Below are 71,822 nucleotides of genomic sequence, written 5' to 3'. Positions count from 1 at the left end.
AGATGTGCATGCAGTGATCTCCTACACTCAAGGAGTGATGCTGCTGAACTACTGACAGGGTTCACACAACATGCTAACCCACCACGGGTTACCGCGTATGTGTGAAAGCAGCGCGATTTCTGTAGGGTGGGTTAACAAGTTGCCTGAATGCAGTGCATTTTCTGCAGGGTTCCTTGTTAACTATGCAGTGTGACTTATTTTTCTTGAAGAAGCCACCTTGAGAACCCATGGGTTTTTGTTGGGTTGCTCAGGGTGGCTAACAAGCCACACTGTGGGGTTAAGGAGCAACCCTGCCATAAATGTGCTGTATTCAGACAACCTGGCAACCCAGGGTTCACCAATAACCCCCACAGGGTGGGTTAGCATGCTGTGTGGACCTGGCCATTGTCTCTCTTCAAATGTAGACGTTCACTGCAAATAAATATATACCCTCCAAGACCACTTTTCACAACTGTTGTTCACCAGGGAGGGGGAAGGTGACATGTGGATCTGATAGCATGGAGGGCTAGAGCAAATGGTCCAGGTGCTCCCCAGTGTGTTCTTTGAAAATAGAAGGAGAATAGGGGGCAAAAAAAAAATCAATCTGCTATTGTTAATTGGAAAGGGAAGTTCTCTCATAAAATTTAACTTGTTTTTTTGCAGGCACACCAAAAATGAATTTATTTTCTCCTGTTTTTCTCCCCTCCACCCCCCCCCAGCCCCTTTCAAATGATGGATTCAGATGATAAAATTATATTATAATAAAATATATAGAATATACTATCAAAAACAAAGAAAAGAAAACATTCTCAAAAATATATAGGCCCAGCATTGTTGCAGAACCCAGAGTCAGAGAGACCACGGAGTGAAGGAAAAAGAGATTCTTTATTTAACGCGCGGGCTTAAGGCTGGAATCATTTCCAAAGAGCCAGAAGCCCCGAAATACATCAGCACATTGGTTTTATAGACATTGTGACACATATGAAACGGCTCCTCCTCCCCCTCCCGCGTGGGGTTGCAGTCCTCAACATTTCTTCTCTTAGCACCATTGTTTATAATACAAGAACTGGGTTATAGGGTAGCCATGATAAGGAGAGAACAGAAGAGAACAGCAGAGAACAAGATATACAATTGTATGACCTTTGACAAGATAAGGAATTCCTGTGTCTCGTCAGCTTACAACAATATATTCAAGGGAGAAAGAGCTCAGCAAGAACATGAAGCATGAGACTGCATGAGGCTACTTAGTCTGACCCCCGATATGGCTGCTACATTCCCCCCTTAAATGCATAATTTCATTACAATTATAGCATTTCTGATAACTATACAAAGCTTTTTGTGACATACATATTACTTAGCCTCTTGTTGGGCTATTAGAGCATAGAGGGCAGCAGTTTTACTAGCTGAGACATAAAACAGATTGGTTAAACAGCGCATAAGACAAGGAACGCAGAGACATAACAGTATCTCTATGAACAACACTGGTAGAATTAGGATGAACAATGCTTTTAAGCCAGCTAAGATCTGGAAGCCAAGGGGTTAACTAATTGAGCTAATTGTTTTGTCTTATTGTTTTGTTAGCTACTATATTGTGCAGCTTGTTGATCTGTTCATCTACAGCATTGCCATTATCAGTTAAGTTAAAACAACAGAGCTTTTGGTGTGTCTCACAACTTAAATGATGAAGAAGGAAGAGGTAATCTATACCAGCTCTGTTTTCTAGAACTGCACCTCTTAGATTACGCAACTCTTTATTTAACAATGACAATGCTCTTGAGGTTGATCTTTAGACCATTAGCCAAGGCTAAACCTGGAACCCTAATCAGTGACATTGCTAAGGCTAATTTTTCTGAGTCAGAATATAACTGCACATGACTATTACAATTTTTAGTTAGTTGGAGTGCTCGAGGCTGCCGTCGACGGATTTTCTCGGGCCACAGGGGAAGAATTGGCACCAGTTCAATTGGCGGCTGAGGCAACATGGGTGGTTATTAGACAAGTTGGCAGGAATGAATGACCAAGTGCGGGAACTACATGTCTAAAACCATCCATGAGGCAAAAGTATGTGGGCATTATTAAAAGATATGTTTTGAATTTTATTACAGTGGAAGGGGGACAGGGATAGCTTTATATTTTCTGGAAAATTTTTGACAATTAAGCATTCGTGCACACGTAGCATTTGTTTCAGCAACGATGGGGGTGTGTAGAGTGAACTCTGTAGGGGGTAGGATCTTTGCAACCACGCCCCAATTAGCATTTTGGGAATAAGTTAAACTTACACCATAAACTCTTAACATGGTATCTTTTTGAATTTTCTCAGGATGTCTACAGACAGGTATTAGGCAAGAGCTAATACGCCTGTTTGCAGGTATACCTCTTGGCAAACAAAAATGTTTTACTCTCGTGATGTTAGCCAGGTGAAGCCAGTAATTATCAGCAAATCACTGGGACAAACTTCTTTTTCCAGGGGCAGACCCCCCCTTTTGCACCTTATTAAGGAAACACAATGCAACACTACTAACACTACAACACGCATGTTTGATCTTCTTTGGGATCTGACCGTACGCCGGGCAGCTATTCACCTGGCAAGCTGCAGTAAGGTCTAGTCCCCTTCTTCAATTTTCCAGTTGCAGGTCTGACCGTACGCAGGGGGACAGTTTCCCGGTGTGTCCACAGTAAGGTCTAGCCTGAGTCTTCTTACTGCTTTTTCAGAATGATTTTTAAAGGATTTTCAGGATTTCTGTTTATAGTCTACTCTCCCCCTCTCGCTCTCTTGTCTCGTGTCCAATGTATCCAGGGTTTAATTCTAGCTGCTTTCATAGCTGCGGGGGTGGAAAGTATGACAGTTTTCAGTCTTCTCCATCTGGGAGTCAAAGGGTTATTTTTCCCTCTTTAACTCATACTTTAACTCTTGGTTGGAAAGGATGAACTTCTGTGATGGGAATGGCTTATTTTTTTAAGACAAAGCGACGCTGGACTTGAAGAACTTTGCTCAGTGTTTGGACTTTTTGTTTAAGGCTAACGTTTGCTTGCTCTTGATACCACTCCAGTGTCAATCATGAAGTCAATGTCACGTCCCCCCACAGTCAATGTCACGGCCCCTCTCAAGCTGTCTCCCTCTTCGCCCATTCTGGCCCCTTTGGTTTTCTCCTTTGTGTATTTGATTTATTTTATTTGGGCATTCATGCCACTAATGTCCATCTTGTCCACACTGGGCACACTAGTTCTTTTTTAAGAATCTTCTGCCTCTGCCGGGTCTTCTTCTTTTCTTTTTTCATCCACGTCTTCTTGGGCCTCTGGGTTGAGGGAGGTATACTGGTGATAGGCATTTGAAAGACGCTCCAAGTGCGCTCTGGGGCCTCGGTGGCACCTTGCATCACTTTAGACACTTTGGTTATATTAATTGACTTCTTTATACCTGCCTTTATGGCTTTTAACAGCAGGGTTTGATACTGGGTGAGGCGCTCTAGCCCCACTTGTGTTTTGGGATTCCAGCAAGGGGGGGGGGGGTTACTTACAAGGAGACTTTATTGGGTAACTTACAGAACACAGGCGTACTTAATGGTTGGATCAGACAGCTTCTCTGAACCACGAGCTATTGGGCTAAATGGGTTTTTATACTATACATGTTACCCATGAGGCAACACAACACTAGCAAGCAATTTCAGCATAGGCTAGAAGTGTTTGGTTCTCAGGCACAGCTTCCTGTAAACAACTTCGCTTCTCAAAGTGCTTGATAACACTTTTATTCATTAGTATGGGAAGACAAATTTTTTCTCTTTCTTTTGCTTTCTTTTTCTTTGCTGATCTGCCTGTATTGCAGATCATGTTTCAAACTTTTTATATAAAACTTTCTGCTCCATGCACCAGTTTTGTCTCTTTATTTGTCTTTTTTAAGTTAAACTCACTTACTTAAACCTTTCTGCCTTACACTAGTCCCAATGACACACATTTGGGATAGGCTCTTCTTCTCCTTCTAGTTACATTTTCTTTATTTTAAAGAACTATTACATTATTGTGGCTACTTTACCCCAGGTAATAAGCTCCAGGCACAATCAGCTGCTTTTAATTTACCCTGGGGGCAACTATGGCCATGCTTCTTTTTTTCAAATGTTTTTTCTCTTTGCCTCTTGCCTCTTGCCTTTTCTTTTTTCTTTTTTCTCCCTTCTCTATCTGTCTTCTACTTTCTCTATTTCCTTCTTTTCTACTTGCTTTTGTCTTTTTTCCTTGTCATCCATTGGGAACCACACTTAGTATCATTTGGAGTTGCAACTAACACTAATCTGCAAATATCACATATACTTTATGATATCTAAGAAATCATAAAATATACACAACAAACTTTTTCTGCAATTTAACACAATGAATGGAAAACACTTTTTGCATGGTAAGGCATGATGGAGCAGATCCAGCAATCATACTGCTCTTCTGGCTGAAAGCTCAGGGCTCATTAAAATTAAGGGACGGGCATACCCACACACGCAAAGAGTTCTAGGTCACCATTTTTGCATCGGCAACTCTATGCTGCATGAGTTCTGGCAGAAGGAAATCTAAAAGTTATAGATCAAACTCAGCCTGCTGTACACTGAGCTGACTACAAACTCTCACAGTGATGAGAGTTCAAGTTTATCAAAAGCTTCATAGCACTGTCCATGGCAAGTCTTTGACAATTTAAAATTTTAGTTCATGTGCAGAGTGTCTCTAAAAAGCCCAGACAATGATGGAAGCAAACAGAGAAGGCTCTGGACAATGAAGATGCGATGTTTCCAGCAAAGGCTCTCCACTTTTGCATCAGTTTAAAAAGGGAAAGTGTGGCCCTACACCCCTTCTGACAGACAAGGGCCTTCAACTTTTTAGCAAGGCCTCTGTCTAAACAGAGCAGCACAGCTCAGCTCTCTAGCCGTGACGCTTTAACCTGGGCAACTCCTCTGTAAATTTTATTTTACTTCTGTCAGGTTCTCTCACAGACATTTTAAAAACTTACTTCTTTTTTTTTTCTTTTAACCTGGTACACGAAAGCACTGAAACACTGAGTGCCGAAACTCAGGCCGCTGGGGGGTGATGGGCATCGCCTTATACTTGCATTTTTCAGGCAGCCATTAATCTTCGGGGAGGCAGTGGGGTGATTTGCAGGACTTCAAAGGCAAGCTTCTCAGTTTGTATTTGTAAATCCAAAGCTTAAAACAGGACACGATGAGGTACAGGGCAGCCAAATTCTTGCTTTGGCACGGGCAACAAATAACTTGTGTCAGCTTTCTTCGCTGGGGTCTCAAACAGGAAAACAATCTTAATTTAAAGTTGTAACATCACTGACAGCGTCAGCCAGCCAGCTACACAGATCTCATTGTTTTTTAAGGCAGTTGCTCCAATATCTTCTTTTCTTTTCAATCAGGTTGGGTCTCCCAGCTTACACAGTTTATTGCAGCTTTCAGGAGCATGGTAGTAGCGTGATTTTGGCTTGGCCAGGAACATGCTGTCTGGTTTTTCGGTCTCTTCAGCACACACACTTAGGCAGTGTAACACTGGATACTTAAATCAGTGAGATTTCTTCATTGCAGGGAATCCCACGGCAAAAGCTTAATGGTTACGCTCTTTAGAAATCATATAGCCGATGGTCAATAGCTACAGGCTCTATGCAATTCTAACACAGTTCAAAGCTAAACACGGTTACCTTGACAGAGATCTTCAACCTGGTCTTTCTACTTCATTCTGCTTTGGGACAGTCTTATGGCACACTTTTCACTCGAAGAGGGGTCTAGCCTGTGCTCTGGGGGGTGATTCTTCACCTTTATTTTCTATTTTGCCTTCATCTTCTGGGTCTTCATTTTCAGTTTCCATTTTTTAGGGATTTCATCTCAATTAGGCGAGGTGATGATGTTGCACAACTCAGAACGTTGTGGGCAATTTTCCTGCCCCCCCTCTCTCGGCGCGCTAGGCTAACAGCTACTTCTTCGGCCTTACACTCCCACGCTCCCACGCTTTGTTAAAAGCCAGACTGTCCTGCAACATTTTTCTAATTAACAGCCTCAGATCTTGTTCTTTTTTTTTCTCTCAGCTCGACCTTGAGCTTTTTGCTGTTTTCTCTTTGTATTCTGAATCTTTTTTAAAAAACCTTTTTCCTTCTTTGTTTGACATACATCTCAAGGGGGTGCAAGGTTTGCTTCCCCCACCACCCATAGCCTCCCTCCTAAATTGAAGACAGACACAATTAGGGAATGGGAATTGGTCAGTGAGTAAGGGGTCTCACTGGCCAACACAACAGGATTTTTCACACCACGCACTTTGCTACTGGCCTGGGCATAGGGGTGGACGAAAGTCACTTACCTGTCCTCGAAGGATGTTCGCGGTGGGGGGGAGGCGCTTCGTTGGTCCCCCCGTGAAGTTCAGGCTAGGGATGGCGGAGAATTTCTCCCCGAAACTTCGGAGGGCCGAGCGCCAACGTGTTCGGTCCCCTGAACAAGTTTCGGGGAGAAATCCTCCACACACACCCCCGCACCCCGCACCCCCCCGGGACGGGACTTACCATCACCGAATGTCCCTCCCGGTGGCTGGTCCGGCCGGCGGTTCGGCGGGTGTTCGAGCGAGGCGGGAGGGGCAGCCGGTCTTTCGACCGGCTGCCGCCGCCGCCATTGCAATGAAAGAAAAAAAAAAAACGCCCCCTGATAGGCTACGTGATGATTCACGTAGCCTATCACAGCTAGATTTGCAAAGTCAGCCGTGATAGGCTACGTGAATCGTCACGTAGCCTATAACGGGTGACTTAAAAAAAAAAAAAAAGAGTGTACGGATAATGGCGGCCCCCATATTATTTGCGTTGCCCTTATTTTCGCCGTAGTCTACGTAAACATTTACGTAGACTAGAGCGACTAAATAAGGAACGCGAATGGCGTACGCGCTTTTTTTTTTTTAAGTCACCTGTGATAGGCTACGTGACGATTCACGTAGCCTATCATGGCTGACTTTGCAGATCTAGCCGTGATAGGCTACGTGAATCGTCACGTAGGCTATCAGGGGGCGTTTTTTGTGTTTTTTTTTTACTTTTGCGTTCGCGGCAGGGCGAGGCGAGGCGCCTCCTCCCTGGCCTGAATTTCGGCCGGGCAAGGCGGGAAGCCTCCCCCCCGGCCTGAATTTTGGCCGGGCGAGGTGGGAAGCCTCCCCACCCGGCTTGAACTTTGCGGGGGGAGCAGCGAAGCGCCTCCCCCCCACCGCGAACGGCCTTCGACGACAGGTAAGTGACTTTCGTCCACCCCGAGTTCAGGCTGGGGGGGAGGCTTCCCGCCTCGGCCCGGCTGAAATTCAGGCCGGGGGGGAGGCTTCCCGCCTCGGCCCGGCCGAAATTCAGGCCGGGGAGGAGGCTTCCCGCCTCGCCCGGCCGCGAACGCGAAAGTTAAAAAAAAAAACAAAACGCCCCCTGATAGGCTACGTGACGATTCACGTAGCCTATCACGGCTAGATCTGCAAAGTCAGCCGTGATAGGCTACGTGAATCGTCACGTAGCCTATCACGGGTGACTTTAAAAAAAAAAAGAGCGCGTACGCTAATGGCGGCCCCCATAGGGAGCCGCCATTCACGTTCCTTATTTAGTCGCTGTAGTCTACGTAAATCTTTACGTAGACTACGGCGAAAATAAGGGCAACGCAAAATAAGGGCAACGCAAATAGCGTTGCCCTTATTTTCGCTGTAGTCTACGTAAATCTTTACGTAGACTACAGTGACCAAATAAGGAAGGGGAATGGCGGCTCCCTATGGGGGCCGCCATTATCCGTACACACTTTTTTTTTTTAAGTCACCCGTGATAGGCTACATGACGATTCACGTAGCCTATCACGGCTGACTTTGCAAATCTAGCCGTGATAGGCTACGTGAATCGTCACGTAGCCTATCAGGGGGCGTTTTTTTTTTCTTCTTTCATTGCAATGGCGGCGGCAGCAGCCGGTCGAAAGACCGGCTGCCGCTCCCACCTCGCTCGAACACCCGCCGAACCGCCAGCCGGACCAACCACCAGGAGGGACATTCGGTGAAGGTAAGTCCCGTCCCGGGGGGGGTGCAGGGGGCGGGGGGGGGGCGGAGGATTTCTCCCCGAAACTTTTTTGGGGGGCCGAACACGTTGGCACTTGGCCCCCTGAAGTTTCGGGGAGAAATTCTCCGCCAACCCTACCTGGGCACCCGGACGGTCAACGGTATGCTTCAGAAACCGCAGTAGCCACTCACACAATCATCATTCTCTCCACTGCATCCATATGTCCCTTCCACCCACTTTTCCCACTTTTTACCAGAGCGGAAAATGGCTTCCCCAGCTTCCTCAGCTTCCTACTGAGTACTGGCGTGCTGGGTACTGGCGCCCACTCGGGGGTGTGATCAGGCCCCCCTTCTACCCGCAAGGAGTAGGTTCTTTTTGTATATGTATACCACCAACACTAACCTTCTTCATAAGGCGGGGCCCTCTTTTTTTCTGCCCAGTGGCCTTTCTCCCTAAAGGCAGGGCCCTCTTTTTCCCATATACTTGCCTTTCTCCTGAAGGCTTCCAATGTGGGTTTCAACTCAATTGCAGCTGTGATACAGGCAGGGCTCAAGTTCCTTCCTCTGCTTCCCAAGGTTCTCTTGCCGCTCGCTGTCGTTTGGGCGATCCCGGTGCAGGCTTTCTCCCATTCACTCGACAAAAAGGTCGGTGGTGCCAAGAAAGGGAGGCATGCGCCGAGCTCGTCCTCCTGGTGCGGCGATCAAGAGCAGGCAACTGCCACCTGTCTGGCTCAGAGCCTGCCACATCCGAGTCACGGCACCATTTATGTTGCAGAACCCAGAGTCAGAGAGACCACGGAGTGAAGGAAAAAGAGATTCTTTATTTAACGCGCGGGCTTAAGGCTGGAATCATTTCCAAAGAGCCAGAAGCCCCGAAATACATCAGCACATTGGTTTTATAGACATTGTGACACATATGAAATGGCTCCTCCTCCCCCTCCCGCGTGGGGTTGCAGTCCTCAACATTTCTTCTCTTAGCACCATTGTTTATAATACAAGAACTGGGTTATAGGGTAGCCATGATAAGGAGAGAACAGAAGAGAACAGCAGAGAACAAGATATACAATTGTATGACCTTTGACAAGATAAGGAATTCCTGTGACTCGTCAGCTTACAACAATATATTCAAGGGAGAAAGAGCTCAGCAAGAATATGAAGCATGAGACTGCATGAGGCTACTTAGTCTGACCCCCGATATGGCTGCTAAAGCATTACTACCTGGAATTCTTCAACAACCACTACTGTAACTACTACTACTAATGTGCTTAGCATATTAATTTTAAGCTAACAAGAACTCAGTGTGGAATAATGCTAAGTCCTCATTCTAAGGAGTGCCCTTTTGCTTCTTTTTATCGGCAGCATGCTGCTTAAAGAGGAACATCTCATGAATGAATCCTCTCTGTCAGAGTTTCTTCTCCTGGAATTCTCAGCATTTCGGGGACTGCAGATTCTGCACTTCACTGGATTCCTTGTTTTTTACCTGGCAGCAGTTGCAGGAAACCTTCTCATCATCTCTGCAGTAGCCTCTGACCACCACTTACACAGCCCCATGTACTTATTTCTGATGAACTTGGCCATGCTGGATGTGAGCCAAGTTTCAGTCATTATCCCCAAATCTATGACCAATTCTCTCTTGAATACCAGACACATTTCTTATTCTGGATGTGTTGCTCAACTCCTCCTGTTTCTCATATTTACTGCATCTGATTTCTTTCTTCTCACAGTCATGGCATATGATCGGTATGTTGCCATTTGCACTCCACTACAATATGAGATGAAGATGAATAAACAAGCCTGGATTTGATTGATTACTATTGTACGGATTGGGAGCATTCTCTATGCTGGGTTAAACACTGGAGGCACCTTTGCGTTGCCCTTTTGCTCCAACGTTGTCAATCAGTTTTTCTGTGAAATCCCACAGTTACTTAAGCTTGCCTGTTCTGACTTGTACTTGCTTGAAATTAGAGTTCTTATTTTAAGTGCTATCATTGGGCTATGCTGCTTTATTTTCATTGTTGTGACTTATGTGCATATCTTCACAGCAGTGCTGAGAATCCCCTCTGTGCAGGGGAGGCAAAAAGCTTTCTCAACTTGCCTTCCCCACCTCACTGTTGTTTCCATATTTGTATCCACTGGATATTTTTCTTACCTCAAGCCCACCTCCAATTCAGCCTCACTTCTGGATTTGACATTTACTATGATATATTCAATAGTCCCACCCTTGATAAATCCAATAATCTACAGCATGAGGAACAAGGAGATAAAACATGCTCTGTCAAAGCTATTGGGTTTGACGTACTCTTCTAAGAATACCTTGTTGAAACTTGTTCCACAAAGGTGAATTCTAAATGAAAGCCACCCACACTGTATGTTACTTGAAAGATGTAGCTAGGAGATATGTCTTCTTCTCCTTCTCCTTCTTTTTTCCTTTTTTTTAATTCTAGTGTAAGCACAGGGAGCTCAGTATGGATCAGAACCCTAGTGTTCAGGCTTTAACCCTTCTCTGCAACTGTAGTGCTGATCCAGACTGAGTTGAGTTCCTCATCCTTGCAATTTAGATTGCCAATTAGTGATTCATTTGTTTTAATGGATCACTATTAGGCAATTTATGTTGCAGGCTTAGGTCCATAGATATCAGAACCAATGTGGGGGGAAAGGGTTAAGAGTCCCCCTGCATTCAGTGATAGGCTCCCAATCCATATCATCCCACTCACTTACATTGGAGTAAAAAGGGGAAAGTGGGTCTTAGTGGTGTAGTAATACACTGGCAACCCTTCTAAGAATTCATTTTATAGTTTTCTTGTGCAACTGTTGGATCAATGGCACCCTGTACTGCCCATTCTGGGGATCTGCAATGAGATGTGCAAATCAGCCAACTCAAGTTCACTGAAATTCTCTGAATTCCATCACAAAGCTAATTCAATTTCAGGTTTGTAGCATATTGCAAGCTTTGTTTGTTTGTTTGTTTTGCATTAAAATCTGTGTGCATTTTCATGGATTTTTTTTCCCAAATGCATCAATTCTGTGCACTTTTTTTAAAAATGTACACCTTCTTCTCCCTTTGATTAATGGCTATTTGTGCTCATTCTTCAAAAATACGAATTTGTTCATGCACAGTTTTCAAATGTATACATATTGTTGAACACTTTTTGGGGGGTGTCCATGCCTACATTGTAGGCTCAGAAATGTCCAGACTTGAACCATAGGTGGTCTTCAATTCCATGGTTGGTCAGGAAGGAGCAAAGTGGGTAATTCCTTATAAAAACCTAATTGAAATGCATCTCCCTAGAGCTGCATCCTTCATTATTCTACACCACTGGAAATGTGTACTTGAATACTGAAAGCTTTTGGGCAGGACCAATGCTATGGGTCTTTCACCCATAGGTAGAAAGCTGAGATTTTTGTTTCAATCCCCCTTTTTGGTATTCCTTTATATGGCATTTGAAAGAGTAACGTGAAAGAAAGCAAGGAAGCTCATGACAAAGGAAGGATTCATACTCTAGATTTCATTGGTTACTGAACTGGTTTGTATAAGTATATGCAAGTATAATGGAAGCCATATGAGAACTGAGATTAGGGCAGAGTAGCTTTCCATAATAATGCAGTGCTTCTTTCTGTCATAGGCCACTTAATAAAAGGTCTTGCTATTTATTTTACTAACTAGGTAAGGCAATGCATATAAATGAGCCTAAACAATCAAAGATAATTTATGTAAGTAGTAAATATTGCTCCTCCTAAACTCTCTTTGTGATCTTGGAGCCTTTCTACATGAAGCATTTATTGTCCACTTGGGATTCTTCAAGTGCTTTAGTAGTTTGCAAGTGCTTTAAATGATGTTGTGATCCTCCAGAGTCTGCCCCATGCTTTACAACCATTTTAGTGTTGTTGCTGTTTTCTAATAAGGAAACTCTGATATAGCATATATCACTGAATGGAGAGATGAAACTTCAGTGTATTTCTGCAATTCCGCTATACCATACTTCCGCCTAATGAGGTTTTCTTTCTCTGCTCTTCTATATGTTCTGTTACACAGAGAAAGAACTCCCCCCCCGGGGGGGGGACATGTGTAAAAGGGCCAATCTTAATCCCACAAAGAGTCCAGAAGCAGAAGCCTTGGTAATGTGCTGTGGTAAAAGCCACATGAAGAAAAGCCCTTGATCTGCATCACATTGTCAAGCTCAGGTGTGGGGGAACATTGAATAATGGGCACAGATCTTGGGAAGGAAACAACAACAACAACCACAAATCATGTGGGAGAGCAGGACCATGAAGTATATGCTCATCAAGCATAAGGATGGGCAAACAGGTAATGTTTGAGCTCACCAAGACTCTCTGAACAACAGCTTGCTCTTCGTCTCTCCTCAATTTGTGCTCGCATTTGTGATTTCTATTCATTTTGCATAAATGGGAAAATTTCATAAAACAAACAGCTACTGAATGTAAACATTTGGCAAACAGTTCCCAAATTAGTGCAAATTTCCAAAATTTGCACATGAGCAGGGGCAGGGGCTTGGTTGGCCCCTGGAGAACACAGATGGTGGGGGGACCCATCCATCCCTAGTCGTGGCTCTAGGTGTACTAAAGCAAGCCTTCTCTAAGAGTCACAAAAGCACCTCATTGCTTTGGACCCTATCCCATTTCTTCTTCTTTTTAAGCAGAGCATACAAGCATCTGACCTCTCCTGCAAAAAACAAAACACAACACACAACTCCATAAAGGCTCTAGTCTAGGATAATGTAAAGTGCCCTTCAACCCTCTGATCAAGTAGGTTTCTGTGACAGCAAGCCCTTTGGAAATCCGCTCCCTTCACTGGGTGTCAGGGGACTGGCCCTCTTCTCCCAACCTGATGCCTTATTTCGTGCTTGTGTTTGTTCTAACTGGGCTTTCCCCCCATTTGCTTTCAATCCTGTGTGCTGGATGATGGCCAATGCTTCTCAGGTGTTTCCTGTGGTCAGTTGGACAATGGACCAAGATATGAACCATGACAGAAATCATTTCACTTTTGTGCTCTGAGCTCAAGTGTTCCCACATATGTGTCATGTAGGAATGGTATATGCTAGGAGACTGGTTGAACCCCTGGGGCATTCTGGTGAAACCATGTTGATGATCATGCATGGTATGTGAATGTGAATTTATGCTAACAGGTGGGTTGAGGGGAATGCCAAAGGAAGTATTAGATGAACCAAAGACTGATTACCAGCAAGACCCTGTGGAAACTGCCCCTACTTTTTTTATTGTATTTTGCCACCACTGTAATTCCTTGTGGGATGACTCCATCAGCTGAGGCTCCAGTCACTTGCCATATTCAGTTCCTGAGAATGCCTCAGGCCCCATGCTGCAACTGGCCAGGTTCAGGAGCAAGCAGCAAAGCTACAGAATGGCTCAGCATTGTCTTCTGGCTTTCTCCATGAGGTTTCATGGGACAGCTTGACCCTGTCCTACCCATCAAGCAAGCTCTGCTCTAATCATGATTCCACGCTCTCCTTAGAGATAGGGAGGCATTTGTTCAGTTCAGTTCAAATCTGTATTTGAACTGACCAAATCTGCCCAATCCAAACCAATACATGCGCTGGAACATAGATAAACATAGATATTCACATTTTCCAAAGACTGTGATAAAGTGTTGCACATCACAAGCAATGTGTACAGAATGCATATACTGCAGAGTATATTGAGGCAGCCCCATCATAGTCACAGAGGCCATGAAGTCCTAAGCCAGCCAAGCCAAGGATGCCACAGTGTGCATATTAAAGTCTCCCAGGAACAAAGTCCTGGGGTTCTAAAACAACACACTCGAGGGGACCTTAGCCCCTCCCTGACCCTCTGACCTGGGCTGATGCTGCGAAGTATATGGGGGGGGCAGAGCTGGGCCAGATCCTCTGCTCCCCTACAGCTCACCCATTCAGGTTTCTGTGATAATTATGGAAAAGCGGAGGATGTGTGGAGATGACAGTGGGTGGTTGAATAGAAAAGAATAGAAAAGTGTACAAATGCATATTTATTTATTTTATTTATGTATTTATTTCATTTCTATACTGCCCAATAGCTGAAGCTCCCTGGGCGGTTCACAAAAATATCCTAACACATTAATAGGGTTTAATGAAAAGCATGGTTTTATTTCTCCAACAAAGGAGATTGTTACCTTGTCGTGGTGCTGGAGCTTGAGCAATGATGTCATGAGCTAAACCGTGAAGGGACACCCAAGACGGGAAGGTCATGGCAAAGAGGTCAGACTAAATACGATCCCTGGGGAAGGAAACGGCAACCCACCCCAGTATTCTTGCCATGAAAACTAAATGGATCAGTACAACCAGAGATATGTCAGTATACCATCGGAAGATGGGACTCCCAGGTCGGAAGATGGTCAAAATGCTACTGGAGGATAAGTTCAACTAGCCCCAGATGTGATGACGCAGCTAGTTCAAAGCCGAAAGGATAGCTAGCAGCTGATGATGCTGGTGGTGAATGACGAATCCGATGTTCTAAAGATCAACACACCATAGGAAACTGGAATGTAAGGTCTATGAGCCAGGGCAAATTGGATGTGGTTATTGGGGAGATGTCAAGATTAAATCTAGACATTTTGGGTGTCAATGAACTGAAATGGACTGGAATTGGCCACTTCACATCAAATGACCACCAGATCTACTACTGTGGACAAGAGGACCACAGAAGAAATGGAGTAGCCTTCATAATTCATAATAAAGTGGCTAAAGCAGTGCTTGGATACAATCCAAACAATGACAGAATGATCTCAATTCGAATTTAGGGTAAGCCATTTAACATCACAGTGATCCAAATATTTGCCCCAACCACAGATGCTGAAGAAGCAGAAGTAGATCAGTTCTATGAGGATCTGCAGCACCTACTGGACAGTATGCCAAACAAAGATGTTATTTTCATTACAGGAGACTGGAATGCTAAGGTGGGTAGTCAAACGATACCTGGAATTACAGGCAAGCATGGTCTGGGAGAACAAAATGAAGTGGGACATAGGCTGATAGAATTTTGCCAAGACAACTCACTGTGTATAACAAACACTGTCTTCCAACAACCTGAGAGATGACTTTATACATGGACTTCACCAGACGGTCGACACTGAAATCAGATTGACTACATCCTTTGTAGCCAAAGGTGGCGGACATCTATGCAGTTGGTAAAAACAAGACCTGGAGCTGATTGTAGTTCAGATCACGAACTTCTTATTGCACAATTTAGAATCAGACTAAAGAGAATAGGGAAGACCCACAGATCAGTTAGATATGAGCTCACTCATATTCCTCATGAATATGCAGTAGAGGTGAAGAATAGATTTCAGGGACTAGGTTTAGTAGATAGGGTCCCGGAAGAACTATGGACAGAAGTTCGCAACATTGTTCAGGAGGCGGCAACAAACAACGACCCAAAGAAAAAGAAAACCAAGAAGGCAAGATGGCTGTCTGCTGAGACACTGGAAGCAGCCCAAGAAAGAAGGAAAGCAAAAGGCAACAGTGATCGGGGGAGATACGCCCAATTAAATGCAAAATTCCAGAGGTTAGCCAGAAGAGATAAGAAATTATTTTTAAACAATTAATGGGTGGAAGCGGAAGAAGATAATAGAATAGGAAGGACAAGAGACCTCTTCCAGAAAATTAGAAACATCGGAGGTAAATTCCAGGCAAAAATGGGTATGCTCAAAAACAAAGATGGCAAGGACCTAACAGAAGCAGAAGAGATAAAGAAAAGGTGGCAAGAATATACGGAAGATCTGTATAAGAAGGGTAATAATATCGGGGATAGATTTGACGGTGTGGTCAGTGAGCTAGAGCCAGACATCCTGAAGGGTGAGGTTGAATGGACCTTAAGAAGCATTGCTAATAACAAGGCAGCAGGAGATGACGGAATCCCAGCTGAACGTTTTAAAATCTTGCAAGATGATGCTGTCAAGGTGATGCATGCCATATGCCAACAAATTTGGAAAACACAAGAATGGCCACCAGATTAGAAAAAATCAATTTATATCCCCATACCAAAAAAGGGAAGCACCAAAAAATGTTCAAACTATCGAACAGTGGCACTTCTTTCACATGCCAGTAAGGTAATGCTCAAGATCTTGCAAGGAAGGTAGACTCCAGCAATTCATGGAATGAGAATTGCCAGATGTACAAGCTGGGTTTCAAAAAGGGAGAGGAACTAGAGGCCAAATTGCCAATATCTGCTGGATAATGGAGAAAGCCAGGGAGTTTCAGAAAAAAAACATCTATTTCTGTTTTATTGAGTATTCTAAAGCCTTTGACTGTGTGGATCATCACAAATTGTGGCAAGTTCTTGGTGGGATGGGGATACCAAGTCATCTTGTCTGCCTCCTGAGGAATCTGTATAACGACCAAGTAGCAACGGTAAGAACGGACCACGGAACAACGGACTGATTTAAGATTGGGAAAGGAATACGGCAGGGTTGTATACTCTCACCTTACCTATGCAACCTGTATGCAGAACACATTATGTGACGTGCTGGGCTTGATGAATCCAAGGCTGGAGTTAAAATTGCTGGAAGAAACATTAACAATTTCCGATATGCAGATGATACCACTTTGAAGGCTGAAAGCGAGGAGGAGTTGAGGAACCTGATGACGAAGGTGAAAGAAGAAAGTGCAAAAGCTGGATTGCAGTTCAACCTCAAAAAAAACAAGGTTATGGCAACCAGCTTGATTGATAACTGGCAAACAGAGGGAGAAAACATGGAGGCAGTGACAGACTTTGTCTTTCTAGGTGCAAAGATTACTGCAGACACTGACTGCAGCCAGGAAATTAGAAGACGTTTACTTCTTGGGAGGAGAGCAATGACAAATCTTGATAAAATAGTGAAGAGCAGAGACATCACACTGATAACAAAGGTCCGCATAGTGAAAGCAATGGTATTCCCTATATTAACCTATGGCTGCGAGAGCTGGACTATAAGGAAGGCTGAGTGAAGGAAGATAGATGCTTTTGAACTGTGGTGCTGGAGGAAAATTCTGAGAGTGCCTTGGACTGCAAGAAGATCAAACCAGTCCATACTCCAGGAAATCAAGCCAGACTGCTCACTTGAGGGAATGATATTAAAGGCAAAATTGAAGTACTTCGGCCACATCATGAGAAGACAGGATACCCTGGAGAAGATGCTGATTCTAGGGAAAGTGGAAGGCAAAAGGAAGAGGGGCCGACCAAGGGCAAGATGGATGGATGATATTCTGGAGGTGACGGACTCGACCTTGGGGGAGCTGGGGGTGGCGACAGCCAACAGGAAGCTCTGGCACGTGCTGCTCCATAAAGTCACGAAGAGTTGGAAGCGACTGACCGAATAAACAACAACAACAATGGTTTTATTTAAAGGAAATTGTCAAAGGGCCAGAACTATTCTTAGTGTTAATTAATTGGAATTTAACATCATTGAAGAAAAGCAAAAGTGCTTCCCCCTTTATCCTAAGACACACAGCGGGCAATTCCAGTTTCATTGCTCTCTGAGGCAGATTCCCTGAGATTTCTGCTGAAAGGCTGTTTGCTTTAATTTATGTAAACATTAGGGACCCCATCCACCACAGAGTTACATATACATAAGGCCACTGACATCAGTGATCGTAAGTATGATTTAAGCTCTGTTGGAGTGCAGCTATAGATTCTGGTACTCCCTTGTATGCTGTTTTTAGACCACTTCAAAATAGCTGTTGGTGATGATCACATTGTTCCTTTCTCAGGAATATTCCTTGGAGTTGTATTCCCTGTGCCACATTCCACTGAGGGACACTTCTGAAGTTATATTACTTTTGTGTTTTTTAAGGTTGGTCAGTACTCTCAAAAAGGTCCTCCTTCTAAGGTTGGAAGAGTGAGATGTGTGTCTGAGTCTCACCTTTTACAATGTTCAACAGCATGTGTGGTGAACCTTCCCCACGCCACAGAGGGCTGCATTCCTTCAGGAGAAAGCTGTCATGGGCTACATGGCAGTGGTGTGTGGGACCAAAGAAAATATTTGTGGGGTCATAGCTGTCCCATCTCTGTCTTTCCTATACACTCTCTCATGCACACACGCACACACACACACACACACACACACATCCATCCATCCATCCATCCATCCATCCATCAGTTCATCCATCCATCCATCCATCCATCCATCCCTCTTCTCTCTTTCTTTCTCCACATTTCTCTCTTGTTCTCTCTTCCCCTTCTCTCCCTTTCTCCCCTTCCCTCTCCTGCTGCACCAATCCGAAAATCAGTCCCAATACAATAATTACATTCTAAATTATTTACAACTGCAAGGAATGGAAGCTTGCAGGGGGATTGCTGTGTGTGTGGGGGAGGAAACAGTTAACTGTGGGGAGGGCAACCTCCAACTCTTGTCATTCTATGAGGATGATATTGGTTGTCAGTTGGGTACCAGTTACACAGAATATTGGTTTCAGTTGCATCATAGCTTCATTTCCATTGACTCCATGGGTCTGTTCCAGTGAACAGACAAATCTGAGACTCAGGTCCACCATTTGGCACTGACAGATACCCAGCTCCATGGTAGTTATGAAGCTGGAACTAACCACAGCATGGGATATCACACCATACTCATATTGCCTAAGTACCTTCCCTTTCTTGCAGTTTTACCTGTATGATAAGTGGGATTATAAATATTAATTTACTGAAGTTAATCATGATTTCATGTCAAAACACAAGATTCTTGGGGACAGCTTCTATGGACTGAGGAGGCAATCCTCTGCAGACTATCACCACAACTTTTAGAAAGTGATGAGAAAGATGAGCGAGGGGATGGAGTTAACAAGCTCATCCCTGCTTTCCTTTCTAATGTGTAGAGCTTGCACACAATGAGGGTGACTGAATAAGTCTAGATTCTCACATGTATCTTAATGAGGGTATATAGAGTGTGAATCCATATTTCAATGAAACAGGTGAACATTCCCCTAGTGTGAGACGCAATCCTTGAATGTTCTTTTCCCATCACACAGAAAGAAAGAGCAAGGATTGGGGCCTTTGTGCAGCATTTCTGCATTCAGAAAGGTGGTGTGAGGCCTTGATCTTTCTGCTCCCCCCCACCCGTGCATTCCATCCCCAGCCCTCTTAAATTTGTCTGAGGGTTAAACTGCACGTTACTTTAAAGATGTAGCAATTTTTTAAAAAAATAAAATAAAATTATGTACTCAAAAGTTAGCTCATGGGATCTCTTATGGATCAGTACACTTGAGGACTGGGTAGGGGCATTTAACCTCTTTCCTTACGACTGCAATTTATATTAGAACCAGGTGCCTTTTTGGCAATGTAAATTTGAGACTCAACATAGAAAAGTGTGTGGGGGGGGAGAAAAGTTGTCAGTGATGGGTGTTGCATCATGTAACACCAATCTGCAATATGTGGCTGAATAATTGAAGTGTGTATAAACTTCTCCCCCACCCCCAGCAAATATAAGTGTGGATAAACTTGCTTCTTTCCTCTTTTGGAAAGAAGTACAAAGGAAAAGACTGGGTGACCAGCCAGATGGGCGATTAATAAATTTAATTAAAAATAATTAAAAATGGACACAGAAGAACTCATCCTAAGGTTTTTTGGGGGCCCAGGTAAGAGGAGGAAGTGGTGGCATGCATATGTAGGCTTCCCTTTGCAAACTATTTGGAAGTTTTACATCTGCAGAATGCAATTGTCCACATGCTGACAGATGTAGACAATTTTTGTTCTATTTTCTCCTATCTTGAAACAACTTTCCATGTGGAAATTCACTTTGAGCCAATTCAGAGTACCAGTTCTGACAAAGAAGCCCTACATGGTCTGGGTCCTAATTATGTTAGGGAACATATCCTCTCTTATACATCTGCCCAGCCCAGCATTAATGATCTTCTGAGGAGGTCCTGCTCCAGATTACATCTCATCTAAATTCACCTCTAGTGGGGCAGAACTTTCTCTGTGCAGCCCCAATGCTCTGGAACTTTTTCCTAAGAGAGGTTTCTTCAGCAATGGTGAATGAAATGTGAAAGGAAAGCAATTGGAAATTAGACCTATCTATGCTTTAAAGAAGTGTCTGTAAATAATTATATTTGAAATAGCAAGAGAGGAGGAATTAGATTTCTTTGTGTTCTGTCATTCTCAGGTGCACAGACAATGCCAGTCTGTCCTAACCATATCAGCAAAAGAAGAGGGAAGGAAGTTAATGTCTTTTCTGTATGCCTGTACTGCTCAGAATTCTTGAAGTCCAGTGAGAGCAAATCTCAAGAGATATTAATTAATCTCCCACCTGTCTTGACAAATCCTGACTTCCATCACAGATCCAAGAGGGCTTTTATAAAATGGCATGGATGCCTGAACAGATACACAGTCATCTAACATCATTGGAGGAGATAGTGCCTGTTGCTGAGGTATATCTGTGAAGAAGAATTATGATACTCCTTGAAATTTCAGGAGGATCTCAATCGTTCTCACAATGTAAGCTATGAAAATGCCTTCCTGCCCTCCCTCTCTATCCTATCTCCTCTTCAGCATCTAGGACTTATTTGCTGCAGTTCTCTGTACGTTGATTGACTTGGCATTCATCAGAGTCGTTTTGTCGGTTGTTGTTTTTTCTGGATGCTGGAATGTTTTCTGAAATTTTCAAAGAAAGGTGTAATTGCCAACATGCATGAATGAAATCTGTTGAGTGATCTCAAACACAGATCCATCATCAGCATCAAGCTGTCACTGAAATCTGATTTTAAATGAAATTTGCCATTAATCTGGAGATTCCTCCTCAGGTATTTGAGGGTTTTCATTTTAATTTGAGGGGAGTGATTTTAAGGGAAGTGTTAAGAGGTTTGATAAGATTATTAAAATTTATCATGGATGCAGGTGGAATGAACAATTTGCACATATCTTGTAAATATTCTATGACTTACGGAATATACTGATTATTATTCAGTTACTTTGATGTCACATTATTGAGTGACTTACCATATCCCCTGTCTGAGGCTGAAAATCCATAAATATCTGTCTTTTCTGTTTGAACCAGGATGGTCTGCATATCACATAGAATTTTAAATTTTGTCTTTCTCACTCAGATACATCTTTTGTGTGCCAGTCACAAATACTTGCTTTACCACCTTCAATGTTTTTTCTGTTTTCACATTCTTTACTGTCCTTTGGTTTTTAAATTTGCAACAATTTTCTTATCACCTGTATGCCACCATTTCCCACTCTTTGTAACCTTTCTCTCTCTTGTTGAATTCATGGAACCAAAATTTACATCTTTGACCATGTAAACAAGTTCGAAATTGGACTGCCTATAATTTCTGACAATGAGGTGAGGAAATTCTTTTATCAAGCCTCTATACCTGTGCAGATATCCAGAGAAACAAAGCAGTAGTAAAATACTCCTAACCTACTTGGCAGAATGTGAAAAATTACCAATATCCAAATGGTTACATATAAAAAACAATTTGTATTATGTTAGGGTGGGGGAGACTTAGACTTTGAATTCATGATAGCTGAGATGTACTTTCCCCTTTTCTTTTCTTTTTTCTTTGTTAAAAACTGTTTGCAACAATGGAAAAAAACAGCTGAGGGGCAAAGGCTGGTCCTGTTGCCCCACTTGAGAAATCAATTTTGCCCTAAATATTGCTTCTAGAAGGACACAATTTCACAGCATAGCATCTTTCCACAGATGAATTGTGGGGCGAAAATGCTCCATGAGTGTGCTAGGCCCCCTGCCACCAGTTGCAATCATTGCAAAAATGTTTTTAACAAAAGGGGGTTCACACAAAACCCTCCAATGACTGTGCAGAGCAGTTCTTGAGGCTACACAGGTTTGCCCTGGTCATCACCAAAAATGGATGCTTCCCCCCTCTCCTGATTAACACCCTTGAACATTCATGAGAAAGAATTTGCCATGCATAAAAATGTACACTGGGGGGGTGAGGGCATTGTCTAATCTGTTTCTCTATACATCTATATGGGCAGAGACCACTTTATCTATAAACTATAGTAATAGTTTAAAAAGATTATTATTTTTATTATTAATAATAATGCTAGTTTAAAATTAATGTTGTAATTACTACAGCTTCACTTGTGACATAATTAAACCCTCATTCTAATCAATGTGCTTTTGTTGCCTTCTATATGCAACATGCTCCCAAGGGAGCAAAATCTCATGAATGAATCGTCTCTGGCAGAGTTTCTTCTCCTGGAATTTTCAACAGTTCTGCAACTCCAGATTCTGCACTTCACTGGATTCCTTGTTTTTTACCTGGCAGCAGTTTCAGGAAATCTTCTCATCATCTCTGCAGTAGCCTCTGACCACCACTTGCACACCCCCATGTACTTCTTTCTGATGAACCTGGCCATAGCGGATGTGGGCCAGGTTTCAGTCATTTTCCCCCAAACCATGACCAATTTTCTCTTAAATACCAGACACATTTCTTATTCTGGATGTGTTGCTCAAGTCCTCTTTTTTCTCTTCTTTACGGCATCTGATTTCTCTCTTCTCACAGTCATGGCGTACGATCGGTATGTTGCCATTTGCAATCCACTACAATATGAGATGTTGATGAATAAGCAGCTCTGCATTCAGATTGTTATTACTGTGTGGATCAGCAGCTTTCTCTACGGAGTGTTACACACCGGAGGCACCTTTGCACCCCGCTTTTGCTCCAACATTGTCAATCAGTTTTTCTGTGAACTCCCACAGTTACTTAAGCTGGCCTGCTCTGACTTGTACCTGTTTGAATTTGGTGCTGTTTCCTTAAGTGCTCTCATTGGGTTAGGATGCTTCATTTTCATTGTTGTGACTTATGTGCACATCTTCACGGCAGTGATGAAAATCCCCTCAGTGCAGGGAAGGCAAAAAGCTTTCTCAACTTGCCTTCCCCACCTCATTGTGTTCTCCGTATTTGTGTCCACTGGCTATTTTGCTTACCTCAAGCCCACCTCCAATTCTGTCTCACATCTAGATTTGGCATTTACTATGGTATATACCATGGTCCCACCCTTGATGAATCCAGTAATCTACAGCATTAGAAACAAGGAAATAAAACATGCTTTGTCAAAGCTATTGGGTTTGAGGCACTCTTCTCAAAATGCCTTCTCCATTCCTGTTCTGGAAAAGTGAATTCTGCATGGAAGTATAAGCAAAGCCAAAATAGGCTTTACTTTAAAGATGTAAGTAGGAGACATGCTTTTTTATTTTAAAACTTTTTTAAAAAAAACAAATTTTAAATTTTTTTAATTTTTTATTTTTAAAACAAACTAACAAACAAAAAAGCAAAAAAAAATATACCTCTAATGCAAATGTAGGGAGCTCAATATGGACCAGAACCCTAATGTGGGTGTGTTGTGGGGCTTTAGCTCTTCCCGTCCACTATAGTGCTGATACAGATTGAGCTCCCCATGCCTGCAATTTAAGACTGAGATTTTGAAAACATGTTCCCCACTCCCCCTGCCCTATTTTGGGGGCATTCGTTTATATGGCATTTGAAAGAGTAACATAAGCAAGATAGGAAGGAAGGAAGGAAGGAAGGAAGGAAGGAAGGAAGGAAGGAAGACAAGTCTCTCTCCAGGGGACTGGATTAGAGTGTTCTTGCTACAGGGCTCAACAGACTAGCTTTTCTCAGACATTTATAAATAGTCTGAAATGAGCCATAGGTAAATATCAGAGCTAAGTAAAGCCCCAGTGTTGTAGTTATTGAAGGGATGGCTGTCTGAATGTTGTCAGTAAACAAGACAAGAAGGACAGTGGAGCAAAGTGTGTGTGTGACAGGGGGGAGGGTAACCCTTGGATGAAACCAGTGGGCCAGTTGACATCGAAGGGTGGGCCCTCTCCCTTCAAGCCCCACCCCTCCCATGACAACTTCTGCCCCAGCCACTTAAAAGAAAACCCTCCATGCAGAGAGAGGCACTGTGCTCCTTCCCGTTCTCAGCCCAGAGAAAGGGACTCAGTCGGGGCACTGGGCAGGACTCGACTAAGCCAGTTCTTACAGGAGCTGACTCAAGCCCCGGCTGAGTCAGACTGCTCTTTCCTGCACTGCTTGAGTCCCAGTTGGGGCATCTGTGGCATAGGAAGGGACTCAGCCATCCCTTGCAGTATTCCAACCGAGTTGAACTCCCTGTTCCTGCACTGCTTGCATCCCCATCGGGGGGATGAGCAGTGTGGGGAGAGGTCCAGGGGAATCCCTGGCTTACATATGATTGGGGATAAGGAAGAGGTTCCCCTATGTGCCACTCACTGACAGGGGGAATAGCTTGGGGATGGAGAGAGGCTTAGGGAGGGCAGAGGCCAGGGCCTGCAGAGGGTGCTCAACCCTCCATGGTCCAGACATTGCCCTCCTCTGTTTTATACGATGTGGCTATCGTGAACTGGGCCTCCCACCACCACGTCTGTTAGCAAATGTGCTGTCCATCCAGACACATGTACAAAATGGAGAACATTCTCACAAGACACACATTCGCTAAAGGTAGGGATAGACTGACCCCCCCCCCAGGCTAGTTTCCATTTCCATTTCCATTTCCATTTCCATTGTACTTCTTTCCAAAGGACCAGACAATGCCAAGTCCATCCACACTTATATATTTCTCAATGGGAGTAAATTATTCTTCCACATATTTCAGATTCATTTTGCATCTTTTGAACTATCAATGACATCTTTTCTCTTCCCCCCACCTAGCTTTTTTTATGTTGAGTTTCCAGTTTGCCTTGCCAATAGGCATCCAGTTGTAATGTATATTGCAGGGAGAAAGCAAAAGGTTAAGCCCCCTACCCACTCCTCTAGCCTACTGATGTGTATGAGATCCCATGAGGTTACTTTTGAGTAATAATAATAATAACAACAGCAACAATAACAACGACAACAATAATAATAAACTAGTTACATCTTCAAAGTAACATGCAGTTTCACTCTCAGGGTTGTATCGCATGTTGGTCCTAGTTAGGATAGATCCATTGCAATGAATGAGACTTAAGTTAGAGTATCATTGGATTGTTGTTGTTGTTGTTCAGTCGTTCAGTTGTGTCCGACTCTTCGTGACCCCATGGACCATAGCACGCCAGGCCTTCCTGTCCTGCGCTCTCTCCCGGAGCGTGCTCAAGTTCATATTCATTGCATCCGTGATGCTATCTAGCCATCTCATCCTCTGCCGTCCCCTTCTCCTTTTGCCTTCAGTCTTTCCCAGCATCAGGGTCTTTTCCAGGGAGTTTTCTCTTAGCATTAGGTGGCCAAAATATTGGAGCTTCAGCTTCATTGGATAGAACCCAGTAGATACAACCCTCAGAGAATTTGGTAAAGGTGGAGGTGGCATTCACTTGGAGGAATACCAGAAGGATCTGAACCTCACAACACCTATCTGAAAGCAGAAATGCTGCACAAGGGCCCCAGTCCTTGCCCTTCCTTTCTGCATGGTGGGAAAAGAACATCCAAGGATTGTGTGTCACACTGGAAGCACATTTGCATGTTTCAGTGAACATGTATTAGCAGTCTATATATTCTCATTATGATGGTTGTGAGAATCTAGTTAAACAAACAAACAAACCCTGAGAAGTCAATGAGCAAAAACCCTGCCAGTTTAAGACCAGAGTTAAAGCTATCTTATGTTGGCTCAAGCTTCACAAAGCCACAGAACTGGAAGCTTCATGCCTGAAAATATGTGCCCCATGGTTATGGATGCATGATAAGTTTGTTTCAGTTCTTTTTTTGGTCAGGATTTACCCTGTTCACCCCTTCCATACTGAACACAATCTCGGATAGGGGTGGCGTGAGCGCTCGTTTTCTGCTTCGTGCCTGATGATCTTCCCGCAGTTTGGCCCCCAAGCTGGAGTCCACAAACCCTCCCTCTTGCCCAACTCTGCTCGTCTGCAGTCAAGCCATCCCCCGAACTCTCGGGCACCTTGGCACTCATGTGCGCATGGTTCCCCTGGCTCCCGCCGAGCTGCTGCTCAACGAGCCACTCTGTTTTAGCCTTTTAATTTTTGCTCATCCCCCCCCCCCCGATCATCAGCCCATGTCAGAGGGTCTGGGAGCCGGAGTCACTGTGGTTCATAACAATACCATCTTGCTCACCAGGAAATCCCTCTGGGCCAGGGTAGACTATGAGGGCCTGTGCCTCACGTTTGACCATTGAGACAGATTGAGGATACTGTTGATGATCTGCTCGGCATCCTGCCCAGCACTCTCCCTGACTGAGCTGGCTGTGTGGCCTCAACTCAAGCATGGTGTTGGAGCTGCCCTGCTGGATAGCTACTTGAGGATATTTGATAGGCATCAAAAGTAAGCCTTGTAGGGGGTGCCTCTGAGCATAGGCAGTACAGGGATGGCAGAGAATTCCGCCACGGATTTCAGTGAGGCCAAATGCACTGGCAATCGCCCCCCTGAAACCCGTGGTGGAATGGCCTCCCACCCCCCGCCACCCCACGGAATCCCCCCGGGATGAAGCTTACCTGGGCAGAGGCGGAGGTGGCTCCGGCGGCGGCTCTGGCAGTGGTGGCTGGTCTCTTGGCCAGCTGCTGTGGCTGCAAATGGCAGCCATCGTAGCGGCCGCCATTTGCATCCTGCAACGCTGCCCTGATAGGCTACATAAGTATTTATGTAGCCTATCATGGCAAACAGCAGGGACGCAAACGGTGGCCGCTTCGTCATTTGCGCCACTGCTCTTTCCGTGATAGGCTATGTAAGTATTTATGCAGTCTATCACGGTAAAGGCAGCCACACAGACAGTGGCCACTATGCCATTTGCTTGGCTGCCTTAACCATGATAGGCTACATAAATACCTACGTAGCCTATCACGGAAAAAGCAGCAGCGCAAATGGCGTAGCGGCTGCCATTTGCGCCGCTGCTCTTTGCCGTGATAGGCTACGTAAATACTTACATACCTATCATGGCAGCCTGGCAGGACGCAAATGGCAGCCGCTACGACGGCCACCATTTGTGGCCGCAGCAGCCCGGCCGCAGCCGGAACTCCGGCTGCAGACAGCCCTGGCCGGCGGCTCCTCGGACCCGCCATGGAGCGGAGCCGGCCAGGGAGGATTCTGGGGGGAGGGACGGAGCACCTCCCCCCCACGGATCCCCCACTGTGGAGCCAGGTAGGGGATTCGTACATCCCTAAAGCAGTGGCAGAGTAGCTCAGAGTCTGAAGAGAAATCGCAAAACAGGGGGGAAAAAACTTTCCCAGATTCTTCCAGACAGGGAGGGACAGACTCCTCAGGTTTCAATAGTCCAACTGGATGGAGAGAGCCTCTCTTCACCCCCACTCCCTGTGAAACAATGGTCATGTCCCAAGGACCCAAGGGAAAGAGGGAGGATCTCTCCGTAGCCCATAAGTTCAGGGTCTTCCCGTGGTTCTCCTTCAAATGGGGACCAACTGCCTTACCTGGAGCTTAGGCTACTCTGCTATCTTTCCCCACTGCTGTTGTTCCTTGCTTTGTCTCTAGTGATTAGTATCTGAAAGAGTCATGAAGTAATAAAGGAATAAAGTCTTGGAAAGACCTTGTCATCTGTGTCCTGAGTTGGCTATTGGTGGGGACTGCAAGAGACAGCTAGGGCGCTCCTGACACTCTCCCTCTCTCTCTCTCCTTCTCCCTCTCCCTCTCCCTCCCTCTCCCTCTCCCTCTCTCTCTCTCTCTCTCTCTGTGTGTGTGTGTAATCCAACAGACTCTCCCTTGCCCACCCTCCTGGACCCTGCTTGCGCAGAACCGTAGGGCACACATGGACCTGCTTGGTGAGCACCTTGCAGATCTGTGAGCACCCCAGAGCTTCCCATCCTCCCTAATGAGCTGCTGTTGTGCACAACAGTGGTAGCTCAGGTGTTTTCGTGTAGGTAATGTTGCATATTTGGCAGCCATAAAGGCACCATTTCCAAAACATTACAGGCGTGAATGCACCCTTCGGTAAAGACGGTAATTGAAATGAACCTTTATGGACACACTTTTCTACATCTATTGGGCAAACAGTAGATCTATGAAGACATAGACCCCCATCTTACACAAAAGTGGCTGCTCACTGAAAAAACAAGAGCTACCGAGAGAGCCCCCCCACCCCCCAACAGCCCAGTGGGTCACCCTGTGCTGCTTACTGTGTTGGGTAAATAGCAGGGGTTCGGTGAGCAGCATGGAAGGCCAACAGAGGAGATTTTGTCCATCTCAAGCCAGATTGAGCAATCCTGTTGAGGTTCTAGTCATGCTGTGGAATGGTGAGATAATTGCATTCAAGCCCCCTCTCTTGCACTGCTGACTGAGCTAAGGTGCTCCTTGGCTTTCTGGTGAGCTCTGGGAAATGAAACAGGCTGGAAGAGACCTAGAGTATAACTGGCATAAGACTCATTGTGAGACCAACCAGACATAAATAGGAGTGCAAAGTCACGCCTGCTGCACAATGGTGAGACTTAGATTTGCTGCCTATAGAAAATCCTCAAGTTGCCATCCAGCAGGGCTTCCCCAACACCACATTTGAGGCCACCTCCGCCAGCTCAGGCAGGGAGACTGTTGGGCAGCAAGGTGGCCAGTAAATCAACATTATCCCCAATCTGTTTCAATGGCCAAACACCAGGCATAGGCCCTCATAGCCTGCCCTGGTCCAGAGGGTGAGCCCTGGTGAGCAAGATGGTACTGTTATAAACTACAGTGACTCCTGCTCCCAGGCCCTCTGACCTGGGCTGATGATGCAAAGTATACCAGGCGGCGGGGGGGGGGGGAGCTAGGGCTCACCCACGCAGATTTCTGTGATAATTCTGGAAATACAGAGGATGTGTGGAGATGAAAGTGGTTGGCTGAAAAGGAGAATGGAAAAGTGCACAAATGCATATTCTAACAAATTAATAGTGTCGAAAAATGTGGCTTTATTTGAAGGAATTTCTCAAAGGGCCAGAACTATTTCCCGTGTAAATTCATTTGAAGTTAAAATATGTGAAGCAAAATAATAATAATAATAATAATAACAACAACAACAACATTTTCCTCTTCATCATAAAACACAAAGCAGGCAATCCTCTGAGGCAGATTCCCAGAGGATTCTGCTGAAAGGCTGTTTGCTTTAATTTACGTAAACATGAGAGACAGAATCCACCACACAGTTATTTTTACATAAGGGCATTGACATCAGTGGTCACAAGTATGATTTAAGCTCTGTTGGAGTGCAGCTATAGATTATGGTGCTCCCTTGTATGCTGTTTTTAGACCACTTCAAAATAGCTGTTGATGCTCATCACATAGTTCCTTTCTCAGGAATATCCCTTGGGGTTGGATTCCCTGTGCCACTTTCCACTGAGGGACACTTCTGAAGTTATATTATTTTTGTGTGTTTTAAGATTGGTCAGTACTCTCAAAAATGTGCTCCTTCTAAAGTTGGAAGAGTAAGATGTGTGTCTGAGTTTCACCTTTTACAATGTTCTACATCCTGTGTGGGGAACCGAGCCACCCCCATTTTGCAGGGCCACATTGTCTCAGTTGGAAGCTCTCAGGGGAGATATGGCAATCATGGGGTCATAAACACCCCACCTCTTTCTTTCTTACACAAGGTTCTCTCCATCTTCATGTACCTAGTATAAATCAGATACATCCTGTTTATGTGAATTGTTTTTCTGAATGCTGGAATGTTTTCTGATATTTTCACAGAAAGATGGAATTGTCAGTGCCAACATACATGAAATTAATCTGTTGAGTGTTCTCCAACACAGATCAATCGTGGCTTCAAGAGTTGCCACTGAAATCTGATTTTAAACGGCATTTGGCATTCATCTCGTCATTTCTCACCAGGTAAGACATTTGAGAAATTTGAAGGGGTATAATGTTAAGGGAAGCATGAAGAGATTTGACAAGATTATTCATATTTCTCATGGGTGCAGTTGGAACGAGTAATTTGCACATCTCTAATAAATATTCTCTGAAATGATGGAGTCATATACAAATTCTTATACAGCAATTTGGTTATCGCATTACTGAATACCTTACTGTATCCCTTGTCTGAGCCTGGAAATTTATCAATATACTTCTTTACCTTTTGAACCAGGATGGTCTTTACATCATCACATCGAATCTGAAATGTGGTCTTTCTTACTCAGCTACTTCTTTTGTGTGCCAATCGCAAGTACATGTTACCACCTTCAATGTTTTTCCCTGTCGTACGCTTTACTGTCCTTTGGCTTTTCATTTATAATCATTCCCTGATCACCTATGTGCAGCCATTTCCTTGCTTTCTAACCTTCCTTTGTTGTTGAATACTGCATTTATATACTGCATTTATACAACAAATACTGCTGCTACTGCTACTAATGTGAGCTTAACATTAATATTGTATGCACTGCAGCTCCATTTGTTACAATATTAAGCCCTCGATCTGATGTCTGTCCCTTTGCTTCCTTCTGTTGGCAGCATGCTTCTTAAGGAGCAACATATCATGAATGACTCCTTTCTGTCAGAGTTTCTTCTCTTGGAATTTTCAACAGTTCGGGGACTGCAGATTCTGTACTTCAGTGGATTCCTTGTTTTCTATGTGGCAGCAGTTGCGGGAAGTGTTCTCATCATCTCTGCAGTTGTCTCTGACCACCGCTTACACACCCCCATGTACTTCTTTCTGATGAACTTGGCCATACAGGATGTGGGACAAGTTTCAGTCATTTTCCCCAAAGCCATGGCCAATTCACTCTTCAATTCCAGACATATTTCTTATTCTGGATGTGTTGCTCAAGTCCTCCTGTTTGTCTTATTTATGATATCAGATTTCTTTCTTCTCACGGTCATGGCATATGATCGGTATGTTGCCATTTGCCATCCATTACAATATGAGATGATGATGAATAAGCAAGCCTGCATTCAGATGGTTACTGCTGTATGGATCAGCAGCACTCTCTGTGCTGCGTTACACACCGGAGGCACCTTTGCACCCCGCTTTTGCTCCAACATCGTCAATCAGTTTTTCTGTGAAATCCCAGAGTTACTTAAGCTGGCCTGCTCTGACTTGTACTTGTTTGAAATAAGAGTTCTTGTTTTCGGTGCTATCACTGGGTCAAGCTGCTTTATTTTTATTATTGTGACTTATGTGCACATCTTCATAGCAGTGCTGAGAATCTCCTCTTTACAGGGAAGACGAAAAGCTTTCTCAACTTGCCTTCCCCACCTCATTGTTTTCTCCATATATGTATTGACTGCATATTTTTCTTACCTCAAGCCCTCCTCCAATTCGGCCTCATGGACTGATCTGGCATTTACTATGGTATATTCCATGGTCCCTCCCTTGATGAATCCCATAGTCTACAGCTTGAGGAACAAGGAGGTAAAACATGCTATGTCAAGGCTATTGGGTTTGAGGTTTTGTTGTAGGAAAGTAGGAATACCTTCTCCAACCTTGTTCCAGAAAGGTGAATTCTGTGTAAAACTCAAAGTGAAAGTACATGGTAATAGGGGTGTATGAACCCTGCTCACTGATCCGCCTGGGGGGTCCATGGGGGTGGAGGCAATCCGTTCCTCCCCCCGGAATCCTCCCCGGCCTGCTCCATTCCGTGGCAAGTCCGCAGAGCCGCTGGCCGAGCCCATCCGCAGCCGGACTTCCATCCGCTGCCCTACCGGTGTGCAGATGCAAATGACACAAATATTTACGTAGCCTATCATGAAAAGAGCAGGGAAGCAAACGGCGTCCACTATGCCGGACACCATTTGCATCCACACACTGGCAGCGGACGCAAGGACTCAGCGGATGGACACGGACCCGGCTGGCACGAGGTAGGGTCTGTCCGGGACGAAGTTCGCAGGGTGGTGGGGGGGGGATGGTCCGTTCCGCCACGGACGTCGGGGTGTCTTTAGAATCCAGCTTCATTGGAGTCCGTCGTGGAATTCTCCACCACCCCTACATGGTACTTTAACGATGTAGCAAGTAGTTATGTGCTTTTCTCTCTTTTATTCTAGAGTAAGTGCAGGGAGCTCAATATGGATCAGATCCCTAGTTCTGACCCATATTGAGCACGGTTTCAAACAAGAGCAAGGGTTCAACCTCAATGAAGCAGATCCAAGTCTGTATACCAGAAACAGAAATAGACATTTAACTTTAGCTCTCCTCTGCAACTGTAGTGCTGATCCAGATAGAGCTCCCGACACCTGCGATTTAGATTGCCAGTTAGTGCAGGAATTGTACACCATCTAAACAAAGAAGTAGAAATAAAAGGGTTAGGAAATGCAACTTGATATTTAGGCATTCAGATTGAATGAGAAGAGGATGGTGAGTGTCTTCTAAGTCAACAGCAAAAGATTATTGCACTTTTGGAGACACGAGGACTCAGAGATTTCGGCACCGTAGCAACACCTATGGAAACAGAAGGAGATGACAGTGAACTTTTGCTGAACAACAGCAAGTTCAGAACAGCCATAGATAAATTTCTATACTGAACCAATGATACCACCCCAGACATAGCTACTCCTGTAGGAATCCTAAGCAGAAAAACCAGCTCACCCACTGAAAAAGACTGGTTCGCTGTGAAAAGAGTGTTAGGTACGTATAAGCCCCTGTGAACTTTACACTGCTATTGCCAGCTGACAGCAATCCAGAATTGTTAGGCTACACAGATGTAGAATGCGCTGGAAACAGCTCCAACCAGTGGATACTTCTTCATGTAGAGGAATAGGCTGGCCTTCTTGGCTAGCCAAAAGCAGATAGCAGTGGCTCTAGCATTCACAGAATCTGAATATGTAGCAGTAGGAAAAGCATGCAGAGCACTAATGTGGCTGAAACAGCAAACTGAGATAATCCAAGCATCAAGCATGCACCAGGCATATTGGAGTAAAGTAGCACTTAGTACATGCCTTAGCAGAGCAAAGGCTTATTGAGATGAACTACTGTCCAGATGCAGAGATGGCAGCAGGCAGGTTAACCAAGCCACTACCGAGAGAGTTTGTGACTTGAGATGAAGCTTCAGGACTCTTGCATTCGATGCTGGAAAGCGGTTTGGGGGGAATATTGCAACCTCATCTGCAAGTTACAGGAAGGGGACAGTGTTGCAGTTGGTTCATGGGAATTTGGGCATATCTAGACTTAAGATCTCTATAGCAAATGGCATAGTGGCCACCATTTGTGGCCGCAGCAGCCAGGCTGCGGCTGGAACTCCAGCTGCAGCTGGCCCCGGCTGGCAGCTCCGCAGAGCCGCTGCAGAGCGAAGCTGGCCAGGGAGGATTCTGGGGGGAGGGACAGAGCGCCTCCCCCTCCCCACCGCAGATGCCCCGGAGTGGATCCAGCTAAGACTTTCATACATCCCTAGGATTTCCACAGCTTGTGTTGAGTGCAGGTGAGCACGACCTTAAAGTACATGCACAGCATGTATAGGGTGGCTTCAGAACTGGTTCGGCAAATTCCTTTTATGTAGTAGGAAGACCCATCAGTAAAGTATACTATGATTTTTTTAATTCATTTTGTGCCTTTTTGCTTCTTCCAGCACGGCTAACCAAAAGCAGATAGCAGTAGCTCTAGCATTCACAGAATCTGAATATGTAGCAGTAGGAAAAGCATGCAGAGCACAAATGTGGCTGAAACAGCAAACAGAGAATCCAAGCATGCACCAGGCATATTGGAGTAAAGTAGCACTTAGTGCATGCCTTAGCAGAGCAAAGGCTTATTGATGCAGAGATGGCAGCAGACAGGTTAACCAAGCCACTACCAAGAGAGTTTGTGACTTGAGATGAAGCTTCAGGACTCTTGCATTCGATGTTGGAAAGCAGTTTGGGGGGAATATTGCAACCTCATCTGCAAGTTACAGGAAGGGGGCAGTGTTGCAGTTAGTTCATGGGAATTTGGGCATATCTAGACTTAAGATCTCTATAGCAAATGGCGTAGCAGCCACCATTTGCGTGGCTGCCTTTACCGTGATAGGCTATGTCACGGCTGACTGCAAGGATGCAAATGGCGGCCACTACGATGGCCACCATTTGCGGCCACAGCAGACAGGCTGCGGCTGGAACCCCGGCTGCAGCTGGCCCTGGCCGGCAGCTCCGCAGAGCCGCCACGGAGTGGAGCCGGCCAGGGAAGACTTCCGGGGGGAGGGACAGAGTGCCTCCCCCCCCGCCACAGATGCCCTGGAGCAGATCCAGCTAAGACTTTCGTACATCCCTAGGATTTCCACAGCTTGTGTTGAGTGCAGGCGAGCACGACCTTAAAGTACATGCACACCATGGCTTCAGAACTGGTTCTGCAAATTCCTTTTATGTAGTAGGAAGACCCATCAGTAAAGTATACTATGATTTTTTTTAATTCATTTTGTGCCTTTTTGCTTCTTCCAGCTCTTTCCCCCACACACCCAACCACTGGATTTGTTGCAGATTGGGTAGTGGACAAAAATGCGCATATCCTTTTACAAGGTATGTCAAAGAAATCAGCAGCAGGATCAAATGAGTTCGGTTTCCTATGAATCCAACCTGAAGATTCTGCAGGGGACTGTCTTTTCCTGCGTTGTGCAAATTCCACTGACTTGTAGACCATAAAAATAAAGATCTGTAGTTTTGCACAAATTTCATCAGAGAAAAATATGTTAAAAAAATTCCAAGGTCAGTCTTGAATAGGGATGGCGCATGCCCAGTCTGGTAGGTGAGTCCGGTGAATTCCCCCCCACACGCACACACTGCCCCAAGCTGTGCCCACTGAGCCCTCTGCAAGCTGTGCCTGCTTGATCTCTCCCTCTGCATGCTGAGGTGCTCACATTCGCCCTGGGCCCATCCAATGACATATGTGATCGCTGTTTTGGGGGGCAAGGGTGATAGCAAAAATGGCCCATTTACACTGGTAAACTTACACATATCGATCATTCACAGCCCAATTTTACATAAGATCAGATATGCACATTTTTCCAATCACTTTCCTTTTCCTTTTTGCAAAATGGCAATCACACAGATCATCTGATGGGCCCAGGTAAATGTAGGGGGCTCAGTGAGGGGGTGGTGGTGGTCCAGGGGCTCCAGTCATTTGGCATATGAGGCTCCAGTCATTTGGCATATTCAGTTCCTGAGAATTCCTCTGGTCCCATCATGTTCCAAATGGCCAGGTTCAGGAGCAAGCAGCAAAGGTGCAGAATTGCTCAGCCTAGCCAGCTTGGCCTATAGTGTCTCCTGGTTTTTCCATGGCTTCCATGGGACACCTTCAGCCTGTCCTTCCCATGGAACCCATGGAAGCTCTGTCTTAACCATGATTCCAGGCTCTCATTAGAGATGGGGGAGACATTGGTTTAGTTCATATCTGTATTTGAACTTACTAAATTTGTGCAACTCAAACCCATACATGAGTTGGAACGTAGTTAAGCATAGATATTCACATTTTTCCAAAGTTTATGGTAAAATGTTACATATCACAAGCAATGTGTGCAGAATGTATATACTGCAGAGTATACTGAGGCATCCCCAGGGTTGTCACAGAGGCCATGAAGCCCCAAGCCAGCCCAGCCAAAGCCACCTCCTTGTACATATTAAAGTCTTCCAGGAACAAAGTCCTGGGGTTCTCCAACACCACACTCGAGGCCGACTTGGCCCCTCCCTGACCCTCTGACCTGGGCTAATGCTGCAAAGTATACCCGGGGGGGGGGGCAAAGCTGGGCCAGATGCTCCCCTCCCCAACAGCTCATCCATTCAGGCTTCTGTGATGATTGTGGAAATGCAGAGGATGTGTGGGGATGACAGTGTGTGGTTGAACAAAAAAGAGTAGAAAAGTGTATAAGTGCATATCCTAACACATTAATAGAGTTTAGTTTATTTTGTAAAGCTAGAAAATAATAATAATAATAATAATAATAATAATAATAATAATAATAATAATAATTGCATAGCACCTCCTTGAATTACAAATGATCTGTCACTTGCTTTGAATTGAGGAGAGGGATACGTGGATAGGAAAAGAAGAAGAAGACACCTTTGTCATATGAGAAGTGAGTGGGTAGAGGTAATTTATGTTTTCCCTAGCCTCCTTCATAGTCTGTCATGATTTCAATTAGGCAATCATTTTCTTCATATAAGTTGTGGATAGGCATGGGTGAAAAATTAGTCTGAAGTCACACATCGGTGGAAATTTACAGCATCTGCACTTCAAGAACCTTTGTTTCAAGTGCAACACAGTGTTACACCACTATTTTCACTCTTCTAAATTATATATTGCAGTTTGCAAATCATAAAATGTGCCCAATATCGTGTAGAATGTGTGTTGGGGGAGGGAAGTGCACAAACATGTGTACAAAATGGTACACAAAAGCATATTGTATAAAGGAAAATTGCTTGCAAAATGCATACATTTCAAAAAAATGTGTACAAATATGCATGCATTTAGATAAATATGCACAAAAATACATACAAATGCACATGCAGACTTAAAAAAATTGCAAACTGATGCAGAAACTGAACACAACAAACATAACCAAGGGGGGAAAAAATGATCAACTGAGCAAAATCAGACCTGACAGATCCATCCACCCCTAGTCGTGAACGCCGCTGAAGACCAATATGCAGCTATCCTCCACTTTTGGGGGGTGGGGGGTGGAAATGGGTGAGCCAGTCATGATGTATGAGCTATACTTGAAAGAACATTTGGGGGACTTCCAAGGAATGTCAAGGAAAGTGAAAGGAATGTTGGCCCATCAAATATAAATCCTGATTGAGGTTTTGCACCTCACTAGGCTGCTTCCTAATAGCGCCTGAAGTGGACTTAGGGATGAAATTAAAGGTTCCCTTAGTTGAAAAACACCTGGAGATTTCAAGGGATTATAGAGGGGTTCAGTAATACCAGCAAAAATGATCAAATGGGTAAGGTGCACACAAACACTACACCTCATTATTGATTCTTCTCTGCCTTTTCTGAACGTGGCCAAGCCCAAGGGAGACTCCTTTTGCAAGGGCGAATGAATTTTGAAATGTGAAGGGAAAGCAGTTGGGAATTAGAGCTATCTATGCTTTAAGGAAAAGTAGTAACTGCATATGAAATAGCCAGAGGGAAGGAATTAGCTGTCTTTGTGTTCTGTCATTCCCATGTGTACGATGCCACTCTTTCCTACTTATAAAAGCATAAGGATAGGAAAGGGAGTTAATTTCTTTTCTGTACACCTCTACTGCTCAGAAATGAACTCCAGTGAGAGCAAATCTCAAGAGAGATTAATCCATCTCCTCCCTGTCTTGACAAATCCCTACATCCATCACAGATCCAAGAGGGCATTTATAAAATCTCATGGAGGTCTGGACAGATACACAGTCATCTGATATCACTGGAGGAGATAGGGCATGTTGTTGGGAGAAATCTGTGAAGAAGAATTACTGGGCTACTTAAAACTTCAGGAGGATCTCAATTGTCCTCACAATGTAAGCTCTGAAATGTGCTCCTGCCCTCCCATACGCCCTATCCCATTTTCTCTCCTGCATATAGTCATTGCTTGCTGCAATTCTCCCTACTGTGAGGAACCTGTCATAAATCTGAGCAATTCTGCTTATGTGAGCTGTTTTTTTCTGGGTGCTGGAATGTTTTCTGAAATTTTCAAACAGAGATTTAATTGCCAATGTGCATGAATGAAATCTGTGCAGTAATCTTCCACTCAGATCCATCTGAAATCTGAATTTAAATGAAATTTGATATTAATCAGAAGATTCCTCCTCAGGTAAGGCATCTGAGGAAGTTAAAGGCAAGCAAATTTTAGGGGAAGTGTTAAGAGGTTTGATATGATGATTATAATGTATCATGGGTGCAGTTGGAATGAGCGATTTGCAAATATGATGTAAATATTCTCTGAATTAATGGACTAATATACTAATTCTTATTCAGCTGCGTTGATATCACATTACTGAGTAATTTACTGTATCCCCTGTCTGATCCTGAAAATGTATAAATATCCTTATTTTCCTTTTGAACCAGGATGGTCTGTAGATCAGATAGAATTTTAAATTTTGTCTTTCTCACTCAATTACATCTTTTGTGTGCCAGTCACAAGTGCTTGTTTTGCCACCTTCAATGTTTTTCCCTGTCACGTTCTTTCCTGTACTTTGGTTTTTCATTTATAATACTTCCCAGATGATCACCTATATGCAGCCATTTCCCTGCCTTTCTAACCTTTTTCTCTTGTTGAATGCATGGAACTACAATTTACTTCTTTGACCATGTAAACAAGTTCAAAATCTGATTGCCTATAATTTCTGATGATGTGATGAGGAAAACTTTTTTTCAAGCTTCCACCTGTGCAGAAATCCAGAGAAACAAAGCAGTAGTAAAAATCCTCCTAACCCACTTGGCAGACTGTGAACAAGGACCAATGCATAGCATCTTTCCACAGGTGAATTGTCAGACAAAATTGCCCCAAGGCTGTGCTAGGTTCCATGTCACCAGTTGCAATCATTGCAAAAAGTATTTAACAAAAAGGGGTTCACATAAAACCCTCCAATGACTTTGCAGAGGGGTTTTTGGGCCACACAGGGCTGCCCTGGCCATCCCCAGAAATTCATGCTGCTGCCTCCCTCCCCAGATTAACAACCCTTGAACATTCATGCGAAAGAATTTGCCAGGCATACAAATGTACACTGAGGGAGGGACATTGTCTAATCGGTGTCTCTATACATCTATATGTACAGAAACCACTTTCTGACAAATGCCTGACTGTTGTTCATCAGGGGAGGGTGGGGTTGGCATGTAGTACTGGTATTTGCCAGGGCGTTGAACCCTCCTAAACAATATCCATTGAACCTTCCTAAACAAAAGGAGAACACGGCAGTGTGTGTGTGTGTGTGTGTCCTTTTGAATTGGAATGGTAAGTTCTCCTTCAAAATTTAAATTTATTTTTGCCAGCCCACTGAAGAATGGAGCTGTTTTCTCCTCCCTTCCCCCCCCCAGCCTTTCAAATGATAAATTACAAATGAGAAATCTCTCTATATGTAGTATCAAAAAGGGAATCTATTTCAATCAGGCTTCAGGTCTGGTTTTGGAATGGGAAACTGCCTTGGTTGCCCTGTGGGATGACCTTTGCCAGGAGAGGGACAAGGGGAGTGCGACCCTGTTGATTCTCTTGGACCTCTCAGTGGCTTTCGATACCATCGACCATGGTATCCTTCTAGATAGGTTGTCTGGGTTGGGAGTTGGAGGCACTGCACTGCATTGGTTCTGCTCCTACTTGGATGGCCGATTCCAGAAGGTGGTGGAGGGGGACTATTGTTCTGCACCATGGCAATTATGCCATGGGGTTCCACAGGGCTCTGTTTTATCCTCCACACTGTTTAATATCTACCTGAAACTGCTGGGGGAGGTTACCACCTTCTGGAATCGGCCATCCAAGTAGGAGTGGAACCACTGTAGTGCAGTGCCTCCTACTCCCAACCCAGACAACCTATCCAAAAGGATACCATGGTCGATGGTATCGAAAGCCGTTGAGAGGTCCAGGAGAATCAACAGGGTCGCACTCCCCCTGTCCCTCTCCCAGCAGAGGTCATCCCACAGGGTGACCAAGGCAGTTTCCGTTCCAAAACCAGGCCTGAAGCCCGATTGAAATGGATCTAGATAATCCGTTTCATTCAACTGTGCCTGGAGCTGTCCTACAACCACCCGCTCAAGCACCTTTCCCAGGAAGGGGATGTTGGCCACTGGCCTATAATTGTTAACATCCTCTGGGTCCAGGTTAGGCTTTTTCAGGAGTGGTCTAATTACTGCCTCTTTTAAAGCAGCAGGCACCACTCCCTCTCTCAAGGAGGAATTTACAACCTCCTGGACCCAGCCAGACATCCCCTCCTTGTTTGATTTAATAAGCCATGAAGGGCAAGGGTCAAGCACACAAGTGCTGTTTCCTTAAGTCATCTCTCTATATGCACCCCAGCTGTGGAATGAGCTCCCTAATGAGGTTCGCCTGGCACCTACATTGCATTCCTTCTGACCCCGGGTGAAACCTTTTTTATTCTCCCAGACATTTTAGTATTTTAGCTTCCAAGACTTTTAGCTTTGGTGTTTTAAATCTGTATTTCAAATCTCTGCATTGCTGCTAGGTTTTACACTGGTTTTCTTCTGGTTGTACTGTTACATTGTGGTTTAAATGTGTGTGTGTGTGTGTGTGTGTGTGTGTGTGTATGTATGTATGTGTATATATGTGTGTGTGTCTATATATATATATATATATATATATATATATAAAATTGTTTTACCGTGTGCCTGATGGTTTTGATGTTTGTGAACCGCCCAGAGAGCTTTGGCCATTGGGCGGTATGGAAATGAAATAAATGAATGAATGAATGAATGAATGGAAAATGTTCTGACAAAGACTTAGGCCCAACATTACTACTACTAGTAGTAATAATAATTTGATAATGTTACTATTAATGATAATGATAGTTTAAAATTAATGTTGTAATTACTACAGCTTCACTTGTGACATAATTAAACCCTCATTCTAATCACTGTGCTTTTGTTGCCTTCTATATGCAACATGCTCCTAAGGGAGCAAAATCTCATGAATGAATCCTCGCTGTCAGAGTTTCTTCTCCTGGAATTTTCAGCAGTTCCGCAACTCCAGATTCTGCACTTCACTGGATTCCTTGTTTTTTACCTGGCAGCAGTTTCAGGAAATCTTCTCATCATCTCTGCAGTAGCCTCTGACCGCCACTTGCACACCCCCATGTACTTCTTTCTGATGAACCTGGCTGTAGGAGATATGGGCCAGGTTTCAGTCATTTTCCCCCAAACCATGGCCAATTTTCTCTTAAATACCAGACACATTTCCTATTCTGGATGTGTTGCTCAAGTCCTCTTTTTTCTCTTCTTTATGGCATCTGATTTCTCTCTTCTCACAGTCATGGCATACGATCGGTATGTTGCCATTTGCAATCCACTACAATATGAGATGTTGATGAATAAGCAGCTCTGCATTCAGATTGTTATTACTGTGTGGATCAGCAGCTTTGTCTATGGAGTGTTACACACCGGAGGCACCTTTGCACCCCGCTTTTGCTCCAACATCGTCAATCAGTTTTTCTGTGAACTCCCGCAGTTACTTAAGCTGGCCTGCTCTGACTTGTACCTGTTTGAATTTGGTGCTGTTTCCTTAAGTGCTCTCATTGGGTTAGGATGCTTCATTTTCGTTGTTGTGACTTACGTGCACATCTTCACGGCAGTGATGAAAATCCCCTCGGTGCAGGGAAGGCAAAAAGCTTTCTCAACTTGCCTTCCCCACCTCATTGTGTTCTCCGTATTTGTGTCCACTAGCTATTTTGCTTACCTCAAGCCCACCTCCAATTCTGTCTCACATCTGGATTTGGCATTTACTATGACATACTCCATGGTCCCACCCTTGATGAATCCCATAATCTACAGCATGAGAAACAAGGAGATAAAACATGCTCTGTCGAAGCTATTGTGCCTGAGGGACCATTATAGAAATGCCTTCTCCATTCCTGTTCTGGAAAAGTGAATTCTGCATAGAAGTATAATCAAAGCGAAAGCAGACAATACTTTAAAGATTTAACTAGGAGTCATCTCTCTCCCTCTCTCTCTCCCTCCCTCCCTCACACACACACACACACACACACACTTTTACTCTAGTGTAAGTGTAGGGAGCTCAGTATGGACCAGAACCCTAATGTGGGTGTGTTGTGGGGCTTTAGCTCTTCCCGTCCACTATAGTGCTGATACAGATTGAGCTCCCCATGCCTGCAATTTAGATTGCCTAAGAGTGATCCATTTGCTTTAATGGATGCTTTAATGGGGTCATAAAGATCAGAACAAACATGGAGAAAGAGGGTTACAGATCTCATCAGTCCAATGCTAGGCTCCCTATCCATATCACCCCCCCCCCCACACACACACACACAACTAAAAAGAGGTAAACATAACGTAATGTGTGTGTTTGCATGTCCAGGTGTGGTGGAGGGGGAATTCTTGTAAGAATTCATTCTATAGTTTTCTTGTGCAAGTGTGGGTTCTGTGGCATCCTGCGCTGCACAGACCAAGGAGTTGTATCCCTTATTATCATACACCACTGGAAATGTGTACTTGAATACTGCAACACTTTGGTCTGGACCAATCTTGTGTGGGCCCATCTCCCACAAAGCATAAGACTGAGATTTTGAAAACATGTTCCCCACTCCCCCTGCCCTATTTTGGGGGCATTCGTTTATATGGCATTTGAAAGAGTAACATAAGCAAGATAGGAAGGAAGGACGGAAGGAAGGAAGGAAGGAAGGAAGGAAGGAAGACAAGTCTCTCTCCAGAGGACTGGATTAGAGTGTTCTTGCTACAGGGCTCAACAGACTAGCTTTTCTCAGACATTTATAAATAGTCTGAAATGAGCCATAGGTAAATATCAGAGCTAAGTAAAGCCCCAGTGTTGTAGTTATTGAAGGGATGGCTGTCTGAATGTTGTCAGTAAACAAGACAAGAAGGACAGTGGAGCAAAGTGTGTGTGTGACAGGGGGGAGGGTAACCCTTGGATGAAACCAGTGGGCCAGTTGACATCGAAGGGTGGGCCCTCTCCCTTCAAGCCCCACCCCTCCCATGACAACTTCTGCCCCAGCCACTTAAAAGAAAACCCTCCATGCAGAGAGAGGCACTGTGCTCCTTCCCGTTCTCAGCCCAGAGAAAGGGACTCAGTCGGGGCACTGGGCAGGACTCGACTAAGCCAGTTCTTACAGGAGCTGACTCAAGCCCCGGCTGAGTCAGACTGCTCTTTCCTGCACTGCTTGAGTCCCAGTTGGGGCATCTGTGGCATAGGAAGGGACTCAGCCATCCCTTGCAGTATTCCAACCGAGTTGAACTCCCTGTTCCTGCACTGCTTGCATCCCCATCGGGGGGATGAGCAGTGTGGGGAGAGGTCCAGGGGAATCCCTGGTTTATGTATGATTGGGGATAAGGAAGGGGTTCCGCTATGTGCCATTCACCCTCAGGGGGCAAAGCTTGGGGATGGAGAGGGGCTTGGAGAGGGCAGGGGCCAGGGCCTGCAGAGGGTGCTGAACCAACCCTTCATGGTCCAGAAGTTACCTTCCTCTGTTTTACATGGTGTGACTATTGTGAACAGGGCCTCCCCACCACCACCTCTGTTACCAAGTGTGCTGCCCATCCAGACATGTGTACAAAATGGAGAACATTCTCACAAGACACACATTCGCTAAAAGTTAGAGATAGACAGAAACCCCACCATTCAGGTTCTCCAGGAACCCGCCCAGCCACTGCTTCAGCTCGTGTGCTCCTGGACTAACTCGTGACCCCTCTGTGCTTGCCTAGCCACCCACACCTACCCTGAGCCATTTGCAAGTGTCTCTTGTTCCCATGGTCACTGTTTATTTTTTTTGTGGGGGGGGGGTTGCAAAATGGTGACCATGGTAAGGACAGGCACTCTCAAATGGCTCAGGGCATGTGCAGATGGCTTGGCAAGCGTGGGGTGGGGATGTGATTTGGGGAAGTAGCTCAGCAGGCACAGTCTAGGGATGGTGGAGAATTCCGCCACGGATTTCAGTGAGGCCGAATGCACTGGCATTCGGCCCCCTGAAATCTGTGGCGGAACGGCCCGCCCCCCCCCCCTGCGGATTCCCCCCGGGACGAGGCTTACTTGGGGCAGATGTTCCGGATGGCGGCGGGTCCGGTGGCAGGTCTGGAGGAAGTGGCGGCAGCAGCGGCTGGTCTTGCGACCAGCTGCCATGGCCGCCATTTACATCCTGGTCTTTGCCGTGAAAGGCACCGTAAGTCTTTACGTAGCCTATCACGGAAATTCATAAAAAAAAATGGCGTACGCAAATGGTGGCGGCTACAGCGGCCACCATTTGCGTTCCTTATTTTTCGCCGTTTTAGTCTACATAAATTAAATATTTACGTAGGCTAAAACGGCGAAAAATAAGGAACTCAAATAGCGCCCACTATGCTATTAGCATTCCCCTTGTTTTTCGCCGTAATGGTCTACGTAAATATTTATATAGACGAAAAAGGTGAAAAATAAGTAACGCAAATGGCAGCCACCATAGTCGCCACCATTTGTGTATGCCGTTTTCTGGGGGGGGGGGTTGCCCAGCCATGATAGGTAAAGACTTCTGTAGCCTATCACGGCTGCCTGGCTGGATGCAAATGGTGGCTGCTACGGTGGCCGCCATTTACGTCCGCACCAGCCAGTCCACAGCTGGAAATCAGGCTGCGGACGGCCCTGGCCGGCTGCTCCGTGGAGCCCCCGGGGAGCAGAGCCGGCCAGGCAGGATTCCGAGGGGGAGGACCGGATCGCCTCCCCCTCCATTGAGGATTCCGGGGGGAGGGATGGAGTGCCCCCCCACAAACAGAATCCGCAAACAGGTAAGTCACTTTCGTATATCCCTAGTTGGACTGGGAGACAGGAGATCTGGATTCTAGTCCCCACTTGGCCATGGAAGCTCACTGGGTGACTTTGGGCAGTCACAGACTCTCGGCCCAACCTACCTCACAAGGTTGTTGTTGTGAGGATAAAATGGAGATGAGGGAGATTATGTACACCGCCTTCAGTTCCTTGGAGGAAAAAAGGTGGGATATAAATGCAATAAATAAATAATGAATAAATAAATCCTCACCCAAATTATACACACGGACACTTTACCAAGTGATTTCATGACTTATCTAGGGATGTACGAATCCCTTACCTGGTTCCGGTTGGGGCATCTGCTGGGCGGGGGAGGAGATCCGGTCCTCCCCCCAGAATCCTCGACAGGGGGGAGGCGATCCGGTCCTCCCCCCCGGAATCCTGCCTGGCCAGTTCTGCTATGCAGCCATGCTGTGGAGCCAACGGCCAGGCTGATCTGCAGCAGGGCCTCCATCTGCTGCTGGGCTGGTGCGGACGCAAATGACGTCCTGCGTAGGGGACGCCATTTGTGTCCCTACGGTAGCCCGTGATAGGCTATGTAAATATTTACGTAGCCTCTCACAGCTAAAGCAGGGATGCAAACGGCGGCCGTTCTGCCATTTGCTCCCCTGATCTTTGCCATGATAGGCTACGTAAGTATTTGCATAGCCTATCACAGTAAAGGTGGCCACGCAAATGGCAGCCGCTACACCATTTGCATGGCTGCCTTTACCGTGATAGGCTACGTAAATGCTTACATAGCCTATCACGGCAAAGAGCAGGGGCACAAATGGCAGAGCGGCTGCCATTTGCATCCCTGCTCTTTGCCATGATAGGCTAAATAAATACGTACGTAGCCTACTACAGCTGCCTGCAAGTACGCAAATGGCGGCTGCTACGACAACCGCCATTTTCGGCCACAGCAGTGTGACAGCGGCCAGCAGGGAGACCAGCCAGAGCTGCTGCCGCATCTGCCCCAGGTAAGCTCCATCCTGGGGGGATTCCGTGGGGAGGCAGGGGGTGGGAGGCCGTTACACCACGGATTCCGTGAAGCCGGATTCTTCCGGCTTCACTGGAGTCCGTGGCGGAATTCTCTGACATCCCTAGACTTCTCCTATAATCTGGCTGCTCAAGTCTGAGTCAATAGTGTGGGGAAGGCCCCAGTAACTTAACACAATATTAAACTTAGGGATGGCATGGGAGTCCAAGGAAAGGGTGGAGCCCAATGGACTGCCCCCCATCCGGCCTCCTGGACTTTGCTGGTTGAGCTATGGGGCACTCACAGATCCAGCTTCCAAGCACCCCAGAGCTCAGCAAGAGGCTGGGAGTAGTGCCTAGGACATGTCCTTCCTCTTCCAGCTTTCAAGGAAGCCCTTGACAACTGGCGGGGGCAGGAGGGGACTCGGCAATGCCCAGGTGCTCTAGCCCTGTCCTCCTTGGCAGGACGAGAAGGCTAGAGTGCTTGAGGACTGCCTCACACCAAGAGTCCTCCTGCTTCCAGCAGCTGCCAAGGAAGCCCTTGACAACCGGTGGGAGCAGGGGGGGCATTTGTGACACCCAAACACTCTAACCCTGTAGAGGGAGAAGGCTAGAGTGCTTGGGACACATGCAGCACCTAGGATTCTGGCAGTCAAGCCCTTGTATGCATAAAGAACAAGGGCTCGACTCCCAGAGTCTTGGGCACAAAGAGGAGGGACGTCTCGCGTTGCTCAGTGTGGGGGGGGAGGTGCTGCAGGGAGGTTCATCGAACCGGTCCAGGTCACACGGAGGGGGGAGCTCATCGACCTCCGCTATACCCCAGACAGAGATGAGTCTGTCCATCCCTAATTAAACTACATTTTTGCTGCAGCTTCTGCTGTGTTAGCTTTGCAAGGGAGACCTACCCACCTACTAAAAGCATCTACAACTACCAAACACTGTTTCTTCTTTCTTGCCATGATCAGTGGTGGTGGACAAAGGTCCGATGCAGTTTATCCTCAGGCAGGACCAAGGGCCTTCATTTCTGTGATGTTGAATAAGAACTTGCCTATCGACATCAGTCATGGCGTAAGAGAGGCCATTATTGACCACTGATCTACCTCTGCTTTCATGCTTGGAAACCAACATGTTTCTTTGACTTTGGACATGGGTTCTGCTTCCCCAATATGCCTTGCTCACAAATGAATTGGATTAAATCTCCCCAAAGATGGTCAGGGACTTCCCAATGCCTATTTGGAGTCTATTGCCCATAGAACTCCATTTTCTTCGGCAGTTTTAAACTTTTCCATTAGCTCTAAATCTGCAATTTCTTTGCCTCCTTCTTGTGACGTGGCTAAGTCTAGGGGCCAGGGCTTGGATGTCTCCTCCTCGATGCTCATTGCTGCTATAAGGTCTGTTTCTGAATGGGGTGAGGGGAGGGACTTTCCAGAGCAGTTTCTCTTGCTAGCAAGTCACCTCGGCTGTTCCAAGCAGTGGCCTCTGTGCTCATTCAGCAATATCCCTCGGAGTGGGTGACCCAGGTATCCCCGGTGTGCTCCTGCAACAATTCTGCTAGGCGCTTCCATTAGGCAAAATAGGAGACCAATTTCCCATCTGCTCATTTTAACCTTTGTTCAAGCCAAAGTAGGAGCCAACCACAGGTGGCATTTGCAGCCCCACTTGAATTAACGTATACTGCCGCAGGAACATCCTTTTCCTCAAAGTCTCACTTTGCCAGATTTCAGCAGCTTGCATTGACTGCGGTAGATCGGGACCTTCAAGTACATGGTCATGACACATAGGATGGGTGAACAAGTGATGTTCGAGTTCACTGGGATTCCCTGAAGATCAGCTCCCTGCTTGTCTCTCCTCGATTTGCATTTGCTCTCACTTTTGTGATTGCCAGTCATTTTGCAGGAACAGTAAGATTGCACAAAACAAACAACTTTCAAAGATGGAACTTGTGCAAACAATGTCTAAATGTGTGCAAAGTTCCAAAATTGCACAAATTGTCCCCACAGACTAAAGCATGGGTGATTTAAAATGTGTGCATTGTGAGAGAGTTGCATATTGTGAGGAAGATGCGTAGTTTGAAAAAGAAGCACATTTTCCAAGTGTAAATCTAGCAGACATGGAGGCAAGATTTGGAATTTGATAACATTTTCAGAGAAAAATGTGCTCCTCTTCATGTTGGTGACTGTGAACAAGACATTTTCAAGAGATTTCGAACTATAACAAAACTCATCCATCCCTAATCATGCAGATGGATGAGGTGTACATAATTTCAGGGTGGATGAGAAATGTGTTTCAGTTCAGTTTTGATCAGGATTCACCAACTAGGGATGTTGCAAAAGTCTCTCTCTCTCCCTCTCCCTCCCTCCCTCCCTCCCCCCCCTCTCTCTCTCTGTGTAGTCCAACAGACTCTCCCTTGCCCACCCCCCTGGACCCTGCTTGCAGAACCGTAGGGCACACATGGACCTGCTTGGTGAGCACCTTGCAGATCTGTGAGCACCCCACAGCTTCCCATCCTCCCTAATGAGCTGCTGTTGTGCACAACAGTGGTAGCTCAGGTGTTTTCGTGTAGGTAATGTTGCATATTTGCAGCCATAAAGGCACCATTTCCAAAACATTACAGGTGTGAATACGCCCTTCGGTAATTGAAATGAACCTTTATGGACACAGGGAGTTAATTTCTTTTCTGTACACCTCTACTGCTCAGAATTGAACTCCAGTGAGAGCAAATCTCAAGAGAGATTAATCCATCTCCACCCTGTCTTGACAAATCCCTACATCCATCACAGATCCAAGAGGGCTTTTATAAAATCTCATGGCGGTCTGGACAGATACACAGTCATCTAATATCACTGGAGGAGATAGGGCATGTTGTTGGGAGAAATCTGTGAAGAAGAATTACTGGGCTACTTAAAACTTCAGGAGGATCTCAATTGTCCTCACAATGTAAGCTCTGAAATGTGCTCCTGCCCTCCCATACGCCCTATCCCATTTTCTCTCCTGCATATAGTCATTGCTTGCTGCAATTCTCCCTACTGTGAGGAACCTGTCATAAATCTGAGCAATTCTGCTTATGTGAGCTGTTTTTTTCTGGGTGCTGGAATGTTTTCTGAAATTTTCAAACAGAGATTTAATTGCCAGTGTGCATGAATGAAATCTGTGCAGTAATCTTCCACTCAGATCCATCTGAAATCTGAATTTAAATGAAATTTGATATTAATCAGAAGATTCCTCCTCAGGTAAGGCATCTGAGGAAGTTTAAGGCAAGCAAATTTTAGGGGAAGTGTTAAGAGGTTTGATATGATGATTATAATGTATCATGGGTGCAGTTGGAATGAGCGATTTGCAAATATGATGTAAATATTCTCTGAATTAATGGACTAATATACTAATTCTTATTCAGCTGCTTTGATATCACATTACTGAGTAATTTACTGTATCCCCTGTCTGATCCTGAAAATGTATAAATATCCTTATTTTCCTTTTGAACCAGGATGGTCTGTAGATCAGATAGAATTTTAAATTTTGTCTTTCTCACTCAATTACATCTTTTGTGTGCCAGTCACAAGTGCTTGTTTTGCCACCTTCAATGTTTTTCCCTGTCACGTTCTTTCCTGTACTTTGGTTTTTCATTTATAATACTTCCCAGATGATCACCTATATGCAGCCATTTCCCTGCCTTTCTAACCTTTTTCTCTTGTTGAATGCATGGAACTACAATTTACTTCTTTGACCATGTAAACAAGTTCAAAATCTGATTGCCTATAATTTCTGATGATGTGATGAGGAAAACTTTTTTTCAAGCTTCCACCTGTGCAGAAATCCAGAGAAACAAAGCAGTAGTAAAAATCCTCCTAACCCACTTGGCAGACTGTGAACAAGGACCAATGCATAGCATCTTTCCACAGGTGAATTGTCAGACAAAATTGCCCCAAGGCTGTGCTAGGTTCCATGTCACCAGTTGCAATCATTGCAAAAAGTATTTAACAAAAAAGGGTTCACATAAAACCCTCCAATGACTTTGCAGAGGGGTTTTTGGGCCACGCAGGGCTGCCCTGGCCATCCCCAGAAATGCATGCTGCTGCCTCCCTCCCCAGATTAACAACCCTTGAACATTCATGCGAAAGAATTTGCCAGGCATACAAATGTACATTGAGGGAGGGACATTGTCTAATCGGTGTCTCTATACATCTATATGTACAGAAACCACTTTCTGACAAATGCCTGACTGTTGTTCATCAGGGGAGGGTGGGGTTGGCATGTAGTACTGGTATTTGCCAGGGCGTTGAACCCTCCTAAACAATATCCATTGAACCTTCCTAAACAAAAGGAGAACACAGCAGTGTGTGTGTGTGTGTGTGTGTCCTTTTGAATTGGAATGGTAAGTTCTCCTTCAAAATTTAAATTTATTTTTGCCAGCCCACTGAAGAATGGAGCTGTTTTCTCCTCCCTTCCCCCCCCCAGCCTTTCAAATGATAAATTACAAATGAGAAATCTCTCTATATATAGTATCAAAAAGGGAATCTATTTCAATCAGGCTTCAGGTCTGGTTTTGGAATGGAAACTGCCTTGGTTGCCCTGTGGGATGACCTTTGCCAGGAGAGGGACAAGGGGAGTGCGACCCTGTTGATTCTCTTGGACCTCTCAGTGGCTTTTGATACCATCGACCATGGTATCCTTCTAGATAGGTTGTCTGGGTTGGGAGTTGGAGGCACTGCACTGCATTGGTTCTGCTCCTACTTGGATGGCCGATTCCAGAAGGTGGTGGAGGGGGACTATTGTTCTGCACCATGGCAATTATGACATGGGGTTCCACAGGGCTCTGTTTTATCCTCCACACTGTTTAATATCTACCTGAAACTGCTGGGGGAGGTTATCCAGAGGTGTGGGCTGAGGTGCCATCAATATGCGGATGACACCTAGCTCTACCTGTCTTTCTCATCAAACCCAAGTGAGGCAGCGGCTGTTCTGAATCAGTGCCTGGGCACATTAATGGGCTGGATGAGGGCAAATAACCTGAAACTCAATTCAGACAAGATGGAGGTACTGTTAGTGGGTAGTTTGTCTGCCTGGATAGGTGATATTCAACCTGTTCTGGAGGGGGTTGCGCTCATAGTTTGGGGGCGGGGGGCTCTTGGACCCATAACTGTCACTTGAGGCACAGGTGAACTCAGTGGCACAGAGCACTTTTTATCAGCTTAGGCTGGCATACCAACTACGCCCTTGTCTGGACAGAGACAGCCTAGCTACAGTTATCCTCTGTATAACTGTATCCATGCTCTGATAACTTCCAGTCTGGAATGGATTACTGCAATGTGTTATATGTGGGGCTGCCTTTGAAAATAGTCCAGAAACTTCAGGTAGTTCAAAATAGGGCAGCAAGATTGTTAACAGGGACTGGCCAGCGAGCTCATATTAAGCCAGTACTTTTCCAGCTGCACTGGCTGCCAGTCCATTTCCAGGCCCAATTCAAAGTGCTGGTATTAACAATCAAAGCCTGAAATGGCTTGGGGCCAGGTTATCTGAAGGACTGCTTCCTCCCATATGTGCCTGCCCAGACCTTAAAATCATCCTCAGCAGCCCTTCTCCATGAGCCCCTGCCAAAGGAAGTGAGGTGGGTAGCTACAAGGAGGAGCGCCTTTTCTGCTGTGGCACCCCAGCTGTGGAATGAGCTCCCTAGTGAGGTTCGCCTGGAACCTACATTGCATTCCTTCTGACCCCGGGTGAACACCTTTTTTATTCTCCCAGACATTTTAGTATTTTAGCTTCCAAGACTTTTAGCTTTGGTGTTTTAAATCTGTATTTCAAATCTCTGCATTGCTGCTAGGTTTTACGCTGGTTTTCTTCTGGTTGTACTGTTACATTGTGGTTTAAATGTGTGTGTATGTGTGTGTGTGTGTGTGTGTGTATGTATGTATGTGTATATATGTGTGTGTGTCTATATATATATATATATACATATATATATATATATATATATATATATATAATTGTTTTACCATGTGCCTGATGGTTTTAATGTTTGTGAACCGCCCAGAGAGCTTTGGCCATTGGGCGGTATGGAAATGAAATAAATGAATGAATGAATGAATGAATGAATGGAAAATGTTCTGACAAAGACTTAGGCCCAACATTACAACTACTAGTAGTAATAATAATTTGATAATGTTACTATTAATGATAATGATAGTTTAAAATTAATGTTGTAATTACTACAACTTCACTTGTGACATATTTAAGCCCTCATTCTAATCACTGTGCTTTTGTTGCCTTCTATATGCAACATGCTCCTAAGGGAGCAAAATCTCATGAATGAATCCTCGCTGTCAGAGTTTCTTCTCCTGGAATTTTCAGCAGTTCCGCAACTCCAGATTCTGCACTTCACTGGATTCCTTGTTTTTTACCTGGCAGCAGTTTCAGGAAATATTCTCATCATCTCTGCAGTAGCCTCTGACCGCCACTTGCACACCCCCATGTACTTCTTTCTGATGAACCTGGCCGTAGGGGATATGGGCCAGGTTTCAGTCATTTTCCCCAAAGCCATGGCCAATTTTCTCTTAAATACCAGACACATTTCCTATTCTGGATGTGTTGCTCAAGTCCTCTTTTTTCTCTTCTTTATGGCATCTGATTTCTCTCTTCTCACAGTCATGGCATACGATCGGTATGTTGCCATTTGCAATCCACTACAATATGAGATGTTGATGAATAAGCAGCTCTGCATTCAGATTGTTATTACTGTGTGGATCAGCAGCTTTGTCTATGGAGTGTTACACACCGGAGGCACCTTTGCACCCCGCTTTTGCTCCAACATCGTCAATCAGTTTTTCTGTGAACTCCCGCAGTTACTTAAGCTGGCCTGCTCTGACTTGTACCTGTTTGAATTTGGTGCTGTTTCCTTAAGTGCTCTCATTGGGTTAGGATGCTTCATTTTCATTGTTGTGACTTATGTGCACATCTTCGCGGCAGTGATGAAAATCCCCTCGGTGCAGGGAAGGCAAAAAGCTTTCTCAACTTGCCTTCCCCACCTCATTGTGTTCTCCGTATTTGTGTCCACTAGCTATTTTGCTTACCTCAAGCCCACCTCCAATTCTGTCTCACATCTGGATTTGGCATTTACTATGACATACTCCATGGTCCCACCCTTGATGAATCCCATAATCTACAGCATGAGAAACAAGGAGATAAAACATGCTCTGTCGAAGCTATTGTGCCTGAGGGACCATTATAGAAATGCCTTCTCCATTCCTGTTCTGGAAAAGTGAATTCTGCATAGAAGTATAATCAAAGCGAAAGCAGCCAATACTTTAAGGATTTAACTAGGAGTCATCTCTCTCCCTCTCTCTCTCCCTCCCTCCCTCACACACACACACACACACACACACACACTTTTACTCTAGTGTAAGTGTAGGGAGCTCAGTATGGACCAGAACCCTAATGTGGGTGTGTTGTGGGGCTTTAGCTCTTCCCGTCCACTATAGTGCTGATACAGATTGAGCTCCCCATGCCTGCAATTTAGATTGCCTAAGAGTGATCCATTTGCTTTAATGGATGCTTTAATGGGGTCATAAAGATCAGAACAAACATGGAGAAAGAGGGTTACAGATCTCATCAGTCCAATGCTAGGCTCCCTATCCATATCCCACCCACACACACACACACACAACTAAAAAGAGGTAAATATAACGTAATGTGTGTGTTTGCATGTCCAGGTGTGGTGGAGGGGGAATTCTTGTAAGAATTCATTCTATAGTTTTCTTGTGCAAGTGTGGGTTCTGTGGCACCCTGCGCTGCACAGACCAAGGAGTTGTATCCCTTATTATCATACACCACTGGAAATGTGTACTTGAATACTGCAACACTTTGGTCTGGACCAATCTTGTGTGGGCCCATCTCCCACAAAGCATAAGACTGAGATTTTGAAAACATGTTCCCCACTCCCCCTGCCCTATTTTGGGGGCATTCGTTTATATGGCATTTGAAAGAGTAACATAAGCAAGATAGGAAGGAAGGAAGGAAGGAAGGAAGGAAGGAAGGAAGGAAGGAAGGAAGGAAGACAAGTCTCTCTCTAGAGGACTGGATTAGAGTGTTCTTGCTACAGGGCTCAACAGACTAGCTTTTCTCAGACATTTATAAATAGTCTGAAATGAGCCATAGGTAAATATCAGAGCTAAGTAAAGCCCCAGTGTTGTAGTTATTGAAGGGATGGCTGTCTGAATGTTGTCAGTAAACAAGACAAGAAGGACAGTGGAGCAAAGTGTGTGTGTGACAGGGGGGAGGGTAACCCTTGGATGAAACCAGTGGGCCAGTTGACATCGAAGGGTGGGCCCTCTCCCTTCAAGCCCCACCCCTCCCATGACAACTTCTGCCCCAGCCACTTAAAAGAAAACCCTCCATGCAGAGAGAGGCACTGTGCTCCTTCCCGTTCTCAGCCCAGAGAAAGGGACTCAGTCGGGGCACTGGGCAGGACTCGACTAAGCCAGTTCAGGACCTGACTCAAGCCCCGGCTGAGTCAGACTGCTCTTTCCTGCACTGCTTGAGTCCCAATCTGTGCTATAGGAAGGGACTGACTTCTGCCAGGCCTTGCAGTATTCCAACCGAGTTGAACTCCCTGTTCCTGCACTGCTTGCATCCCCATCGGGGGGATGAGCAGTGTGGGGAGAGGTCCAGGGGAATCCCTGGTTTATGTATGATTGGGGATAAGGAAGGGGTTCCGCTATGTGCCATTCACCCTCAGGGGGCAAAGCTTGGGGATAGAGAGGGGCTTGGAGTGGGCAGGGGCAGGGCCTGCAGAGGGTGCTCAACCAACCCTCCATGGTCCAGAAGTTACCTTCCTCTGTTTTACATGATGTGACTATTGTGAACAGAGCCTCCCCACCACCACCTCTGTTACCAAGTGTGCTGCCCATCCAGACATGTGTACAAAATGGAGAACATTCTCACAAGACACACATTCGCTAAAAGTTAGAGATAGACAGAAACCCCACCATCCAGACACCTGCCCAGCCACTGCTCCAGCTCGTGTGCTCCTGAGTCCTCGACCAACTCGTGACCCCTCTGTGCTTGTCTAGCCACCCCACCTACCCTGAGCCATTTGCAAGTGTCTCTTGTTCCCATGGTCACTGTTTTTTTTTTGCGGGGGGGTTGCAAAATGGCCACCACCGTAAGGACAGGCACTCTCAAATGGCTCAGGGCACGTGCAGACAGCTTGGCAAGCATGGGGTGGGGGTGTGATTGGGGGAAGTAGCTCAGCAGGCACAGACTAGGGATGGTGGAGAATTCCGCCACGGATTTCAGTGAGGCCGAATGCACTGGCATTCGCCCCCCCGAAATCCATGGCAGAACAGCCTGCCCCCCTCCCGCGGATTCCCCCCGGGACGAGGCTTACCTGGGGTGGATGTTCTGGATGGCGGCGGGTCCAGCAGCGGGTCTGGAGGAGGCGGTGGCGGCTGGTCTTTCGACCAGCTGCCATGGCCGCCATTTACATCCTGGTCTTTGCCGTGAAAGGCAACGTAAGTCTTTACGTAGCCTATCACGGCAAGCCATCCAACCCCCCCCACAAAAAACGGCGTACGCAAATTGCGGGGGCTACAGTGGCCGCCATTTGCGTTCCTTATTTTTAAGCATTTTAATCTACATAAATTAAATATTTACGTAGGCTAAAACAGCGAAAAATAAGGAACTCAAACAGCGCCCACTACTCTATTTGCATCCCCCTTGTTTTTCTCTGTAATAGTCTACATAAATATTTATGTAGACTAAAATGGCAAAAAATAAGGAACGCAAATGGCGGTCGCCGTAGCTGCCGCCATTTGCGTACACCGTTTTTTTTGGGGGGGGGGGTTGCCCAGCCGTGTCAGGCTACGTAAAGACTTATGTAGCCTATCACGGCTGCCTGGCTGGACGCAAATGGCGGCCGCTACGGTGGCTGCCATTTGCATCCGCACAAGCCAGTCCACGGCCGGAAATCCAGCTGCGGACGGCCCTGGCCGGCTGCTCCGTGGAGCCACAGGGGTGCAGAGCCGGTCGGGCAGGATTCCGGGGGGGAGGACCAGATCGCCTCCCCCCCCCGTTGAGGATTCCGGGAGGAGGGATGGAGCGCCCCACCACCATGAACAGAATCCACAAACAGGTAAGTCACTTCTGTATATCCCTAGTTGGACTGGGAGCCAGGAGATCTAGATTGTAGTCCCCACTTGGCCATGGAAGCTCACTGGGTGACTTTGGGCCAGTCACAGACTCTCAGCCCAACCTACCTCACAGGGTTGTTGTTGTGAGGATAAAATGGAGATGAGGAGGATTATGTACACCACCTTGAGTTCCTTGGAGGAAAAAAGGCGGGATATAAATGCAATAAATAAATAATGAATAAATAAATCCTCACCCAAGTTATACACACGGACACTTTACCAAGTGATTTCATGACTTATCTAGGGATGTACGAATCCTTTACTTGGATCTGGTTGGGGTATCTGCTGGGGGGAGAGGAGATCCGGTCCTCCCCCCGGAATCCTCGATGGGGGGGGAGGCGATCCGGTCCTCCCCCACGGAATCCTGCCTGAACGGTTCCACTCCGCAGCCATGTTGCGGAGCCAACGGCCAGGCTGATCCGCAGCAGGGCCTCCAGCAGCTGCCGGTATGGTGCGGATGCAAATGACGTCCTGCATAGGGGCGCCATTTGCGTCCCTACGGTAGCCCGTGATAGGCTATGTAAATATTTACGTAGCCTCTTACCGCTAAAGCAGGGACGCAAACGGTGGCCGCTCTGCCATTTGCTCCCCTGATCTTTGCCATGATAGGCTATGTAAGTATTTATGTAGCCTATTACGGTAAAGAGCAGGTGCGCAAATGGCGGAGCGGCCGCCATTTGCATCCCTGCTCTTTGCCGTGATAGGCTACGTAAATATTTACCTAGCCTACTACAGCTGCCTGCAAGTTCGCAAATGGCAGCTGCTACTACAACCGCCATTTGTGGCCACAGCAGTGTGTCAGTGGCCGGCAAGGAGACCAGCCAGAGCTGCTGCCGCTGGAGCTGCAGCCGGAGCTGCCACCGCATCTGCCCCAGGTTAGCTCCGTCCTGGGGGGATTCCGCGGGGTGGCAGGGGGTGGGAGGCCGTTCCACCACGGATTCCGGGAGCCAGATTCTTCCAGCCTCACTGGTCCGTGGCGGAATTCTCTGACATCCCTAGACTTCTCCTATAATCTGGCTGCTCAAGTCTGAGTCAATAGTGTGGGGAAGGCCCCAGTAACTTAACACAATATTAAACTTAGGGATGGCATGGGAGTCCAAGGAAAAGGTGGAGCCCAATGGCTGCTCAGTGGGGGCGGGGGAGGTGCTGCAGGGAGGTTCATCGAACAGGTCCAGGTCACACGCGGGGGGGGGGGGGAAGCTCGTCAACCTCCGCTGCACCCCGGAGAGAGATGAGTCTGTCCATCCCTAATTAAACTACATTTTTGCTGCAGCTTCTGCTGTGTTAGCTTTGCAAGGGAGAGCTACCCACTTACTAAAAGCATCTACAGTTACCAAACACTGTTTCTTCTTTCTTGCCATGATCAGTGGTGGTGGATAGGGATGTACGAAAGTCACTCACCTGGTCTCGCAGCTTGCTTCGCGGTGGGGGGGAGGCGCGTCGCTTCTCCCCCCGAAGTTCAGGCCGGGGGGGGGAGGCTTCCCACCTCGCCCGGCCAAAATTAAGGCTGGGGAGAAGCGCCCCGTATCCCTGGCCGCGAACTTCAAAAGAAAAGTAAAGAAAAAAAAAAGCCCCATGATAGGCTACGTAACGATTTACGTAGCCTATCACGGCTAGATCTGCAAAGTCAGCCATGATAGGCTATGTTAATCGTCACGTAGCCTATCACGGGTGACTTTGAAAAAAAAAAAGCGCGTACGCAAATGGCGGCCCCCATAGGGAGCCGCCATTCGTGTTCCTTATTTGGTCCCTGTAGTCTACATAAAGATTTATGTAGACTACGGCGAAAATAAGGGCAATGCTATTTGCGTTGCCCTTATTTTCACCCTAGTCTACGTAAATCTTTACGTAGACTACAGGGACCAAATAAGAAACACGAATGGCAGCTCCCTATGGGGGCCGCCATTTGCGTACGCGCTTTTTTTTTTTTTCCAAAGTCACCCGTGATAGGCTACGTGACGATTAGGGGTGGACGAAAGTCCCTTACCTGTCCTCGAAGGACGTTCGCGGTGGGGGGGATGCACTTCGCTGCTCCCCCCGCAAAGTTCCGGCTGGGGGGGGAAGGCTTCCCGCCTCGGCCCGGCCAAAATTCAGGCCGGGGAGGAGGCTTCCCGCCTCGCCCGGCCGCGAACGCGAAAGTTTAAAAGAACAACAACACGCCCCCTGATAGGCTACGTGACGATTCACGTAGCCTATCACGGCTAGATCTGCAAAGTCAGCCGTAATAGGCTACGTCAATCGTCACGTAGCCTATCACGGGTGACTTAAAAAAAAAAGCGCGTACGCAAATGGCGGCCCCCATAGGGAGCCGCCATTTGCGTTCTTTATTTAGTCACTGTAGTCTACGTAAAGGTTTACGTAGACTACGGCGAAAATAAGGGCAATGCAAATAGCGTTGCCCTTATTTTCGCCGTAGTCTACGTAAATCTTTACGTAGACTACAGCGACCAAATAAGGAACGGGAATGGCGGCTCCCTATGGCGGCTGCCATTATCTGTACACACTTTTTTTTTTAAAGTCACCCGTGATAGGCTACGTGATGATTGACGTAGCCTATCACAGCTGACTTTGCAAATCTAGCCATGATAGGCTACGTTAATCGTTACGTAGCCTATCAGGGGGCGTTTTTTTTTCTTTGATTGCAATGGCGGCGGCGGCAGCCGGTCGAAAGACCGGCTGCCGCTCCCGCCCCGCTCGAACACCCGCCGAACCGCCAGCCGGACCTGCCGCCGGGAGGGACATTCGGTGAAGGTAAGTCCCGTCCCGGGGGGGGTGCGGGGGGCGGGGGGGTTCGGAGGATTTCTCCCTGAAACTTGTTCGGGGGGCCGAACACGTTGGCGCTCGGCCCCCCGAAGTTTCGGGGAGAAATTCTCCACCAACCTTAGTGACGATTAACGTGGCCTATCACGGCTGACTTTGCAAATCTAGCCGTGATAGGCTATGTTAATCGTTACGTAGCCTATCACAGGGGTGGTTTTTTTGTTTTACTTTTCTTGTAATGGTGGCGGCGGCAGCTGGTCGAAAGACCAGCTGCCGCCCCCGCCCCTGAAGAAGACCTGCCGAATCGCCGCCGGTACCCACTGCCGGGAGGGACATTCGTGAAATGTAAGTCCCATCCTGGGGGGGGGGCGGAGAATTTCTCCCCGAACAACCTTTGGAGGACCGAATGCATTGGCGCTCGGCCCCCCGAAGTTTCGGGGAGAAATTCTCCCCCATCCCTAGTGGTGGACAAACGTCCAATGCAGTTTATCCTCAGGCAGGACCAAGGGCCTTCATTTCTGTGGTGTTGAATAAGAACTTGCCTACTGACATTAGTCATAGCATCAGAGAGGCCATTAATGACCACTGATCTACCTCTGCTTTCACGCTTGGAAACCATAGAATCATAGAATAGTAGGGTTGGAAGGGGCCTACAAGGCCATTGAGTCCAACCCCCTGCTCAATGTAGGAATCCAAGTCAAAGCAACCCTGACAAATGGCTGTCCAGCCTCGTCTTGAAGGCCTCCAGTGTGGGAGAGCCCACCACCTCCCCAGGTAATTGGTTCCATTGTCGTATTGCTCTTACAGTCAGGAGATTTTTCCTGATGTTCAGCCGGAATCTGGCTTCCTGTAACTTGAGCCCATTATTCCGTGTCCTGCACTCAGGGATGATCAAGAAGAGATCCTGGCCTTCTTCTCTGTGACAACCTTTCAAGTACTTGAGGAGTACTATCATATCTCCCCTTAGTCTTCTCTTCTCAAGGCTAAACATGCCCAGTTCTTTCATAGGGCTTTGTTTCCAGTCCCCTGATCATCTTTGTTGCCCTCCTCTGAACCCTCTCCAGTTTGTCTGCATCCTTCTTAAAGTGTGGTGCCCAGAACTGGACACAGTACTCCAGATGAGGCCTAACCAGTGCTGAGTAGAGGGGAACTAGTACTTCCCGGGATTTGGAAGCAATGCTTCTATGAATGCAGCCCAAAATAGCTTTTGCCTTTTTTGCAGCCACATCACATTGTTGGCTCATATTCAGCTTGTGATCTACAACAATTCCAAGATCCTTCTCGCTTGTAGTGTGGTTGAGCCATGTATCCCCCATCTTGTAACTGTGCATTTGGTTTCTTTTTCCTAGGTGCAGAACTTGGCATTTGTCCCTATTAAATGTCATTCTGTTGTTTTCTGCCCAGCGCTCCAGTCTATCCAGATCACTTGGAATTTTGTTTCTGTCTTCCAAAGTATTAGCTATCCCTCCCAATTTTGTGTCATCTGCACATTTGATCAGCATTCCCTGCACCTCCTCCTCCAAGTCATTAATAAAAATGTTGAAGAGCACTGGGCCCAGGACTGAGCCCTGCAGTACCCCACTCGTTACCTCTCCCCAGTTTGAGAAGGTCCCATTGATAAGCACTCTTTGAGTCCGATTTCCATATGCACATTTTTTTTAACTCAGACGTGATAGGCTACGTAAAGATTTACGTAGCCTATCATGTCTTTTTTTTTTTACACTGGAAATGGCGGCGGTGGCAGCTGGTCGGAAGACTGGCCGCCGCCGCCGCTGCCGCTGCCCAGAAGATCTGCCCCAGGTAAGTCTTGTCCCAGGGGGGATCGGCAGGGGGGTGGGGGGGCAGGTTGTTCCGCAATGGAGTTTGGGGGCCAGATGCACTGGCATTCAGCCTCACCGAGATCCGTGGTGGAATTGTCTGCCATCCCTATTAATATCATTCCCTCAAGTGAGCAGTCTGACTTTATTTCCTGGAGTATGGACTGGTTTGATCTCATTGCAGTCCAAGGCACTCTCAGAATTTTCCTCCAGCACCACAGTTCAAAAGCATCTACCTTCCTTCGCTCAGCCTTCCTTATGGTCCAGCTCTCACAGCCATAGGTTACTACAGGAAATACCATTACTTTAACTATGTGGACCTTTGTTGTCAGCGTGATGTCTCTGCTCTTCACTATTTTATCAAGATTTGTCATTGCTGTCCTCCCAAGAAGTAAACATCTTCTGATTTCCTGGCTGCGGTCAGCATCTGCAGTAATCTTTGCACCTAGAAATACAAAGTCTGTCACTGCCTCCACGTTTTCTCCCTCTATTTGCCAATTATCAGTCAAGCTGGTTGCCGTAATCTTGGTTTTTTTGAGGTTTAACTGCAATCCAGCTTTTGCACTTTCTTCTTTCACCTTCGTCATGAGGTTCCTCAGCTCCTCCTCATTTTCAGCCATCAAAGTGGTATCATCTGCATATCGGAGATTGTTAATGTTTCTTCCAGCGATTTTAACTCCAGCCTTGGCTTCATCAAGCCCAGCAAGTCGCATGATGTGTTCTGTGTACAGGTTGAATAGGTAGGGTGAGAGTATACAGCCCTGCCATACTCCTTTCCCAATCTTAAACCAGTCCGTTGTTCCATGGTCTGTTCTTACCGTTGCTACTTGGTCGTTATACAGATTCCTCAGGAGGCAGACAAGATGACTTGGTATCCCCATCCCACCAAGAACTTGCTACAATTTGTTATGATCCACACAGTCAAAGGCTTTAGAATAGTCAATAAAACAGAAATAGATGTTTTTCTGAAACTCCCTGGCTTTCTCCATTATCCAGCGGATATTGGCAATTTGGTCTCTAGTTCCTCTGCCTTTTCTAAACCCAGCTTGTACATCTGGCAATTCTCGTTCCATGAATTGCTGGAGTCTACCTTGCAAGATCTTGAGCATTACCTTACTGGCATGTTAACGAAGTGCCTCTGTTCGATAGTTTGAACATTCTTTGGTGCTTCCCTTTTTTGGTATGGGGATATAAGTTGATTTTCTCCAATCTTTTGGCCATTCTTGTGTTTTCCAAATATGTACATACGTTGCTTTGATATTTTCATTCTCAGACTTTTCCTAATATAGCTAAAGAAGACTTATTTTACAAAAGGTGAAGGGAATGTGATAGAAAAGCACCGGATGCAGTGCACAAGCATCTGGAACACTCTGACATACTGTTACAATAGCACAGCCAATGGTTTTTACTTTAGTGGTCCTTTACATATGCAATTATATGTTCTTGCTCACTATTAAAATTGGTGCTTATTGTGTTCTAAAAGAACGTGCTTGTAAATAAATAATATAGCAAGAGGGAAGGAACTGATTCTCTCCATTGTAGCAAAACATTGCCAGTCTTTGCTTCTCAGATTAGAAAAAAGACAGGCCACATAGTTAATTTATTTTCTTTACATGTCTACTGCTGAGATCTACTGGAATTCTGGGCGAGCAAGTCTCTAGGAACACAAAAGATGTATTAATAATCTCCTCCCAGCAATGACAAATTTGTACTGCCTTCATAGATCCAAGACGATGGGGACCAAGTTCTAAGTATCTGTATGTTGCATCATTTAGCCCAGCAGAGCCATATCCCATACTTGTCAAAGAACTTGTTAATTTCATCCTCCACTTTGGCACGTCCTGGGCATAGGGGTGGGGGAGAGAAACGTGATCCCATCTGAGCAAATGTAAAGACCTGAAAAAAAAAATAATAAAACTACGATCCCATTTGTGCGAATCAAAGACCCCAAAATGAAATAATATTTGGAGGGCATACAAGGAGTGTCAAGAAAAAGTGAAAAGAATATTGGTTAGACAAATATATATCCTGATGGAGGTTTTGCACATCAAAAAGCTGCTTCCTAATATTGCCTGAAGTGGAATTGCAGGTGAAATTAATGGTTCCCTTGGTTGAAAAAACATGTGAAGATTTCAAGGGATTACAGGGGAGTTCAGTTAGACCAGCAAAGCATTATCAAATGGGTAGGGGGCAAATATGCATTGCCCGTATACTTTCATTCTCTGCCTTTTCCTAATATGGTCAAGGGAGACTCATTTTGCAAAGGTGAATGAAATCTCTCTGAATTTGGGCAAATATCCCAAAATTGGCACAAATTTCCGAATTTGGGCAAATTTCCTTCATAGGGGAAAGCAGGGTTGATTTAATCTACTATCAGGAAATTTAGAACATTTGTGCAAATTAGGGGTGTACGAATGCCCTACCTGGGTCCATTTCGGGGCATCTGCGGGGAGTTTTATTTACTTTGAGTGGCTCTTTATCTATGCAATTACATGTTGTTGCTCACTCTTAAAAGTGTAGCTAATTGTGCTCTAAAGGAATGCATGCAAATAAATAGTTTTGAAATAGTAGGATAGAAGGACTTGGCTCTCTCTGCCTTCCAACGTTCTTATGTACATGAACACTGCCAGCATTTCATTATCTTTTTAGCAAAAAGACAGGAAATGAAGGTCTGTTGTTTTCTGTACAGCTCTACTGCTGAGCTGTGTTGTACTCCTATGAAGGTCCATCTCTAGGAACCCAAAAAAAGATATTAATCAATCTTCTCCCTGTCTGGGTAAATTCTTATTCCCATCACAGATCAAGAGTAGGAGGTCCTTTATAAAATGCCATGGGTGTCTGGACACATACACAGTCATCTAACATTGCTGGAGAAGCTAATGCATCTGAAGTTCAGAGAAAACTGTGAACTAAAAATAGTAAGCTATTTAAAAACTTTATTATCATTTCTGGTGTTTCTCAATTGTTCTCAAAATGAAAGCTATGAGAACAACCTCCCTCCTGTCCTCTTGTATATTCTCTTAAACATATACTCACTCTTTCCTGCAGTTACCTCTATGTTGATGAGTACTTCTATTTATGTTAGTTGTTTTTCTGGATGCTAGAATATTTTCTGAAATCTTCACACTAGGATTTGATTGCCAACTTGCATGAAGATGATACGTTAAGTAATCTCCAGCACAGATTCACCATCAGCATCAAAAGCTTCCACTGAGATGTGATTCTAAGTGACATTTGATGTTAATCTGAATATTCCTCCTCCAGTAAGACTTTTGGAGATGTTTAAGTTGGGTAATTTTAAGGAAAACCTAAATAATATTTGAAAAGAGTATTCAAATCTCTTATTGGTGGAGGCAGGATGAGTGATTTCCACATCCCATGTGAATATAATTCACTAAAATAATGAATTAAATTCCAATTGTTATCCTCTAGCTTTGATATCATGTTACCGAATAACTTACTGTATCCTCTGTTTGACCATGAAAATATATACATATCCTTCTTTTCCTTTTTCAACCTGGATGTGCTTTATAAAACATAGAATTGGAAAATTCGTCTTTCTCACTCAATTATTATTTTGTATGTCAGATGTAGGGTTCCTCCCCCCATGTTCATCCCCCCCCCCATTTATCATTCCTTACTCTCCATTGGCTTTTCACTTATAATCATTCCCTGTCACCTATCAACAATTTCTTTGTCTTTCTTAACTTTCTCTCTGCTTGAATAGATGAAAATATAGTTTGCTTCTATGACCATGTAACCAAGTTGGAAAGCCAGTTGACTGTAATTGCAGACAAAGCAGAAATTTGTACATCCATCCCCTCCCCATCTGAATTTGGACCCAAAACACCAAGGGACAGTGTGGGTGAATGGAGGGTAAGTGACATCGCACAACACCATAAATGATCACAGGCACATCTGTTCAGACATCATCCTTTGCTTCCAGTTTCTTGGCTTTGTGGGGGTTGAGCCAACATGAGATAGCCTTGACTTTGGTCTTAAATAAGCAAGTGTTTTGATCATTCAATAGTAATAAAATTTAACAACAACAACAGCCTAAGCAGCAGCATGGTATCAGCCTTAAATTACACGTGTAAGTACTACAGCTCCACTTGTAACAATATTAAGCCTTCATTCTAATCTCTTTGCTTTTGCTTCCTTCTATAGGCAACACACTTCTTAAGGAGCAACTGTTGCAGAACCCAGAGTCAGAGAGACCACAGAGTGAAGGAAAAAGAGATTCTTTATTTAACGCGTGGGCTTAAGGCTGGAATCATTTCCAAAGACCCAGAAGCCCCGATTTACATTAGCACATTGGTTTTATAGACATTGTGACACATATGAAACGGCTCCTCCTCCCCCTCCCGCGTGGGGTTGCAGTCCTCAACATTTCTTCTCTTAGCACCATTGTTTATAATACAAGAACTGGGTTATAGGGTAGCCATGATAAGGAGAGAACAGAAGAGAACAGCAGAGAACAAGATATACAATTGTATGACCTTTGACAAGATAAGGAATTCCTGTGTCTCGTCAGCTTACAACAATATATTCAAGGGAGAAAGAGCTCAGCAAGAACATTGAGCATGAGACTGCATGAGGCTACTTAGTCTGACCCCCGATATGGCTGCTACACAACATCTAATGAATGAATTCTCTCTCTCACAGTTTCTTCTCCTGGAATTCTCAAAAGATCAGGAAATGAAGGTTCTATACTTCATTGCATTCCTTGTTTTTTAGCTGGCAGTAGTTGCAGGAAATCTTATCATCTCTGCAGTTGTTTCTGACCACCACTTGCACACCCCCATGTACTTCTTTCTGATGAACTTGGCCATACAGGATGTGGGCCAAGTGTCAGTCATTTTCCCCAAAACCATGGCCAGCTCCCTCATGAATTCCAGACACATTTTGTATTCCGGATGTGTTGCTCAAGTCCTTCTGTTTGACTTCTTTATGGCACTGGATTTCTTTCTTCTCACAGTCATGGCATACGATCGGTACGTTGCTATTTACAAACCATTACAATATGAGATTGTGATGAACAAGCAAGCCTGCATTCGAATGGTTACTGCTGTATGGATCAGCAGCACTCTCTGTGCTGTGTTACACACCGGAGGCACATTTACATCCCCTTTTTTCTCCAATGTGGTGAATCAATTTTTCTGTGAAATCCCACAATTACTTAAGCTTGTGCGTTCTGACTTGTATGTATTTGAAACTGGAGTTCTTTTTTTAAGTGCTATCATTGGGTTGTGCTGCTTCATTTTCATTGTTGTGACTTACGTGCACATCTTTACGGCAGTGCTGAGAATCCCTTCAGTGCAGGGAAGGCAGAAAGCTTTCTCAACTTGCCTCCCGCACCTCATTGTTGTCTCCATATTTGTATCCACTGGATATTTTGCTTACCTCAAGCCCACCTCTAATTCCACCCCAGCGCTGGATTTGGCATTTACTATGATATATTCCATAGTCCCACCCTTGATTAATCCCATAATCTACAGTTTGAGAAACAAGGAGATAAAACATGCTCTGTCAAAGCTATTGTGCTTGAGGCAAGCTTCTAGGAATATTTTATCCAGTCTTGTTCTACAGAAGTGAATTCTGTGATTAGGTATAACCACATTAATTTGAAGATGTAGGTAATAGCTCTGGCTTTTTCTCTTTTTTACTCTAGTAGTGAAAGCACAGTGAGCTCAATCAATTCAGCCTGGCATTCTAGTGCCACTTGTTGAGTGCTTTAACCACAACCACCCTCCCTCCTACTGTAGTACCACTCCATATGGGGCTCGCTGCACCTGCATTTGCATTAATGGATCACTTTTTGGCAATCTAAATAGCCGGCATGGGAGCCCTGATCCAGATCGGGACCTAAGTAGGAGTAAGAGTTAATGCTCCTACACCCCATTCTAGTGTCTATGTCTAGATTGCCTGCTGTGTTTATTCGACAGTCAAAAAATGGGAAAGTAAGAAGATAAGAAGAAGAGAAGCAAGGAGATAAAACATGCTCTGTCAAAGCTATTGGGTTTGAGGTACTCCTCTAGGAATACTTTCTGCACTCTTTTTCTGCAAAGGTGAATTTTGTGTATAAGCTACAGTCCTATGGTCTCCAGGGCCTATAGGATGGTTTGGATCTCCTCTTTTGAGGGTGGAGAGAGAAAGAGAAAGACAGACAGACAGACAGACAGACAGACAGACAAGGTCTTTTATCCTCTTCCCCCACCACCACCCCTTGATGATCTTCTGTGGAGGTCCTGCTCCACATTGCATCTCAACTAAAGGCTAAACCAACAGTTCTTCAAATCATTTATAGCAGAGCTATGAGTCCAATAGATACTCTCCTTTCCCTAGGGATGGGCTAAAGTCCCTTACCTGTACTCGAAGCTTGCTTCACGGTGGGGGGGAGGCAGTTCGGTTCTCCCCCTGAAGTTCAGGCGAGGGGGGGAGGCGCCCCGCCTCGCCCGGCCAAAATTCAGGCCGGGGGGGGAGGCCGGCGAAATTCCCTCGCCGGTGAAATTCAGGCCGGGTAGAAGTGCCCCATCTTCCCGGCCGTGAAAAAAAAGTAAAACAACAATAACAACACACACCCGTGATAGGCTACGTAACGATTTACGTAGCCTATCACGGCTAGATTTCCAAAGTCAGCCGTGATAGGCTACGTAAATCGTCATGTAGCCTATCACGGGTGACTTTGGGGGAAAAAAAAAGCGCGTACGCAAATGGCGGCGGCCCATGGGCGCCGCCATTTGCGTTCCTTATTTCGGCACGTCTAGTCTACATAAAGATTTACGTAGACTACGGCGAAAATAAGGGAACGCTATTTGTGTTGCCCTTATTTTCGCCGTAGTCTACGTAAATCTTTACGTAGGCTAGACGTGCCAAAATAAGGAACGCAAATGGCGGCACCCATGGGCCGCTGCCATTTGCGTACGCGCTTTTTTTTTCCCCCAAAGTCACCCGTGATAGGCTACATGACGATTTACGTAGCCTATCACGGCTGACTTTGGAAATCTAGCCGTGATAGGCTACGTAAATCGTTACTTAGCCTATCACGGGTGTTTGGGTTTTTTTACCGCACTTTTTTTTTTTTGCAATGGCGGCGGCAGCAGCCGATCGGGAGACCAGCCGCTGCCGCCGCCCCCGCTGAACCGCCGCCGAACCGCCGCCGGGACCCGCTGCCGAGAGGGACATTCAGCCATGGTATGTCCCATCCCGGGGGGGCGGGGGGCCAGCGGAGAATTTCCCCAACACTTTCGGGGGGCCAAATGCCTCGGTGCTCGGCCTCCCGAAGATTCAGGGAGAAATTCTCCGCCATCCCTACCTTTCCCCTTTTTTGTGAACCCAGTCCTCACGAGTGGGGTGGAATTTTGAGATGAAAATAGGGGAAACTTAGTCCCCTGCCCCTCCTGGAGCACCACAGCCGCAATCCAAATTGGGTCTGCATACACGTAGACTGAAGTAAATAAGCCAATTATTTATAGGTCCACTATGCATGATTTGAAGAATTTTTAATTCAATCCTATATTCACCTCTAGAGGGGGGAGGCTTGCTCTGGCAGCCCTTGTGCTCTTAAACATTCTTGCAAGAGAGACGTATCAGCTTCCTCCTTGCTCTCCTTTCTCGAAACATCCGAAGAATGATTTTTTTTCCAGAGTACCTACAATTTTTTATGATGCTTGCCCTTTTCTCATTTGTGTTGTGCTCTTTCATCTGCTGCTTTTGGGGTTTGCCTTCTCATTTTATGGATTTGATTTATCTGTTATAGTGGATCTTTTTTATTCTTTTGTGAACTGTAATGAAATTGAAAGAATACTGGAATAAAGGTATTCCTAATAAATTTCACAGGAGCCATGACAAACCATAATGCCACACTGAAGGCAAAGTGGTAGGAATACCCAGGATGGTATTCCCTGACGGACTGTGAGAGAATAATCTGTTTTGCCTACTGTGCCCTACTGAAATTGGCGTTACAATGATTTTGCCTAGTGGAGGAAAAGAACTACTATTTAATTTTGTATATACTTTGGTGGGGGTATTATGGGGTTAATTTCCTCTCTGTGTTGGTCAGTGTAAATTCCAAAAGGTTAAGTTCTGTTAGGGAGCAATCTTATGTCCCTTAGACAACATCTGGGGGACATGGGATTTTTCAAATTCCTGGCTCCATGCTCCAAGACAGGGGTCTGAGGCTGAGCTCTGAGCCAGGAAACTGTGTTCCCCACCCCACTCCTCCTTCTTGGAGCCAGTATGGAGAGAACTTCACCAACTGCCTCTCCATGCTTGGGAAATGGAGTACAGAGATGGGGAAAAGGAGGCATTCCTGAATGTGGGGAGGAGGAGAAGCCAGGGAAGTGGGTTTATGCCTTTCCTATTGCCACCCCAGCCTCCTTCCCTCACCCTCCCTGAAGCCTCTGTTAGACAAGAGGAATTGCCTGTCTAGCTAAAATGCAGTGTGGGAGAGGCAAGGCACCTCCCTCTCTGCATAGGATACTCATAAGCCTCCAAGTTCAGGGGTTTACAAGTAGGGATGGTGGAGGTGCCCAAGTCTGTCCAGAAATGCAGCAGAACCCCTGCCTGCACCCCCAAGCTGTGCTCACCGAGCCTCTGACTAGGGTTGTACGAAAGTCACTTACCTTTCCGCGGATTATGTTCATGGTGGGGGGGGGCGTTCTGTCCCTCCCCCTAGAATCCTCAACAAGGGGGAGGTGATCTGTTCCTCCCCCCCGGAATCCTCAACAGGCGGCTGTGCTCCACGGCAGCTCCACGGAGCAACCAGCCAGGGCCAGGCCAGGGCCGTCCGCAGCCAGATTTCCAGCCACAGAGGGCTCTGGGTAAAAAAAAAAAAAAAGCTTACGCAAATGGCGGCAGCTATTTTTCGCCATCTTAGTCTATGCAAATATTTACGTAGGCTAAAACGGCGAATCAAAAAGGGATGCAAATAATGCCCACCACACTATTTGCGTTCCCCTTTATTTTTGCCATAATAGTCTACGTAAATATTTTCATAGACTAAGATGGCAAAAAATAAGGAATGCAAATGGTGGCGGCCATAGCCACTGCAATTTGCATACGCGTTTTTTTTTTAAAACCGGGATGTGATAGGCTACGTATGTCTTTACGTAGCCTATCATGTCTCTGTAAAAAACAAAAAACAAAACCCCCCGACAAGACTGCAAATGGAGGCGGCAGCAGCCAGTTGGAAGACCAGCCGCCGGAGCGGCTGGTCTTTAAATACGTTTAAATACGTACATTTACATCTTTAAATATGTAAAGATTTACATAGGCTAAAACGGTGAATGAAAAAGGGATGCAAATAGTGCCCGCTACGCTATTTGCGTTCCCCTTGATTTTCGCCATCATAGTCTATGTAAATATTTACGTAGATTAAGACGGTAAAAAGAAGGAATGCATATGGTGGCTGCTGTAGCCGCTGCCATTTGCATACGCGGTTTTTGTTTTGTTTTGTTTTTTACCCAGAGCCCTCCACGGCTGGAAATCTGGCCGGCTGTTCCACGGAGCTGCTGCAGAGCACAGCCGGCCATTTGAGGATTCCAGGGGGAAGAACGGAGCACCTCTCCCCCTGGCCAGGATTCCGGGGGGAGGGACGGAATGCCTCCCCACCACAATCAACATAATCCATGAAAGGTAAGTCACTTTCGTACATCCCTAAAGAATATGCACATTTTTGAAAACGTGCATATTTGCATATGCATGAATATGCACATTTTCACAAAGGCACATATTTGTATATATGCAGAATGGGGCTGTGAATAGCCAATATATGCAAGATAACAGGAAAGGAAATGTTTGTAATCTTGCCTATTTGGGCTATTCATAGCCCCCCCCCCCTTTGCATTTTTTAACATTTATTTTCACAAATCCCTAAATGTAACAAAAAATAATCGGGGGGGACACAGTTATAACATTTCAAACTACTCAAACCATCCATGAACTCCGAATTCCAGTACATTATGAAAAGTGTCCAATTCTGAATAAATTTGTTTTCAAAACCTTGTTCTTTATATCTTCTTAACTAAGTCAATTTTTCCATGTAGACAATGTCCCAGACCTTCTGGAACCAATCTTCATTAGATGAAATCATTGTCTAGAGATGTATGAATCACTTACCTGTTCCGGTAGGGGCATCTGCTGGGGGGGGGGAGGCACTCTGTCCCTCCCCCTAGGAATCCTCAATGGCCAGCTCTGCTCCGCGGGGATTCCGCGGAGCCGCCGGCCGGCTCCGCCAGCAGCCGGACATCTGGCCACTGACTAGCAGGGATGCAAATGGCGGCTGCCATAGCTGCCACCGTTTGCGTCCCTGTATTCAGCCATGATAGGCTACGTAAAGTCTTACATAGCCTATCACGGCTGGGTTAAACAAAAAAACGTGTACGCAAATAGTGGAGGCTATGGCCGCCGCCATTTGCGTTCCTTAGTTTTGGCCATCTTAGTCTACGTAAATATTTACATAGACTAAGATGGTGAAAATAAGGGGGAACGCAAATAGCGTATGGGGCGCTATTTGCGTTCCCCTTTATTTTCACCATCTTGGTCTACGTAAATATTTACATAGACTAAGACGGCCAAAAATAAGGAACGCAAATGGCGGCAGCCATAGCCCCCACCATTTGCATACACATTTTTTTTTTTTTTACCCAGACATGATAGGCTACGTAAGTCTTTAGGTAGCCTATCATATCTATGTAAAAAAAAAAAAGATGAGCCTGCAAATGGCAGTGGCGGCAGCCAGTTGGAAGACAAGCCACCACCACCAAAGCTGCTGCTTGCGCCACCGAAGCCGCCACTGGAGCCACCACCATCCGGAACATCCACCCCAGGTAAGTCTTGTCCCGGAGGGAATCCACGGGGGGCGGGGTGGTGGCAGGCCCTTCCACGATGGATTTCAGGGGGCCGAATGCACTGGCATTCGGCCTCACCAAGATCCGTGGCGGAATTCTCTGACATCCCTATCATTGTCTTCTTCCAGAAAGCAGCTATCAGAATTTAAATAAAATGCACAATGGGTCCATTGGTGTTATATATCCCATCATTTCATAAATGTTTTGCAAAACCATTCACAAAACCATTTCCCAGTATTTATTAATTTTTTTGGACAAGACCAAAATTCATGAAGAAAGTTGGGCTTCCTCCCCCCACATCTCCTGCAATTCTCTGAATAATTCTTCATGAAGAGTTGGACACGACTTAACGACTGAACAACAAGTGAAAGCATAGTGTGCTCAGTACTGCATGGTACTCTAGTGTGGCTTGTTGGGTGCTTTAACCGCCCCACTCCCTCCCACTCTGGTACCTGTCAATATGGGGCTCTGCACACCTGCATTTGCTCTAATGGATCAATATTTGCCAATCTAAATTGCATGGCTGTGAGCCCCAATCCAAATCAGGACCTAAGTTGGAGTAAGTGTGAATGCCCCTACACCCCATTCTAGCGTCTCCGTCTGGGTCGTCCACTGTGCTTATATGAGAGTAAAAAAAGGGGGGAGTAAAGAAACATATGTATTTGGGTCTCAGTGGTGTAGTGGAGGGGGAACACTTCTAGGAATTGTCAGTTCTGTGGCCTCCTGTCCGTGGACACAGAAAAATCGGGGAGTTCCATACTTTTAATTTTACAGAATAGAAACGTGTGCTTGAATACTTGAATTCAGGGTGCTGGTTGTTGTGCACAAAAGCCTCCATTCCCCCTGCCCTCATCCCAGCATGGAGAAGGGAGACTTTTTCGCACAATGACCAGAGAGATCAGGAGTTCCAGCAGGAACCTTGCAGCTTGGCTCATGAACGCCAGCTGAACCAGGAGCTCCATGGTAATCTGTGGAGTCCTAAGAGGACCATATTTCCCCATGCAGGAGATCCCTA

The 71,822-nt window shown here is 45.6% G+C and overlaps 4 protein-coding genes and 2 pseudogenes across 4 annotated transcripts; all 6 read left to right on the top strand.

Annotated features, from left to right (window-relative positions):
- Window positions 1–9,358: 9,358 nt before the first annotated feature.
- Window positions 9,359–10,339, top strand: LOC146341584 (olfactory receptor 14A16-like; annotated as a pseudogene).
- An 11,769-nt stretch (window positions 10,340–22,108) lies between these two features.
- LOC146341583 (olfactory receptor 14I1-like) lies at window positions 22,109–23,089 on the top strand. Its single transcript, XM_084807553.1, has one exon. It carries the CDS (start codon window positions 22,109–22,111, stop codon window positions 23,087–23,089), a length of 981 nt encoding a protein of 326 aa, XP_084663679.1.
- Window positions 23,090–30,333: 7,244 nt separating this feature from the next.
- On the top strand, window positions 30,334–31,371 carry LOC146341582 (olfactory receptor 14A16-like). Its single transcript, XM_084807551.1, has one exon. It carries the CDS (start codon window positions 30,334–30,336, stop codon window positions 31,369–31,371), a length of 1,038 nt encoding a protein of 345 aa, XP_084663677.1.
- Window positions 31,372–40,360: 8,989 nt separating this feature from the next.
- LOC146341581 (olfactory receptor 14I1-like) lies at window positions 40,361–41,341 on the top strand. The gene has a single exon (XM_084807550.1). It carries the CDS (start codon window positions 40,361–40,363, stop codon window positions 41,339–41,341), a length of 981 nt encoding a protein of 326 aa, XP_084663676.1.
- A 10,133-nt stretch (window positions 41,342–51,474) lies between these two features.
- LOC146341580 (olfactory receptor 14I1-like) lies at window positions 51,475–52,455 on the top strand. The gene has a single exon (XM_084807549.1). The coding sequence runs from the start codon at window positions 51,475–51,477 to the stop codon at window positions 52,453–52,455; it is 981 nt and encodes a 326-aa protein (XP_084663675.1).
- Window positions 52,456–64,577: 12,122 nt separating this feature from the next.
- On the top strand, window positions 64,578–66,029 carry LOC146341579 (olfactory receptor 14A16-like; annotated as a pseudogene).
- Window positions 66,030–71,822: the final 5,793 nt, after the last annotated feature.

The sequence above is a fragment of the Heloderma suspectum genome, chromosome 6, assembly GCF_057233095.1.
Source record: "Heloderma suspectum isolate Gila_16-S chromosome 6, 16-S_ref, whole genome shotgun sequence".
Classification (NCBI taxonomy): Eukaryota; Metazoa; Chordata; class Lepidosauria; order Squamata; family Helodermatidae; genus Heloderma; species Heloderma suspectum.
This window is presented reverse-complemented; position numbering and strand designations above follow the sequence as displayed.

Excerpts from the sequence above, each read along its gene's own strand:
- LOC146341581 (XM_084807550.1), top strand. The coding sequence starts at position 40,361 with ATGCTCCTAAGGGAGCAAAATCTCATGAATGAATCCTCGCTGTCAGAG.
- LOC146341583 (XM_084807553.1), top strand. The coding sequence starts at position 22,109 with ATGCTCCCAAGGGAGCAAAATCTCATGAATGAATCGTCTCTGGCAGAG.
- LOC146341582 (XM_084807551.1), top strand. The coding sequence starts at position 30,334 with ATGCTTCTTAAGGAGCAACATATCATGAATGACTCCTTTCTGTCAGAG.
- LOC146341580 (XM_084807549.1), top strand. The coding sequence starts at position 51,475 with ATGCTCCTAAGGGAGCAAAATCTCATGAATGAATCCTCGCTGTCAGAG.